At 27.8% G+C, this 72,089-nt stretch overlaps 3 long non-coding RNA genes across 4 annotated transcripts; all 3 read right to left on the bottom strand.

Moving 5' to 3' along the window:
* Nucleotides 1-13,097: 13,097 nt before the first annotated feature.
* LOC136076403 (uncharacterized) lies at nt 13,098-32,159 on the bottom strand. 2 transcript variants are annotated; one of them, XR_010636240.1, is made up of 4 exons: nt 32,089-32,159; nt 26,168-26,287; nt 17,653-17,961; nt 13,098-13,458 (listed from the first exon to the last, which is right to left on the bottom strand). It is a non-coding gene; the product is annotated as an uncharacterized LOC136076403 (long non-coding RNA). The 2 variants fall into 2 exon arrangements; XR_010636241.1 differs by lacking the exon at nt 32,089-32,159 and adding an exon at nt 31,803-31,900.
* Nucleotides 32,160-32,322: 163 nt separating this feature from the next.
* LOC136076405 (uncharacterized) lies at nt 32,323-33,940 on the bottom strand. Its single transcript, XR_010636243.1, has 3 exons — nt 33,815-33,940; nt 32,556-32,625; nt 32,323-32,448 (listed from the first exon to the last, which is right to left on the bottom strand). It is a non-coding gene; the product is annotated as an uncharacterized LOC136076405 (long non-coding RNA).
* Nucleotides 33,941-34,067: 127 nt separating this feature from the next.
* LOC136076404 (uncharacterized) lies at nt 34,068-60,567 on the bottom strand. Its single transcript, XR_010636242.1, has 4 exons — nt 60,461-60,567; nt 60,304-60,360; nt 34,604-34,749; nt 34,068-34,218 (listed from the first exon to the last, which is right to left on the bottom strand). It is a non-coding gene; the product is annotated as an uncharacterized LOC136076404 (long non-coding RNA).
* Nucleotides 60,568-72,089: the final 11,522 nt, after the last annotated feature.

A 72,089-nucleotide genomic window follows, 5' to 3' on the forward strand; every position in this document is an offset into this window, starting at 1 on the left:
AAAACGCTGGTTTTTAGTAATTATTATTTTTTTTTTTAATTTATAGATTATTGAAAAATTGAGAATATATACATAATGTGAAAAGTTATAATATAGACTGTTAAAATAAAAAATAAAAAATTTCTTGAAATAGTTGGTACTACAGTTTCTAGCGTTGGAAGTAAAAAATTAATCACAAAAGTACTAAATTTTAACTTTGATGAAGAATTAGAAAATTGTTCCAATTTGTACCTTTTCCATATTTTGATATTTTTGTAGTCTATAGTGTCTACTAACTACCCTAAGAAATGTGACTGCAATCATTCGCGATCTTGAGCACAAACAAGTTTTGAAATATTATGTTTTTTTAAACAAATAAAAATCTTCTTCAAATAAAAGTAATTTTTTTCTTTCATTACTAAAAGTAAAAAAAAAAAAACTACTTTTTTTTTTGTGTGTTATTTAAAGGAATAAGTTATTGTTTTATTATAATTTTATGTGGTTATGATTTTAAAAAACATAATTAATTAAAAAAAAAAAAAATTCAAAAGTGCATTTTTTATGTCCCACAAAACAACCAAAAACCACATGAATTTCTAAATGTTGGTAAAATGTTTCTTTTAACTTTGTAAGTTTCTGATTGTGAACTAAGATAATGGAGCATTTAAAGCATCTAGCGGGCCAAATATTATGTATGTTTTGGTTTCAGGTTAACGTAGCGTCCGGGCACTATCAAGCGCTCCACAATTGACCACTCTAACTCTTGTAAATTTACAATTAAATACGGGACTATCCAACAATGGATTAAAAAAACTGGTCAGAACTGTAAACCAAATATCAAGCAGCAAGACGGTAGAGCTAAATTTTTACAAAAATTTTCTTAATAGCAGGTCAACATTTGAGTGATTTCTTCACCTACAGTGATCTAAAAAGTACCGACGGAAAAAGGAGACTCTAGCACATTTCCCAAGACTTGAGAAATCATAGCAGTGAGCTGTTGCTCACTGCAATGATTTATCAAGTCTTGTGAATTATGTTATTTAATCTTGCAACCTTAACCACTATCAATTCGAGCTTAACTTTGTTAAGCTCGAAATGATAGTGGTTAAGGTTTTCTCAAGTTTTGTCTAAGCATTGTCGATACTGTGTTAAGGGTTAATACCATCTCACCGCCACAAAAATAACCTCTCACTTAACTTACTGGCAAATACACTAAAGTAAAAAAAATAATTCCTGTTGCGGTATCAGAAGATTTGGCAGAAACTCACTCTAACATTGAACAAATATGATCACTAGTTAATGCAAATGGAGTTAAACTTATTTTGGCGATATCAAAGTTGCAAATATAATTTGTGGTTATTAAACTCATTTAAGTATGCACCCTTGCACATGGTGTTATGTCAAGTCCAAGTGTCTTGCCAAAAATTTGGAATTTTGCGAACACTAGGCTCAATCAAATCTAGCCAAGAGTCTTTTTAGTTATCAAAAATAAGAATGTGGATGTGCTCAAGCAACTTGATGATACAAAATCGGCTCACAACATTCTTCACATAATTGAAACATTAAAAAGTTTTAATTTAGTTGAACAAGCTTGCTTTAGATCTATCCTTCAGACGGATTATGCTAAAATAATAGAAAATTTTAAAAGGTATTACTTAATTATACCAATAGTGATAATAGTTATTTTTTCATTTCATTATGAAAGTCAATGTTTTTAAGAAGGTTTTAAGTTCCAATAAAAAATTTTTTTTACAGAAAGGATTTTTTGTTTGTTTTACCAACATTGGCAAAGGGACTATCAGGTTCTTTTGCCAAGGTTTTGCACTTTTTTTTTGCATTTTGGCAGTAGTTTATACTTTAGGAAATGTTGAGATATCCAAGCTATGCATAAGCCAATTTTTTGTCTATAGAATGAAAAAGATAAATGTAGCAATAAAGCAATTACAATAAATAATGTTGACATTACATAATAGAACACTCATGTAACCATTATTATGAAAACAGCGACCAAATATCACACTAATCGGTAACGTTTTGAGAAGTAGCAATAAACTAACAAATTATTAACTTAAAATTGCAGAAATCTAAAAACAGTAAACTAATCCGGGTGAAATTTTATCTAGAGTTTGGTGTGACCATATCAGACGTTTGCACCAACTTTTATCAAATTAAATGAAGCGGTTCTACTGGTGTTTTTATTGTCGTACTATAAAGTTAAAAGTTTTTGAAGAGGATAATGTTCTTCACCTTCAAAAAATAATTATTGAACCTTTAAAAAAAATTAACGGGGAAAATGCGGGTTTTTTTAGTTTCCCGAAAGTTTACATTATATAACTTCTGCCCTTGAAGCATTCACCAATTCATTTAGTACGATTATCAATTGTATGCTTTGATTACTGCTAATTCTTCATTCGTTAAACGCCTACCACGTCCCATTTCAAATTAAGGTATCAAAAACCAAATGTTAAAAAACTTTATGAGACTGATTTCAGTCTTTTTTTAACTTACAAATAATAATAAAAACCAAGTCACAAATGCATATCACCAGATCAAAATATACAAGTAAACTGGAAATAATAATTGATGAGGCTAATTCTATTTGTTACAACAAATATCAAGTATTATACATTTTATGGCTTTATCAAATGTCCTGCAATTTAATTACGCTATATTATAATCTAAAAATTTGTCGTTAGAAACAATAATTTAATGTGTGTGGATACAAAAGATGCACCGCACAAACTTGCTTATAGATTTACAAAATATTGGATCAGTACATCGTGTGACTAATTCTATTTTCTCCACTGTATAGTTAGAAGAAATAACAGTATGACACCGTAAATAAATAGGAATTTATTGCGTTCTACCGTATTATGAAATCACATTTTATACTAGCACTTATAAGAAGCGATAAATTATCGTGATTTTTACAGTAATAAACTGCTACCGTATTTTCATGTGTTACAATATACAATAAATTAAAAAAGTGCATCGATTTTTACTTGCTTAAAAATTAAACACAAATATCTATTACTACATATGATATTTAAGACACTACTGATCGTTATTAATACATATAATATTTAAGATTATATATTTAGGTGAACAACGTTATTTAATTAAAACTTTGAAACAAAATATCTTCATAGAGAAATTCTAAAAAACATTCGAATTTTTTTATTTCGTTGACAACAAAAATCTTTTTAAGAAACAAATGGCGAAAACTTTTATAAATAAAAACAATTGACATTTTTACAATTTAATTTTTCATTTAATATTGACAAAATTACATAAATTATCATCTACAAATTTACGTAAAAACAAATACAATAAAACTAGAGATTGCAATCCCGCGGAATCCTGCATTAATTTAGCGCATGCGAGATCCCGCAAAAACTACTGAGTGATCCGCGGGATTCGCGGGATTTTGAAACTACTGCTTTTAAACAAAGTCAATTCTTTTAAACAAAAAAGACAAAAAAGATATCAAATTCAAAGTGTTATGTGTATTTTCGAGACAAATTCTTTAAAAAAGATACTAGTAATACAATGCACAATGAAGTATATACTTAGAAACTTCTATACTATATGCAGATGCGACGATCCTGAGTCAGGATTACTTAAAATTTTTTATAAACTTTCTGAGAAACGATGTGTTATTTATTAAATAAGTAATAGCAATTTATCAGAGGCTGTCTAAGTTTTTATTTTTACTTCTAATATATACATCTTCAGCTATTAAAATATTTTTCTTAGAATATATTTTTTAAAAAGACTTTAAAAAGTTGTTTACATCAAGATTTTAAAACAGAAGTACCAACTAAGCATGTCGGAAATTATAATTATATGAAATTATTTTAAAAATAGGGACAAAGAAGAAATTGCGATATGCATGTTATGTTCAGCTATTTTAAAAATTAGTCAAAGATCAACTAAAGGGTTATTAATCCATTTAAAAACTAAACATGGCAACGATTTAAAATCAAACGTTTCACAACAAGACAGAGCTTCAACTTCATTACAGCATGAATCAGTTGAACAAGTGCCAGAAATATACATCGACTGCGAATACGAAGAAGTAACTCTATCGAAAAAGGTCAGAACAATTGACACGTTTTCCGTAAAAGAAATTTCTATGGAAAAAATGGTATTGCGCATGGTTGATAAAGATGGCTTTACATTTAATAGTTTTTACACATCTTCAGATTTGCGGTATTTGCTTTCAAAGTGTTATTTACAGCTCCTAACTTTACCTAACACTATAAAATCAATGGTAGTTAAATTCTCAGATTCTGTAAAAGCCGACATAATGCAAAAATTCATATCACTAAAAAAGCAAAATCAAAAGTTTTCAATAACTTTTGACGAATGGACATCTCAAAATAGTCAGAGATACTTAAACTTAAATGTACGTATGGAAGCGAAACACTTTAATCTTGGATTGATTCGAATCCATGGATTGTGTAATGCAGAATATTGCGTCAAGTTAGTTGCAAGAAGGCTAAATAGCGTCGATATTGACCTCCAAAAGACATAAGCGCCATGACCACTGATGGAGCAAGTGAAATGGTTAAAGTCGGTAAAATGATGTCTTCCTATCAACAACTATGTTCTGCTCATGGAATACAACTTGCAGTTATTGATATCTTATACAAGAAAAACAATGGAGAAGTCGAAGAATCGTTTACTACATATGAAAATTGTGAAGAAGAAGATGAATATGGTAACACTGATGATGAAGTTATAAATAAAGAATATGGTTTGACGATAATTTTGAACAGACCATTTGGTGAATTGGTGAGCAATTACAAAGATCTCATGAAAAAAGTGAGAAATGTTGCGAAAATATTTAAAAACTCTCCTGTCAAGAATGATAAAAATAGGGAAAAGCTTAAGTTGATTCTCGATTGTAAAACTAGGTGGAACAGTATGTTCGATATGTTAGAAAGATTTCATAGACTAAAAGTGTGTATTGAAAAGCGTTAATTGATGTTGAGTCAGAAATTCGTTTCACCCAAGAAGAATGGTCCCAAGCCAATGACTTAATTATTTGCTTGGCACCACTAAAACTTGGTCTCGAACTAATATGTATTAGAGAATCGAACCTTGTCACTGCTGAAACATTTTTTCAATTTATGTTAGATAAATAACAAAAGCAATCATCACTTTTGAGCATAGATTTAGCCGTGACACTTCGTGAGAGGTTTACACAACGTCGTAATAAGAATTTAAATGGACTACTAGTTGACTTACAAAATCTTAAATCACTTTAATTACTTGTGTGTCAAGAAATAACAAAAATATTGATAAGAGTTTATACGATTGAAAGAAATTAAGACGAAGAAAATAAACTCAAAGAAAAAGAAGCTGTAGATTCTATTAACAATTCCCAAATACTTACTCCTACAATTCTATCGCTGAACAAAAGAATAGGAAAATAAAAAAAGACAAGAAAAGCTGAACAGAAAATGTAAAGGAGATACCAAATTTAGATTCTTTAGACTTTGATAAATTATTGAAGCAGGAAATGTCTGCCTATGAAAGTAACGGAGTAAGAGGCAAGTTTCTAGATATAGCGCATAGTTGCTTAATAACCATACCACCAATAAGCGTAGAGTCCGAGCGAGCTTTTTCAGCTGATGGTTAAATATACAGTCCTTTAAGGAGTTGATTAAGCAATGATACTATGATAAGAAAGGTCTGTTTCTTAAGAGCGCATTTCTTACAATGATTTTCTCATATTTGATATTTAAAATATAAATAAAGCTACTAGACGTTCTACGTAAAGCTAAAAGATGTTCAACGTATTTTGGCTCTTTGTTTATTAAATGCTTTGTTTTTTTGTTTATTAAATGTTAAGAATTGTATTGATTTACAAATTGTGTTTTTGGCTTTATTTACCTCATCTTATCAATTTAATAAGTTGAGTAATTTAGTAATTAGTAATTATTTCAAACTTCTCATACTTTCTATATTATTTTCTTTATCTTTTGATCATTTCGATTATCACAGATTTTGGATCTTCTAAATAATGCATTTTAAGACTATTACATAGTGAAGTCATATTTTTTATTTATATTAGACGTGCTCAAAGGAATTACAAAGTGTTTAAATGTTTCACATGAACAAGTACTTAATAAACGTAATTTTTATTACACTACTTTCGCTTTTTAGAGGTAAGTGTATATTTTTGAACTTCACTAATTAAAAAAATTTTTATTTTACAATTTTATGAGAAATTTTTGAGAAAAAGATCAATTGAAAAAGGAAAATCTTGCAGCTATTACATCTTTATTTCAAAAAATAAAGAAAAAAATATCAAAAATTAGCTATCAAAAAATAATTAATAATTTTCTGAAATACTTGAAAGAAAAATACAATTGTCATTTTGCTTTTCACAATGTGCATAAAAAAATCTACCAATCCCGCGCGGGATTCGCACAGAAATTTCGCAATAAAAATTTCCGCGCGGGATTCAAAAGTGTGCGGGATCCTTAAGCAATTTTGTTTTATTTAGACAATCCCTAAATAAAACAAAAAAATTTTCTACATAACATTATAAATATTTATTGAAGTTTTAAAACATCTCAAAAATATTTAAAATCAAATCATTAATCCATTAATCCATTTATTTAACCAAAAATTGAAAAATTACAAGTTTTTTATAATTTAACAAAATTAGGTTAGGTATCACTCATATAGTTAAAAACTAGTCATTGGAGTGACGCCTAAATAAAATAAACAAACAAACAAAAAAAAATAACAGCAATAATAATAAATAAAAGCATGCGTAAACTAAATTAATTAAAAAATAATAATAATAATAACTATGAAGCTATAATAAGTTAAATAATAAGACAAAAAACATAAAAACACTCAATAACAACAGCAAACAAAAACACTCTCAATGACAACAGCAAACAAAAACACTCAATAACAACAGCAAACAAAAACATTCAATAACAACAGCAAACAAAAACAATCAATAACAACAGCAAACAAAAACACTCAATAACAACAGCAAACAAAAACACTCAATAACAACAGCGAACAAAAACAATCAATAACAACAGCAAACAAAAACACTCAATAACAACAGCAAACAAAAACAATCAATAACAACAGCAAACAAAAACAATCAATAACAACAGCAAACAAAAACAATCAATAACAACAGCAAACAAAAACACTCAATAACAACAGCGAACAAAAACAATCAATAACAACAGCAAACAAAAACACTCAATAACAACAGCAAACAAAAACAATCAATAACAACAGCAAACAAAAACAATCAATAACAACAGCAAACAAAAACAATCAATAACAACAGCAAACAAAAACAATCAATAACAACAGCAAACAAAAACAATCAATAACAACAGCAAACAAAAATAAAAATAATTAGCAAAACAGCACAAATAAAAACAAACTTTACACAAATGAAAAGGCAAAACACAAAACTAAAAAATGAAAGCAAAAACTACAAAACGAAAATACAAACACAAGAACTTATACAAAACAAAATTAAATTAAAAAACAAAAACATTCTTATGTTATTTATAGCAAAAAAAGAAAGGTGAAGAAAATTTAGTAAAATAGAAAAACAGAGAGCAACAATAAAAATAATTAGCAACAAACCCACAAATAATAACAATTTTACGCAAACAAAAAGACTAACACAAAAACTACAAAATGGTAGCAAAAACTACAAAACGAAAATGCAAACACAAAAACTTTTACAAAATAAAATAAAATAATCTTTTATTATTTTTGCCGGAAAAAAAAAGTGTAGAAAAATTAGTAGCGATTTATTTTTACGTTTTAATTAGTTCTTTCTAATATTATTTCCAACTATTTTCGAACTTTTTTCTTGTAAATTAGTACTTTGCATTATTTCTACCAAGCCTTTCTGTTCCAACTTTTATCGGTTGGAGAGAAATTGTTATGGCGTTCATAATCGCATATTCATCTTCGGAGATATTCAGAACTTCTTTTAAATCAATCATTGCTTTTAGTATATATGTTTTTACTTTAAGGAATCTTTCTAGTATTGCAACAAGACTATTCCACCTTGTTTTGACATCTAATATCAGCTTTAGTTCTTTATGAAACATAGATTTTGCGTAGACTTGTAAAACGTCATTCAAATTCAATATACTTTGCTGAAGAATATGACCTTTTTTTAAAGAACATCACATACTGCCAAATGAAGTCCGTGAGCATAACACAGCTGGTGTTCAATACCACTTAGCCGTCCAAGTTTTTTCATTACGGAAGCTCCGTCAGTGACTTTAGCTATGATGTGCTTTTTAATTGATAAATTGAAATCTGGAAGTTTATTTTCAACCAATAAATTTCAATCATTAAATAATATATAACAAACGTTAATCTAGTTTTATCATTCATATTCATTAGAATTATATATTTCATGATCAATGTAATAAAATTACAATTAATGTTAATTAAACAATAAGCAAAAAAAATTCCAACAACTATTTTAAAAAATTTTGAAAAAATGTAAACATTGTTATTATTACTATAATTATTAACATTATTAAATAAAAATAAAATATAATAATAATATAATAACTATATTTATAACTAATCATTACATAAATATATTATATTAATTATAATTGTTTATTGTATATTATTATATATTCAAGACAAGTTAATTGTATGATAATAAAAAAATTATTAAACTTTTAAACTATTAATTCGTATTTTTTTAAATACGAATTATTTTAATAGTTTATAATAACTAAATAAAATTAGTTCGTATTTTTTAAAACATATTTAGTCAAAAAAAAAATACTTTAAGTATTTCATTTATTATTTATTAATTATTACTTATATTTTATTGAAGATATTAAACATTTTTTTGTGTTACAAAGTTTTTTAATTCATCGAGGTTAAGGAAATATTTTCCACGGTATCCCATCTCCAACTTATTGATATTCAAACAACGATTCTATTCATAAATCTCTTCAATGAAATCGATGTCTATTTGAAGTGAAAGATTTAATTCTTCACAAAGATCCACGGAATCCATTTTCACGGAAATCCATTTTCACGGAAATCCATTTTCGGAATCCACGGAATCCATTTTCATAATCCACGGAAAAAAATTTTCGCGAACCCTTAAATCTTATCTTTTGGTTTCCATCCTTCGAATTTAATTGGACACCAAAAGTCGACACTACGAACATTTGTTAAACATTGAATTATAAGATTTATTTCTTCATCACTTAAATTATTTTTACTAACATTTAACGTCGATAACTTTCTTCCAGATTTAATGTAAAGATTTACGAAATAATTTTCACGTTTTGTAAGAAGTTTTCCAATCGCTAATCGAAACCTCCCACTCTAGTTCATTGACGATTAATTTTATTTCATCGGTAAGTGATGATTGACTATTATAAAAACATTCAATGAATAAATTCTTGTAATAAACTTTTACCACTTTGACGAAATAATTTAAGTAGAGGATCTAAAAAAAAACAAATTTTATATATAAATAAACAAATAAATAATAATTTAAATGATAATCGAAATTATAAAACATAATATATACAATAAAATAATCTTGATATTTGTACATATATATATATTAGGTTATAATTGGATAAAAAATTATATACAATATATTATTACTATTATTATTAATTGCATTATAATTTTTATATATTTTTTTAAATATTAAATTAGTATCGTAATTCTTATCAAAAATTATAAAAAATATTTTTATTTTATTAATTTGAAGACTTAACATTTTTAAAACAAAAGAATTTCTTTTTATCACAAAGGTAACATACTAAAAGTAATATAAAACAAATTAATTATTTATATAAATTAAAAAATAAATTCAAATTCGACCTTGATTGGAAACTAAAAAAAAAGCGCTTTTGTGAACAGTATATATATTTTATAATAAAATTTAAATTTTAAAACAGTTATTTATAATAAATTTTAAAACAAAAAGTATGATTTATTAATAATACAGTCGCAATAATAAACAATAATTTCATCATAGCAACAAAGCTATGGTTACCTATGAAATACGATAAAGGAAATAGCGAAAGATATTAAGATTATTGTACAATGGATTCCATCTGAACTAAATCTAACCGATCGATATTCACGAATCCTTCAAAAATGGTGCAGAACAGTGTGTGCAACCGGATTAATCCAACAGAGAGACATATGGAAAGTTCACTTATTTGGTCATTTTGGTGTCGATTGAACATTGCAACTTTGTTTACGAAACAACCAGAATGTATCACGTAAGGAGGTTTCAGCAGTAATTGCAAGTTGTAACCAGTGTAACACCATCGATCCTTATTCCGTAAAATGGAGGCATGGTCAGCTGAGTGAAAGCAGAACTGGAATCTGATTGCCCTCGATGTAAAGCATGTAGGTGCAGAACTGTACTTATCAATGATTGATTGTGGCCCATCACGGTATACAGTGTGGCGTAAACTGGTAACCAAAACAGTGGCTGAAATTACTGGAAAGCTGGAAGAAATATTTTCCTTACTTGGACCACCAGTTTGCCTTCTAATGGAAATTTCTTTCACACACGCTAACAAGGTTTGCTGACAAATGGGATGTTGATTAAAGATTATCGAGCAGCTCATCAAGCTCAAGGCAATGGTATCATTGAACGCATACACAGAACAATTAAAAGAACAGTCGCCCGCTCACGTTGCTCAACGGCTCTTGCAGTATTACTGTTTAATGAGACGATATCATCAAACTGTAGTAAAAGTCCATCGCAGCAATTTAAGCAAAAAACAACATCGTTTATACCAGGTGTCGATACAGATAAGAAAGCTGAAAAATATGAAGTAGACAACATATTCAAGGAAGGTGACTATGTTTGGGTAAAACCAGCTCAAGAAACAAAATGTGACCAGTCTTGGATACCAGGTATTGTACAGAAACAAAATACCTGGTCGTTCGACGTCGAAACTGCAAATAGGGTATTCCCACGACATACCTCACACTTGCGTCACCATATTCCAGACTTTCATTATAAAAATGACTCATTTAACGATGGTCTTGATATACTAAAAGATGAAGTTGGTAACGGTAAAGGAAGATATAACGAGGATGCCGTTCAAGTTTGAATTGATTCTCAAGAATGCAACGAACAAATGATAACGCGCTCCAGACAAATAATAAGAGCCCCACAACGATTAAACTTACGAGTTAATTCACCAAGAGGGCATGTTCTTTTAAAGTGGGTGAATTAAAATTATTACGTATACGTGCTAAAAGTCACAAAGCTAAGAGGATTCTGAGACTTAGTAAAGTAAAAGAAAAAAAGCTTGTTTTTTGGCTTAAATTTTTAATTCAACTTTTTAAATATAGATTATGTCAACTGGAATCTTACATGTTAAAAACATTTGCGCAATTAGCATAATTTGTTTGATTTTGCTAATTTTCAGTTCTAAATTTTTTTAATTCATAAAATAGTTTTTTATGAATTAAAAAAATTTCTTTAAATATCCTTAAATTGTAACTATTTAAGGATATTTAAAGAAGGAATAGAGAAAAAAGTTTCCAAACAAAACAAAGAAAGAAATGAAACCATAAAGTCAGAACCATAAAATCAATATAATTAGAGCTGTAATCATAACCATGATATTCTCTGGGGAGTATCTGACACTTGTACTATATGAATGATTGCAAATAAAAACCTGCTTTTGTTTCAAGCGCTCTCAAGAACAAGAAGATTCTTTTGTTCTTCTAATTCTGGTTTCTCCTTACAATACAAAGTAATCGATCTTCCAGTCCTAAAGACAAAATCATAAAATTCAGGAATGTAATCTAAATAATAACAAAAATATTTAAACATTTAAAATATTGTTTATACACATGAAATTACCCACACGGTGCATAGGAACATGCTCTGAGACCTTGCAACACACCCACAGAATAATTTTTTTGTTTATTATCATAAGACTCTTCCTTATTTCAAAAACGTAAAAAACAACTTTATTCGCAGGGGCCTAGGGAGAAAATGTATTTTAGGCCTAGTAAGTTTGTTGTTCAAGTGCCTAGTAATTTTGTTGTTCAAGAAAGGCAACTATAAACTATGTAGCATACTCAAATTTTTGGTATGTTAATACTGGTATCAAATGAGGATGACTAGCAAAAAGTTTAGGTAAATGAGCTAACCCAACCCCGTCCTGACCCTTAATTGCCCTCTTCCTAGAACTATGTCTCATAACATAATAAATTTTTTTTTAAGTTTTTTAAATTAGACAAAAATTTATTGACAGATTTGAAGTTTTATCCAAAAATCACTTTCTGTTTAAGATTTATGACCATTTGAAGTTTAAAATTCCAAAATTTAAACTAAGTGATAAAATTAAATTAGAAATAAAGAAACAATGAGTAAAGCAATGAAAAATTCAATCTAAGACTATTTTGATATTGATGAAAATAATCGCTCAAAAGCAATTAGTAAATTTTGCAAAATGAAAATATCAAGAGGAGGAACATCTGGCAAAAAAATGACAACATACAATTTAAGAGGACATATGAAAGCAAAACATATAAAAGTTTTCTAAAAAATAGATTAAATAACTTTTAAAATAGGAATTTTTTTTTGTTGAAGTTTGGAATTTGTCAATAAATTTTATTTTAGTTTAATAGAACACAAAAAAAGATTTGAAAAATTTGTTTTAGGAACTATACCCGAGGAGTGGGGGTGGTTTGGAATTAGAGATCTTCTCTAACACCACAAAACTGCATTAAAAAAAACATGTCAGCGAGCATTTATTTCGAGTTTCGAAAGGGAAATTGCAAAGAATTAGCAATGTTACTAATTGTTAATAATTAAAGTAATAACTCCTTACACTCGTTGAATTTTGGACTGAAAACATGCTTTTGGTCATTTAATTGAAATTTATTTAACGGGGCCAAATATATAATGCCAATATTATAAGTGCACATCAGAAGTTTTTATTTCAAGCATTTATTTAAAATCCCTCTATTTGAAGTTTTTCATTTGAAATCCCTAACCATGCAAAAGAACGTGTTGATTTTGTTAAAATTTTTGTTGCTTCAGAAAATGTTATTTAATTTTATTTCACAGTAAAACAGCTTCAGCAAGCAAAAACAACATTGAATCATTGCTAACAAACAAAATGGCTTCACTTTGAGTGAAAACTAATAATGCGAATGTACAATACAATTCGAGACACTATATACGCATTTTGATTAAATCAACTTTGCTTTGTTTTTAGTAACTGTTTATATCTTAGGATTAATTAAATTAAAAGTCAAAAACAAATCAAAATAAATAAAAATAACATTTATAACATACTTTTCTGATTGTCTACATACACTTTCATGAAAATATTTGCACATTTGAAAATGCTGCAGATTTTGAATAGTTGGCTCTATATTGATATCTTTTAAAAATGCTCTTGTCACCATTTCTAATGCATCGTCAGGCCATGCCTATTAAACACATTTATAAAATTATGGTGATTTATATTTCTGTTTTTGATTTTTATGACACCTTTGTAAAGTTAATAATAATACAAATATTATAATAATCAAACATAAATATTGAAAAAAAATTTAAATTTATTGATGGAGATGGCATTAGATGGACACAGCGAAGCAAGGGCTATTGCTCGCGACGATTTAAAAGCTTTTGATAAAGTTTGGCATGCTGGTGTTTTCCATAAGCTTGTTTCATTTGGTGTATGTGGAAAGGTTTTTGAAATTATTTAATCATTTTTTTCTAACACCATTATTAAACTCATACTTAAAGCTTTGCAGTGGCTTCTGAATTTTAATTTCAACAAAACTGCAACAAAAGTTATTTAATGCAAATAATCATCAAAATATTTTCAACATTTCTATGTTATTTAGTGGCAAATCTCTCACTAAGTTCTCTTCTTTTTCTTCTTCGGTTATCATTCACTACTGACCTCTGATGAAATACCATTATATTCAATCCATTGCAAAGTTAGCATCAGCTAAGATTGCTTCACTTTATTGTGCATTTTCTTACTAATGATTCAATTATCAACTTTAACAAATATCTTTGCTCCTGTATGGAATACTGTTGTCATATTTGGGTTTGTTCTTCTAATGATGCTCTTTCACGACCAGACCGAAAACACTTTTTAAAAGTAGTTGGATCTGCTTTATCTACTTGCGCCACATTTCTATCATCAAAAATGATGGAAAAGTGGCTCTAGTTGTATCAATTTCTCTTTTCTAAAAAATTACTGCTGATCACTGATCTCAAAAGTATACTTACTATTTCCATTAGAACACTGATCTCAAAAGTTTACTTACTATTTCCATTAGAACACTGATCTCAAAAAGACTGCTGCTCAACTGAGCTTTCATTTCTAGTACCATCAACTGGTCATTCAGCACCCTTTTACTCTATCTGACAATTCATGCTCTAAAAACTTTTATTCGACCAGTTTTTTCTCCTTGCACATCCATGGTTTGGAACTCTCTTACATCTTCATGTTTTATTGACTCATACAACCAAGAAATTTTTAACTATTCTGTCAAATATTTCCTTGCTCTTTAACAATAATCTTGATATTTTTTATATTTAAATTCAATCAAATTACAAATGCAGATTCTCTAATAAAACCCTAATTTTTAAGAAAAAGTTTAAATAAAAAATATAAAAACAGCTTTTTAAAACGACAGCGTTTCTATTTATTTTCGCTAAAAGTTTGTTGTTTAATGTTTGTTTTAATTACTTTTCTTAACGATTTCTTTAATTTATGCTAAATTATTGCAGCTAAACTATTACCGCTGACTTTGTGTTTGTTTTAAAATAAAATAAATAAACAAACCGACAAGAAAGCAAGTTAAATAAAATGTTGTAAAAAGGATTGCAAATGTTATTGGATCCTGTTTTTTATTTATTTATTTATTTCTTTTTGTTATTTCACTTCCTCAAGGCCAAGAAAACCACTACAGACGAGGAGGCTACTTTATTGTGGTTATAACCCTCTCTCAACTCTATAACTCCAAAACATGAACTTTGACAAACAAGACCGCTGCTCGGAGAAACAAGTTGAACGCATTACTACTAGGGACGTGGTAGGGATTGAACTCGAAAACTCTGGTTTATGAACCAAGCGCTCTACCACTACACCAATAGCACATCTTTACTTACTTGCTTTACACCTACTTCCTTAAACTGCTAAGCTTAAGCCTCATCATAATAGCATCTCTTTACCCTTCTTACAAATAATACCATGATTGATGCTCAAGCAAGCTATCATCATGTGCTCCATCAACCAATCTTGCAATTGAAATAAAAAAATTGAAAAAAAAATAATTTCTTACTTCAAACATATTATTTTTGTTATATTCACGCTTTATATCGCTATTACACAAGTTTTTCACTTCTTATTTTTATGAATAAATGTTTTTTTTTGCAGATTAACCAGAGATTTTTTAGATTTTGATGTCTCTAGTGTATTTTAGACAGTTATTGTTTAGAATTGAATTAATTTTGTTCGCTAAAATAAAACTTAATAGATGGTGAGTTTTATAACCCCTAGTGGTGGTAAATTTTGTCTGAAACTCTGTTGTCGCCATTGAAATCTAGAATTCAAGTCATTTTATTCACATAATTTTAAAAAATATCCAGAACCATTATTAGATATTGCTAGATTTTTAATAGACTAAACAAGTTAAAACTTATTATATTAGTTTTCATTTTAACCAGATTATTTTTGTTTCAGATAATCTTGTTAAACTTGAAATTGCAAGAAATTTTTACTTTTTTTCAAACTCACAAACAAACTTATACTTGTTCAGTAATTAAGTCAAGTTGTTGAATATTAACTTTCAAAAAATTGATTGAATTTTTTATATAAATAAAATCTTTACCAGCCCTTTTTTTTTACCTCATTCTAAAATTCCCTTTCATATCCAATTGTACAAAAATACCTAGATCTCTCTCTATTACACTGTTTGAGAGGTCATAATTTATTCCATTTACACTTAATGTGTATGGTTTAACAATACCTCGAAAAACATTTTGAATGCCAAATCTCATCACCTTACATTTTTTAGTTCAAATTAAGTTCCAATTGTTGCATTTGATTCTCATCTGATTTGAAATTGTGAACTTTCATTAAGAAATTTATTAAAACTATAAAACAATGTAATAATTGCTTTTTTAACGTTATTTTATTATGATTTATTTTGTAACATTTTTGTTACATCTAATAACAATCTATTCTATTCAGACCTAAATACAACAAAAAAATATTGAATTATTAGGCTACTGTTATTTGTGTTATATATAGAATGACTTCTAAAAATAAGTTTTTATCATGTTATTTTCATGACTTAATTTCCCATACAAAAAGTTTAAGTCCAAAAAAGTTTTCTGATTGTTATATTTACGATACTTGTTCAATTGAGACACTTGTTTAATTAAAACTCAGAAGTAAAAAAAGCTTTCAAATTTGGATGTGTCAAGTGCTTTGTCTTCATCAATTTTGTTCCATAATTCAAAGTCTCATTTATTGACAACACTTTGAGACTAAAAGTGTTAGCCCTCTGTTTATTTCTTATATAGTTATCATAGTATTTAAACATATTAGTTTCTGATTTAAAAACATGGTCTGGTAACAACTCTATTTGAATTGATATTACTTTACATGGCTAACTGAGACTCTAAGAATTTTATTGTTTTGAATCTCATATTTAAAACAACATTTTACCATTAAATATTTAATTTATTTCTTTGATGCAGAAGTTTTTTGACAAGATTATGTTGCGTTTAGATTAAACCAAGATAAATACATTTTTGTAGTATAATAGATAATATTAATTATAATAAGATAAATATATATTTTAGTAAGAGGTAAACTAATATTATATACCAACAAACTAATTCTCAACATATGCACCAATTTAAATTCAATATATGATAGGATGGCTAACACCCTATAACAGTAAATTGCCTCAGTATTATAAAATATTTATATTTATTAGAATTACACATTAAAAATTCTTCAGTATTCTGCTTTTCTTGCACATAACAAACATTGTGCTCAATCACAAATTTAATCACAGATTTAAACCCAAAGTTCAGTAACAAATTAAATAGAAGATTAAAAAAAAATTTTTTATGTGAATAAAACCAACAAGTTTGAATATTATTATCAAAAACTAATACAGCGACTCATTTTACTTATCACTCTAACTGAACGTGAATTCCACTAGAGATCCTAATTGTATAAATGGAATTACCTAAAATCAATCGATGCAACAATTGCAAAGTGCAAACAATTAAAAAGTGCAACAATTAAAACAAAAGTGCAAACAATTAACAATGTGCAACAATTAAAAAGTGAAGGAAACATTCTTAAGCAAATTCTAAAAGCATCTCAAATTGGGCTCATTGGTAAAACTATCTGAAGGTTTGCTTTCACTCTATTAATGAAGTAATTATACATTGCTAATGGAGTAGAATCAATTTTTTTACCCTAGAACGATTAGAAAAAAAATGAAAACAACACATAATAAGTAAACTGATAATAACATGGTAAACAAAAAAACTATTTAACTACTTCATTTCTCCCTTGCATTTGATTAATTTTATCATTTTATTAGCTTTCTTGTCAGCAGCAAACATATTTGGCACATCACCTGTATTTAGAATCATGTTGATATCCACAGCAAACAGCTCATCTTTTATTTAATTATCAATAAACAAAAAAACAGTTGATTTACCATCAACTCCAGATAAAATTAACAGCTAAAATTAAAACACAATTAAAATATTTCAACATTTTGTTTTGAAAATATAATTAAAAGATTTTCTAATGAAACCTTTTTAAGATCATTGTGCCAATCGATTTTATAGTAACTTTTTGAAATCTCAATTTGAAACAGTACAAAATCTGCAATGAAAGTTGCTAACTTTGCAATACTTTGACGGCCACTTCCTCCAACACCCTAAGTCCAAATTTTTATATAAAGTAAAAGTTTTTCAAAAGACACAATAAAACACAAATTAATTAATGATTTGAGAGATACAAAATTAATTAATTTTGTATCTCTCAAAGCAAGGAAATGCATTTATTTTACGTTTTATAAAATATACTTAATGACAATATAAAAGGGCATTGACACTTAAAGCTGTAAAAAAAATCTGATTGATAGAAAAAAAAAATTATTTTCATTTTCTTAAAGATAAGATGTATATCAACTTTTATGAACCAATTTTTTCATGGCCTTACATTTACTTGAGAAGTTATTGAGTTTCGATATAAACACAAAATTTTGTGATCTCAAAAATCTCAACATTTTACAATTAAATTAGAAACTAACAGTTTAATACCTTTATTATTTTTATTAATTCTTTACAAATAATTATAATGTATAAAAAAACCTTTTGAATAATAAATACCGAATTTAAGTGATTTTATAAATGCTTTTCATTCACATTATTTATAAATTGAACAAAAAAAAGATTTAAAAAAAGTATGGATAAGACATATTACACTCTGCTAACTTAAAATTAGTTTAAATATAAACATTTCTGTTTCCTAAGGAAAACAATTTTATTCAAGTCATCTTTGGCTAAACAGTTGTAATTTCTTGTTTTTGTAGTTGGTACTTCAACTTTGAAAATGATGTGTCAACTTTTCCAAAGTCATGAATAAATTCAAAATCTTTATCAACACTGCATATCTTTGCGCCTATCTAGACAAAATAACAACATGCATTTATTCCAATTTACTTATTTTATGAAACACTTTTTATTAAAGGCATTACAAGAAAATTAAAAATAAAACAAAAATATTTTTGAAGACGATTCCACACAAATAAAAAATCTATTCGATCAATAAAAAATGCTTTTTAAAGATAATAAAAGGTATATTAAATATATTTTTTTTTACTTTTTGTAGTACAAACTGATGGTAACTACGTGTTCCAGGTATGACATTTGCAGTATCCAATAGTTCCTTAAAAGTGTTTCTCTCCAAAGTTAAATCTTCTGATGATAAATAAATGAAATGTATACCTTAATGTTTTCATTGCAATATTTGTAGATTGCTTTTGAAGATAAAAAATGATTACCTATATCTCTATTCAAGCTTGCTAGTGTTGCCAAACATATGACTGTACCACCTATCCCATCACAAGATTGCTTTCTGTGACTAGTTGTAAAAGCAACTAGTCACGGTAAGCAATCTCGTGAGACAAAAGAGAGACAAAAACTTTAAGATGAAAACAAAGATTCAAAATATCTTTGCAATTCCTATATTGACCTGCACACCCATTTAAAGAGTATTCATTATTTTTTATTTGAGGGAGATTTGTTTTAATATCTTTGCTGACAGCATCAATAATTTTATACACCATGTTTACATCATGCATGATATCATCTGAAACAATACAACATTTGTGCTTGAGAAAACCTTTCTTTTTTGAAATAAAAAATCACAGGATGAAATGTACATTTTAAATTTGTCCAATGAAAGCTTTGTACTTTGTCCTGAACTACAAATTTATAGTTTTCTGAAAAATCACCAGAAATAATGCTGTTACATTCATCTCTTTCTTTCTTGATCTCAGGTATGATGATTGACACTTAGGTGAATACAAGTGTGGTGCAAATTTTGTCAGTTTATTACATACTAGTTCAATGTATTCAAACACTGACTCTTTATTATGTGTTAAGTTTGACCTATCTGTTGTTGTCCACTGATCAAATTCTACTTCATCGTCATTTTCAAACTCTTTAATTTAATTAAGTTTTTTTAATCAATGCATTCATATTGCTGGACATCTTTCTCATTTCTGCATCCAATAAAGACTGCATAGTCTTTATTAGTCATGTCACATACAATATAAGGTAACAGTTCTTTGTATGTCACACCAAGAGAATGTAAAAGCAGTTTTAAATTCTGATGAGTGGACACATACTCGATGTATTCTTGGTATACTACTGCACACAGTTAGCCTTAAATAAATTTAGGTTTTCTGAATTGTGTCCAAATTAATTTCAACGTTTTCTGAAAGAGTATAGTTTACTGATCACTATGTATATAGTCCACCAAATCAGAAAACTCCTATTAAGTAATTATGGCATTTTAAAGAATTTTTTGCGCCTTTTATTTTGTGCCTTTTTTTGGTCCGCCATGTTTTCATTCAAAATTTTATTGTAAAAGTTACAGACAATTTATTGGAAATGAATAATTCAAATGGTATTGTGTTATATTACATAGTTTAAGAGTGGATAATCACATAATCGGAATGTTTTAAATCATCAATTATTTACAAATATAAAATTAAAAACTATTTCTTCTTGAATTGAATCACTAAAAAATATCAACATTTAGATCAGCATGTCCAAGAGAAACAAGATGTTTTCCATTATAAGAACTTAATGCTCTTACTAAATTATGTCCATAATTAGAATTATTTGCGGACACCTTGTACCGGTTCTACGAGGCAGTTTTAAAGAGGTAGCGAACACTTTCTCCTGATTGCTCAGAATAAACTCCAAGGCCCATTTTTTTTGTTTTACAGAACTCAGATACATGATTGAACAGGATATGAAATTTTGGTGTTAAAGTGTTCCATTTTGGTGTTGAAGTGTTAAAGTGTTTGGTGTTAAAATGTTCCAACATCAAATTTTTATAGCAGGCTTTTCAAAGTGTTCCAATTTTGGTGTTAAAGTGTTAAAGTGTTTTGGTGTTAAAATGTTCCAACATCAAATTTTTATAGCAGGCTTTTTTAATTTTTGATATTAGTTTGAAAGTTTTCATCAAGTCCGGATCCAAAGCAAGACTCAACAACTAAATTTAACAACTTTAAGCATTCTCCAAAAGACTTTAGTTTAATTGGGAGCTTATCATTAAAGACTTCCCACTTTTTAAGAATTTTTCGAGAAGAATTTCCATTAAATTTTCCACTATGCTGACCAGTCTTAATAATTTGCAACTGTTCGTAAATCTTCTTCATATTCATTTTTGACTAAATCCGCTCCATGTTATCCATTACATGGATAACATGGAGCGTTTCCTCCTTATATGAAGCTCCATTGAACATTGACAGTTTCCTCCATTATATGAAGCTCCGGTAAAACAAGTCTATCTAGAAGAAATTCAGAGGGGTTTCCATGTACTAATACAGGGTTTATACAAATCTTAAAATGTTGTGCACACTTAGGTTTTGAACCAGATTCTTTGAATTTTGTATAGTAGTTTTGACAGCTCTCGAAAGTTCTGTATGGAGCATTTGTCCAGGTTTCTCTTCTATTCCACTCACATACATAACAGGGATGAATTGAAGTGCTACTTGGAGATATACCTGTCAGAAATTGACAGAAAGTTTTAAGTCGCATACCCCAATGTGCTCAACTTTTTCAAGACCTAATTTTTCAAATAATATTTTAATCTTTAAATATCTTTTTGGGATTTCTGGAGCTACCAGAAGAAGAAATGAAGCATTTACTGACGAATCTTTAAATATTTTTTTTAGACCATTTCTATATAAAGACCAGCAAGCTGTTACCGGTTTTTGTTAAGGTAATCTACTTCAACTTTGCTGTAATTTTCAAAAATTTTATTGAGATTAACTATATTTAAACAAAATTTAATAGAACCACTTCCCCCGTCAACAGCAATTTTTAGCAACTGATTCTTAGAATCAACACATTTAAGATCCAGGAGTAGTTTAACAAAAGGAGCAACATCATTGCAGTACGCTACTGTAATACTTTTATACTTCAAAGTTTTATCTTTGTTTTTAAATTCAAATAAAATATTTTCTTCAGTAAAAAATGGGAGAAGATAACTGTCCAAATCAGAGACACAGTCTTTCAGTCTAGGTTCTACAGCGTTTCTTCTTTTTTCAACAACTCTGTAATTATTAATTTTTTAATATAATAAGTTTTACTCTAAATATTGCATCATTTTATTGTGCAAAATTAAATTTGTATTAGTATTGTGAATGTACCATATCAAATTAGCTAGTTTTATCATTTGATGGTTACTTAAGGAAAGAGAATTCTGGATATAAAGAAGATTTTTGTGAGTAAAATTGATTGTTTTTGGAGTATTCTCAGATCCAAGAGATAGTTTTAGTTTACTACCTCCTGTCTTCAATGAAACGGTGTTACCAGTTTCACTACATAGCTTTTCTTTAATAACGTGAGAAGCCATTTGTTCATTGACATCTTAATAAGTTACAAAACTATGGAGACTGAATGAAAAAGGTTTCGACAACTTTACATTGTTAAAAAGGTTATAGGTTCAAAAGCTTACAAAGATTTTTTAAATTAAAGTTATTATTTTTGATTTATTATTCTTAACATTACTTTCACTTATCTCTCTATTAGTAACGCAAATTAATATGGTTTTTCTAATACCTTGATATCCGGATGCAGGTGATATGTTATTTCTGAAAAAAAAAATTACATTTACGAACTTGCTTTCTATAGAACATAGTATACAACCTTTCACAGTCAAATAATCAAAGTTATAAAAACATTTTCTAAATGACCGTTGTTGTATTGCATTACAACAACGGTCCTCTTTTAACTTGCTTTCTATAGAACATAGTATACAACCTTTCACAGTCAAATAATCAAAGTTATAAAAACATTTTCTAAATGACCGTTGTTGTATTGCATCACAACAACTGTTGTGATGCAATACAACAACGGTCCTCTTTTAACTTTAGTCAGACAAGAACTTCACCGCGGACAAATAGCTGCCGTTTTAAAACTCTTTATACCAGATTTTTTCTTGAGTACCCTTCCCTGAGTTCTTGCGATTTTGCATATTTTACAGCTGCAAGTTTTTAGTTTCCTGAAATTATATAACAAATTATAATTTTATATTTCTTTACAACAGATATACAAATAAAATAAGTTTTTACCCATTTTGTGCTTTAGCCAGGATAGTCATCTTTGACCAGTTAATGTCAAAATTAATTTTCTGCCTGAGATCAACAACATTTGTTCTTCCAACTATACCCCTACACCTTAAAAAGTTAAAGATATGCTAGTGCCAAGCAAAATCAGATTTAATTCATTTATCAAATCTTATTTCTTTGAGTTCAACAAGGTATCCAATTTTTCAGTTATGTGAATGGTTTTACGTTTACGACAAAATATACTTTTTATATATATTTATTTAGTTAAAAATCATTAAGTATACCAACCTTGGACACAATCCAGTAGGATATTGATCATTAGCAATGTTATAATCCGAAAAATAGCTCAAAACAGCCAAAGCCAAATAATTTCTAAATATAAAATTTAGAAATTATTTGGCTTTGGCTGTTTATTTTCATATGACATTTGCGACCACAAAAAAGACATACTTTTTCTCTGTTCTTTTGATGATCTAAATTAGTCTGAGGATGTGATTTACCAATTGCTAACATTTTTTTAAACAAATTTTGTGCTATGATTGTCTTATGCAATTAAATTTGTGGCAGGAAAAATGGCGTATTAAAGATGGTTGTAAAGACAAAAGAAGCGCAAAAAAAAGGCGCGAAAAAATCTTAAAAATGCCACAATTACTTAATAGGAGTTTTCTGATTTGGTGGACTGTATACATAGTTATCAGTAAAATATGCTCTTTCAGAAAAGGTTGAAATTAATTTGGACACAATTCAGAAAACCTAAATTTAGTTAAGGCTAACCATGTGCACCAGTAGTAACACACCATTTTGGGGGCAATGTGCGAAACTTTGAAAACCCTATTTTTATTTCTGGGTTCATGTTTTGAAGGCAAGAAACCTTTAAATTACATAAGAGCAAACATTTTTGCATGTGAACATTTTTCTTTATGCTTACATAGTCCTTTTTACTAGGCATTATATGGCTATGCTCATCATCTTCATAAAAAGACTTGACCAGTTGAACTGTTACATCGTAAAGAGCTTTTCCTTATTTAGGATTTGACATGGCTAAAATTTCTAAATTTTTACTTATTTAGGATTAGACATGGCTGAAAGAAAAAAATATTTTCTAATGCTAACTTACGTGCAATTCAAGCTACATAGTTTGTTACATGCAATGCTTCAGAAACTTTATTTTTATTTTGAATGGATGTCTCGCTAACAATATAAAAATCTTCATAACTTTTATTTTCACTCATACTTTTTGATAAATGTTTTATAACTTTACTAAAACAGGTTGGACACAACTTTTATAATAACAGGTATAAGATTTAAACCTACAGTTTCTGCTTCTAACACAGTATGAATTGTAATCACACATAGAGATGCTGAAAAGAAAATGTAACTATATTACTTAAATACTATAAAATTAATCATACTCTTATTATAAATGAATTAACAAATCCTATTACAAAAACCTTATAAACAACATTTTTAGAATGGTACTAACCATTAAAATGCAAATATATGAACATTTGCCTCTACACACTTTTTTGTGAGTCATTACAACAACTTTTCTGATTACACAGTTATCACACTATTAACACATGGTGTGTGCATATACTAGTTTTTTTGCTCTTAACTTGTACATATACAATTAACATATACATTAACATATACACAGTTATCACACTATTAACATATGGTGTGTGCATATACTAGTTTTTTTGCTCTTAACTTGTTCATCTTTAAAATTTGTTCATTTTACAAGTAATTTACGATCATTCCTGCCAATATCTTTAATCAAATTTCTTATTTGGGTATATGATTGTTTATAACAAGCTCCATAATCACTTACGAAAGGGCAGTTGATTTTGTTATACATATAAAACTATAATAAGAAATTATAATTTAAACACTTAAATACAAGAAATCTTAAATACAATTTTCCTAATGAGCAAAGTACAATTGGACACAGTACACAGTCGGAGCAAAGTACAATTGGATGTTTAAATAAAAATAAATTTATATTTATAAAGAACATAATGCTTGAACAAATGGCTGTTAGTTTTAATAGACACATTTTAAATGCCTAATTATCTACTAACTTTTTCAATTCTCTACTTATTATCTACCAAAAATTAGAGTGAAAGTAGTATATAGTAATATTTAGTATATAAGAGTATATAATAGTATATTTAGAGCGAAAGTAGTATATAATTATATTTAGTATATAACTAAATATAATTATTGTTAGTTATATAACTTAACAAGGCAATTATTATTGAAAATGATTATGTATAATTGAGATAATCGCCATTTTATTAAAAAAAAAAAACAATCAATAAAAAAAAAGATTATATAATAATGTTTTATGACATTGAATTTAATGACGTAACTATTATGTTATGAAAATAACAAGTAACAAATTTAAAAACTAAAAAAACAAACATAAAAATTAAAAACAATATTTTCCGACAACTTTGCAAAAATTTAAATCACATTACACACATACTGTTTTGTTTTTTTAAATTAACTGACTCAAAATTAGATTAAAAACAAATATAATTGTATTTAGTTCAATATTAAAATGAACTTGCTAACTTTTTTTTTTTTTTAATTTCTGCAGAAAAATTGAAAAAACAAAACATCAACAACTCTTCAGCAAAACATATGGCCAAAACAAAATTGGTTCGTAAAGTAGATATAAGCTTAATCTTTAAGAAAATTAAAACCAAAAATAAGTGCGTTTTTTAGACCTTAAAATAAACTATATTTTGTTATATTAAGAGATACAAATCTATAATTTTCATATTAAACAAGTTTTAAACTTCTTTGTACAAAATTTTAGCTCTGCAAAATTACTATAAGCACCTAAAGGTAATAGTAAATGGACACATTTGCAGCACTTCCACCCCCCCCCCCCCCTCATTTTTCAGTCTAAATTTAACAAACTTTAAGTTGCTGTAACTCTTCAAGAGATAAAAACTTTTTGAAAAAAATTCAGTCTTTCCTCACACATCTTTACACATTTGTGCCAAAATTCAGCGAATTTGGTGATGTAGGGTGCCACCCGTTGATTTTTGAAAAAAATTTTACGCTATTATGATCAAAGATTTTCAAACTACTTTTAATTATTAAACAAATAAATAAATTAAAATATATATTTTTTAAGCATTTTCATTATTTCCATAACAACTGCTTTATAATCACTCATTTCAATCAGTCATACATTTAGGCAAAACTATCCAACCAATAAAAACCTGGTTAAAAATATAGTATTAAGTAAAATTAGTACCAACTAATAAAGCATGGCCATTGGCTTGCTTTAGAATACAAGCTACTTTTGAAACATGTTCAATGGCAAACTTGAACATAACAAGTGACATTTGAGTTTTGCTAATCAGATTATAGTCCTCTAAAAAACTAAAAAAAAAAGATAAAATCAAATATTAAAGCAGACAAAACTAGGTGTTAAATAAGATATAAACAAAAACTATATATATAACAAGGCCTCAGCAGGAGTAAATAAGCATGAGAAGGGAGAAAAGCTCTCATAAAATGAACATGGTGAGCCATGCGAGCTACTGTCCTAAACAGCTTTTTACAAGAGCTTTTGGTTTTATCATGATCTATCTGTTTATTTTTTAAAAAAATTGCTTATCATATACAAAATTTGGTATAATTCTTTTTAAAAGTATATATTTGTAAAGTTAATGTTACAAGTATGCATAACAAGTATCATTCATTATGCCGTGTTTAAATTCTTTAGACAAGTGTTGACTTTGGGTTTTCACACAAGTTATTCATTTATTTATTAACAACATTACTTATCTAATAAAAATTTGGCAAAGAGCTATAAAAGTTTTTACTGTTTATAAAAATGTTTTATGTTTTTGTATTGTAATAGAATGCAGGCATTTTAAGAATTGTTTTGTATCATTTTATTGAACAGGATGAATCTTAGTACGAGGTTGTCCTTACTGCGGCAGGAGTCATAAGGGTCTTTGAAAACTTTGATCACACATTTACAGCACTGGTTGCTTCGGACGTTGTCCATTGGAGATTTTTATGTTTTTCAGTGTTTTTGCAAGCAACTGAGACTGTTTAAATAGTCATTCAGCACTGTAGATAGTTAATCAAAATCTTCAGCACGGGACAATTGACTGTGAAATCAGGGGTAGACCCACGAGTAGGATTTTTACTCAGCCTGTTACGGGTTTCAGGCATCAGAACAAATGCAAGAAGGACTAGAATGGTTTGAGAATTCCATTGTGCTTTGCTGATGCTTGGGATTACTTATTTGTTAATCTTATTTATGTGGTGACGAATGACACGAGTGAGATGGTGAAGAAACTTTATATCATCTTTCCAGCTGCCTGTTTCCTTATTCTCATTTTTACCGTTGCTGAAGGCTGATTTCAATTTATCATAATTGCACATTAAATCCTTCACAAAAAAGTACTCACTGCTTGGTGATTTAGTCAATTCATTGAGCTCATCGTACTTGACAATGTGAAGGATGTAATCCAGCATATGGTGTTAGAAATTCATAAACTTGGGTTTGCGTTAACCTTTCTCCTCAAACATTTGTTGCTGCCAAACAACAACGCTTGTCTTGTTGCCATTATTTACAGTTGTTGTATTGTTAAAAAGACTTTATAATACATTAGAGGAATTCAGCCTACAGGTTGATTTCCTCTAACGCATAGTGAGTTTCTTCTGCAATTGTTTGAGCTTTCCCAACATTCAATTTAAGCACAGGGGCTGGGATTTCAATGCCCTCACCAGAAAACTGGTGGCATACCTTAGCTGCTCCGTGGGAAGACAGCTTCAAGATTGTAGCAAGGTTTTTTAGGGGGGTTCATTTTTGTGAAACGAAGAAACTTATAAAAAGTAAAAATTTTTTTGCTAGTTTTTTATAAACAAACTTGTGTGAAACAAAGACCACTTGGTACAAAAAGGGGGGTCGATTGCACCCAACGACTCCTCCATGGTACAAGCCTGTCTCTATAATAATATGTAGTATATAAATTATTTTACAAGTCGGTTTAATGACTTATTTATAAAATTGGTCGAGAAGCATTTCCCGCCCTCCAATAAATAACCTAAAATTTTTAATCGAAACACAACAAAAGTTAGCTGCAGTTGCACAAAAAATATGGAAAGAATTATAGAAGGTCACAACAATGCTTTGCTAAACAAACAAAAAAATCCTAAATGAAAAAACTACAGAAAATTGTAATTGTAAACAAAAAAACAATTGTCAAATGAGTGAAAGTTGTTTATCAAAAAATGTGGTATATAAATGTGTTGCTTCCTCTTAGAATGCACCTGATAAACAATATATTGGCATAACAATGTATTGGGTGAATACAAAAATATACAATATGAATAGAAAAATGTGAATGGAAAAACAATTTGCTAATCATAACCAATCTTTTAAAAATAAAAGACACCATGCTGTCAAAATATATATGGGAATTTAAAGATAAAAATATTGATGATTTCGTACTGAAGTGGTCCATCCTTAAAACAGAGCCTGCATATAACAACATATCTAAAAAATATATACTTTGCCTACAAAAAATTTTTTCAATAATTACACATGCAAACCAGGAATTTTTATTAAACAAAAAATCGGAATTCATTTCTAAATGCAGGCACAAAAATAAGTGTCTCCAAAAGAACTATAAAAATAAATGAGCTCAAATAATAGTTAAATTAAGTCCCCTTTTTTTTTTTAAAAAAAAAAAATTCTAAATAAGCTTAAGAAATCATTTCCAAAGAAGTCTTTTTATAAAAAATGTCAGCAAATTCCACAAATGGGTGAAAATTTACAGTAGTTAAGACATTTGCAACTTCCTGTAATTTAAGGTATAAGCTGAAGTTTTATTAATTTGATCTTTCATTTTTGATGAGTCTTAATTGATGAAACACTGTGTAAAATGAGACAAATTATTTGTTAAGTGATTTTCTTCTATATATATATATATATATATATATATATATAAATATATATATATATATATATATATATATATATATATATATATATATATATATATATACATATATACATATGTATATATATACATACATACATATAAACGTATATATATATATATATATATATATATATATATATATATATATATTATATATATATATATATATATATGTGTATATATGTGTAAATGTATATATATATATATATATATATAAAGTATTTGTATATATACATATATATATATATATATATATATATATATATACATATATATATATATATATATATATATATATATATATATATATATATATATATATATATATATATATATATATATATATATATATATATATATATATATGTATATGTATATATATACACATATATATAACTATATACTTGATGCGGTTGTGGCATATTAATAGAGTGCTTGCTTTGTAAGTGGGAAGTTCCAATTTTATCACCTTTGAGAGCTGAGAGTGTTTAAGAAACAATTAAAAAAAGCTTTCTCTACTAAAGTATAATATTAAGATATTTTATTTATTTATTTCACAAAATTGTTTTTTTCACAAAATATAGACATTTTAATAAAAACAAGTTAAAGTATTTGAATACAATTACTTTGAATATAATAAACAGTGCTTTCAAAAAAAAAAAAAGTAAAATACTCAGTTCATTTTTTTTCTACTTTCTTCTCCACCTTACCGCTATTCATAATTAATTTATTAATTTAATTGTTAGTTTGAGAATTTTCTATAAAAGGTTGAATAAACTTAGAGCCAATCCAAGGATATAATATTGTGAACTTAACAACACATTCAACAAAAACTGCAAAAAATATGTTTTTTCAAATACAAATAGAAAGGAAAAAGTTAGTGTTTATGCAGTCATTAGAAAACCTATGTTGACTGCCAGAGATCAGCTCACAAGATTAAGGTGGTGTAAGAAGAGAGTTGGGTGGTCTTTGGAGAAGTGGAAACAACTTAGTGATGAATTTAGTGATAAAAGTAACTTTGAAGTATTATATAAAAAATACAATTAGAAAAAGGAAAGTTCTTTTTAAAAGATTTATTTCTTAAGAGTATAGTAATTTCGTTGTTGTATATTTTGCAAGGTTGCTGCAGAAGTGTTGGTATTATGCTTATTGGGCATTTCCAAAAAATCATGCACGAAACATTGCATGTTGCATTAATTATTTTGAAAATAATGCAATTTGTAATTATCGACTTATTTTTATTTAAATGACATTTATGTATATATTACCGACACAAAGTATGGTAGGTATGGGTTGCTATATTATAGAATAAATAATTTTTTTAATGGAGTTAACCGCGGAACAGAAAAAAGCAAAAAAATAAAGAATAATAAATGAACCCTATTTTCTCTGAAAATGTATCATTGGCAGGTGTTGTGCTTTTTATATGTAATTATATAAGCATTCTTAAAGATTAATACAAGGTTACAGCATTCTACGATGTATCTTTGCTACACAATAGTAGTTCAAATCACACATGGACAAAAAATAAAATAACAAATGGAACAAGCAAACATTTGTCATCTTTGGATTGTATTTTTGGAAATAAATTGATTGTGACTATCATAAATAACATATATATCAATACTAATTATTTTAGACATTTAATTAAAAAATAATATTTTAATGTATTAATTAAAGATAAATATTGTATTATATAGCTAATATATATTAAAGATAAGAAAGATAGAATATCAAATTTTTAACAATAAGTTTAGTTGCAATGCTTTGGCTCAATAATAATGTGTCCATATTATCAAAGTATTGTTGCGGTACTAACAGCTTTAACTCACACCAGTCATGCCAGGAATAGTCGTCAACAGATGGGTATATAAAAATGAGTTCGTTTTGTTCTTATGGAAATTTCATATGTGCCATATAATCTAAAATTTCTAATACTTCAGCTAGGTATGTCTTTGCTCTTACAGCAGAACGCAGTTCTACAAAGACATATATATTGGGAAATAGTATTAAATTTGTACCTTTCAGATGGAGATGATACCACATTTACAAATAATGAAGATGATGATTTCTTAACAATTTTTGTTAATTGTAAAATGTTAATTTCTGATTGGCTACAAATTGCCACAAAAGCAATATTAAAAAGTGGTGGCGACAAATACCCTTGGCTTTAAATTTATCTTTGAGAAGCATCTTATCGATCTCACTTTTGTTTGGATAAATTGGATAAACATTTCTTTGTTAGATTACACAGTATCTTAAGATCTAAAGGTTTTGCTTCAAATGGTTGGAAAATAAACTGCAATATTAAAGCACCCTTGTCCGTTTTGTTACTTCATCTCCTAACTTTCAAAAAGCTGATCATTATTCCTACGAATCTTTGTGCAGATTATATGACCAATGGATATCTGATGGTGCAAAATTAAAAAATGCAAAAATGTTCACAAATGCTGTTCAACTCTCTTTATTAACAAGGGACAAAGATAATAAAATAATTGAGCTTATAAATATTCCCTGTCTACATATACTTGTATTATTATTATAGACAAAACTTTAAAAAAAATTTGTTTGAAAACAAAGAGTGTGAGGTACAGTTTTTTAACTGATATCTGACTACGATAAACATCTGCAGAGTATCCTACCAAGGGCAGCATTGTTTGAAATGCAATGCTTGAAATAAGTTGCAATAAAGTACACAAATTGAGCAACATATTATCGAATTCATCAACATGAAAGGTGGAGTCTTTGGTATGATAAATAAATTTTAAGTTTGACAAAAGATTAAAATAATATTATTTAATTAAAATAATAGTAATTAAATACTTATTATTACAACTATACAATTATACAACAAGTTATAACTTGATGATTATTAATTAAATAAACTAAAACTTATTTTGTGCATTTTATATTCTGTAGGCTAACCTTTGTATGTGTGTTGTCATCAAAATCAGCAACAGAAATAACATTTCAATTGCCACATAAACGACTTGGTTTAATAACTTATATAATATATATTAATATAATGAAGAAATGAAGTTGCCAGTCTTAAGTTACGACTTGTCTGAAGTTACAACTTGTAACTTCATTTCTTCCTCCTCCAGGGGGACACATTGCTGTGACAAGCAACTAAAAAAATTGATACAAAAAAGTTTAACACAATGTAATATTAATTTAAAATTTTGTATTGTACATAGTTTCATTAACTTACAATATCTTCTAAAATTATAGATGAAGTGTCTTTCAAATTATACCAGTTCTTTTGATCTAATAACTGTAAAGCTGAAGATTATAAAAGTTGTTTGCATAGCTCAATCCGATGAGCTGTACAAATTTCACAATTTAATTTCAATTAAATTTTAAAAATTTTGAACTCTTTTAAAATTTAGGTCAATATCTCCAACCCTAAAAAAAGTATATAAAAAAATGTTTTATAACATTATACCTGTCTTAAAAGCTCAATTGGAGGTTGGGCACCATACTTTTCTTTTGCATATTATTTGGCATATTAATATCAATTAACAAAACACACTTTTTACCAGGTGGTGGTCCATATTCACCTTTGTGTCATCTGTCAAATAACAGAGATTTAAAAACATTTATAAATCTAATTAATATTACAGGTTAAATAACAAAAAATACTAATATAATCTTTTCATATAAAAAAAATGATTTTACCTGTCAAGCTTTTCCATAATTAGTTCCTGAGTTTGCTGTGCTGTCGTTCGTGCAGAAAAGTTAAAACTTACTGGAACAAACATTTACAAAAAAATATTCAGTATTAATTTGTTTCAATAAATTTTAATTTTAAATTAAAAAAAAAAAAAGAAAAAAAAAATTTATCAAATACTTTTCTTTAGGAAGTTTGACAAGGTTAACTGTTGGTAATACACCAGTTCAAGCAAAGTTCTGTCATTATTAATATCGTGCAAGAAAAAGTGCGGAACGAATTTAGAAGGGTAAATATTTACTTTCTCAGTTGCGAAATAGTGGTAAAATATATAAGATGAAAGTTAACTGTGCTGTTATAGGATATACCAATAGTTCCTATAAGCTTGAAAAATTGAAAGATAAAACACATTTTATCTTTCAATTTTCAAAGGTAAGAGACTATCCGAATGTGGATGTGAGGCACCATTGCAAATAAACTTTTTTATTTTTCGTAGTAAATATATAATAATATTTGATGAAAATTAAATCTAAGTATGAAAAACTTTATTTTTACCCAAATAAACACGTTTTATCTAAGAGATTTAGACATCAGACAATTAGCCAAAACTTTAAATACTTATGTTAATACAGCAGTCCAAGGGCTTCGTGAGAATTTTTACACTGATGACTGTAATAAAAATCCTAATGATCTTCAGCCTCTAAGCACTGCTATAAACACCTTAATTGATTCTACAGCTGACTACCAGCGTTCTTTTTCTATTATGAATATAATCTTATATTTATAGCAAAACCCTTTATTAATACAAATTGTGTTTATTTTAATGTTTATTTTATTAGTCGATCCATCAAATATTCATTTTGATCCCAAGAATTATGTCATAAAGTGGTTTGGAAAAGGACACCACAATGCCAATTTTAGAAACTCCGGCATTAAATTCTATCAATGAAAGTAAAACATTATAGAAGATTGTTTTCTGATGAAATTTATTTACTAACCCATATTACGGGTTGTCTACTGCTAATTTATTTATTATTGCTCTGTTCTTTTAGAACATTGAGCACTCTGTTTGCAGAATACACTAACATAATTTATACAGATATATATATATATATATATATATATATATATATATATATATATATATTTATATGCACACACAAATAAATTGATTATGTATTTGAAATTTTAAAGTAAACAGCAGTTGCAACCTAAATCTGTAAAAATAACTGTGTAGTTGGAGAAATAACAAGAACAAAAATCAAACCTGTGCAGTTTGAGGAATAAAAAGACTATTTTTATCAACAGTCTTTATCCAGCATAAACATGAACCATTTTCTTGTTTTACAAACATATAATCATTAACAAGTCCAGTATCAAATAAGATTGCTCTAAAACCAAAAAATATTTTCCAAGTATATGAAAATATTTTATTAAATAAAATTTTGCAAACAATATTAAAAAAAAATTGCAAGATGTTACAGGTTTTAGAATAATTCATATAAAAAATCAGCCTTTAAAACTTTTTTGGCTTTGGATTTAGTTTATCTTGTCCATATAAAAATAATTGTCCTATAAAACTCAATAAACATTTAACACTTTGAGTCTATAAATGCACCAAGAGACCACATAATACAGAAAATAAAGCAGGACAACCAACCAGGAATAAATCTGAAAAAAATTATTTACTATTATTGAAAATAAAAAACCTGTTCAAAAATATACTTTGTTGGTTAGTTCACAAATCTATTGGCCAATAATTTCAGTTTTGAAATAATTATTTTAACTAAACACTACTTAATGCCTATTTCTTAAAATAACTTCTTGATTATTAAAATTTATCTAAAAATTTCAAAACATAGAAAAATACTGAAACTTTTTTTTTTTTTTTCATTTCAAGTGTAAAGAAAATGGAGCTAAAATATTGCAAACAATTTTGTTAAAAAATAAAAGAGCTGAAAAATATATTATCGCATTCTGCTTATATCAGTCAGAATTTTAATATCAAAATATTATAATGATATTCAGCAAGTAATGCTTAATACATAACGCAAACCTGACTTGTTAGAAATTTAATTTAATTGTCTAATTCTTTATTTTGAAATACTTCTTCCAATAATAATGAGTAGAGCTTGATAAAATTCTGAACCAAAAACATGTTTGACATACTGCATAGTAACAGACAGTTGTTTTGAATGTAATCTAATAATGAAATAAAAAACTTGTTAGACATACTTCTACTCGTATTAATTAATGAAAGTATATATATTAACCGAAGGTTTGGGCAGAAACATTTCAGTCAACTTTAACTACAAAGATTTTTTTTTTTTAATATTTAAAGTTAGTAAAATATACTAAAGTCGCATAAACCTAAATACAAAGTAGTACATAAAATAAAAAGTACAACTATAGCAACAACAACAAAATAATAAATAAACTAAACTTTTTGAGCAGATTAAAATTTAAGTCAATATCTCCAACCCTAAAAAAAGTATATAAAAAAATTTTATATAACATTAAACCTGTCTTAAAAGCTCATTTGGAGGTTGGGCACCATACTTTTCTTTTGCATATTATCTGGCATATTAATATCAATTAACAAAACACACTTTTTACCACTTTTTTACCTTTTTAAACACACCCTTTATATATATATATATATATATATATATATATATATATATATATATATATATATATATATATATATATATATATATTAGTAGAAAATCACTTAACAAAATTTTTTTTTCATTTTACACTGTATTTCATCAACAAAGATTCATCAGAAAATCTAATAAATAATTGCTTTGTTCTTTTAAGGACAATGAGCACTCTATTGTGTAGAATACTTTTTAAAGTTGTTTAAATATATATATATATATATATATATATATATATATATATATATATATATATATATATATATATATATATATATATATATATATATAATATTAGAACAGTGAAAGCAATCTATGAATATTTTTAAAATTGAAATCATACCATTTTTAGATAGCAGTTTTTAGCAGATAACAAAATTCAGTTAAGCACTTGTTGAATAATTAATCAATTATCAAAATTCTGCAGAATGTTTATGCAAGGCTGTGACAGGAATTTTAAAAAACAAATCAAGTATTGAAGAGAATTCTGCAGAACAATTATGCAAGTTTGTGACAGGAATGTTAAAAGTAAGTCAATGGAAATGAGTGTAATTAGTGTCTAATAATGGGTTAACCTCTTAGTAAGCAATAGGAAGAGTTTGGTCATTAGATTCTCAAGATGAAAGAAAGAGAAGTCAGAAGAAAGGCAAATAGTTCTGTCACTTACTTTGCAAATAGTCTTTTATTTGAAAAATAATATATGCTTTCAACATGTTTTTACAGTTTTCAAAACAAGTATTTGATGATGTATGTTTTCAACTGAAACCATATAACAATAGCAGTTTTTTACAGTTTATAAAACTTTAAAATTTAGTAAAAATACACATCTGAGGAACCTTTCTATTTAGAAAATTATTATTTTGGACAATTATTTTTCTGAAAACTTTCATTTTATTTGCTTTTTTTTAGAAAATATTTTATTTAGAGTTAAAAACTTAAATCTTTATAAAAACAAACACTAAAGCTTCCCATGTCAGATAGCTTTTGTTTTAGCTCATTAATCACAAAATATTTTTCTTTTCAGCATTGTATTGATGCCACTCACAAGGTATGCAACAGTCATTTCATTTTTAAAGCTCTATACTTTTAAGTATTTACTTTTACTAAAAATATAATATAATAAGATGCCTTTTAGCAAAAATAAACCAATAATAGAAAATTGATGCTTTAGTACAGATAGATTATATTAAACCAACTTAAATAATTTTTATTTATTTATTTGTATATTTTGCAAGTATGAAGTCATAAGTGGCTCCCAACAAAGCTGGAAACGTACATTTGTGTTAAAATTAAAACCAAAAATTAAAAAAAACTTTGCATAAAATGCAATTTTTCGTATTAAAAATTTTTTTTTAATTATTAGAAAAATCATAAAACAACAACAAGCATAATGACTTCATAAATAAAATTAAATTTTTTATGCAAATATCAAAATTAACATTTAATAATATTATACATAATTTGAAAAATCAAAAAATAATTTTATGTGAAATTTTCAATTTTTTTTTTCAACTAACAGTAGATGGCAATGCCAGTAGATGGTAATGCCAAGATAAGCAGTTTTAAATAACAAACTTTGTTTAACGCTCATTTGAATAATTTCTCCACTCATTATGCATAGCTGAAATTTCAAAATATTTTTAACATTATTTTTAATGTCTAAAGAATTTAGACATTAAAAGTATTACATGAGTAGAATTATTTTAATCGGAAAAAAATATAGTAGTTAATATTTGATATTAATAGTAATACCACTACCACTACCACTGCCACTATTACTACTACTACTACTACTACTACTACTACTAGTACTACTACTACTACTACTACTACTACTACTACTACTACTACTACTACTACTACTACTACTACTACTACTACTACTACTACTACTACTACTACTACTACTACTACTACTACTACTACTACTACTACTACTACTACTACTACTACTACTACTACTACTAACAATAATAATAATAATAACAATAATAATAATAATAATAATAATAACAAGAATGTTGAAGGAACGATTTTTGAATTGATAGGAACGATTTACGAAAGACGTAGGAACGATTATTGAAATGCGTAGGAACGATTTTTGAGTTCGCGCATTGTTTAGCCGTATGGGTTCTTTAACTTGTTTATATTTTTGCGTAATTAAAATATATATTTAGTAATTCAACGTGATAATCGAAGAAAGTTAACAAATACTGATAAGATTTAATTTTTAAAGCAATTTTCAAAAAAAAAAATTTAAAGTCTTAGTAAATTAACATTTAATAAGAATGTATTCTAATGTAAGTAACGATGTTCTTTGATAGTTAAATTAAGTTACTATTTTTTTTTATATATATACCTTACACTATAGTCTAAGGTATTGACTTAGATTATACCTTAGATATTTGACTATAGTCTAAGGTATTGTCTTAGACTATAGTCTAAGGTATAGTCAAAGGTAGACTATAGTCTAAGGTATATACCTTAGTACTAAGGTACTAAGGCTTATTATGTATTTTTAAAATAACTAAACTTAATTATGAAAAGGTTTTGTTAATTATTATTTATCTACTATTATTTGCAAACTTAACATTGTATAATTTACGCAAAAGCACTAGGAGAAGGATCTAAATTATGATGTGTTTTTCAATCTTAAGAAATAGCTTAGCTAAGTTAAAGCAAAATTTTAAATAGTATCATAGGTTGTGTGCTATCATTATTAAAAAAAAAGGTTGCGCTATGATAAAAAAAAACAATATAAGTATGTGAGATAAAGTTTTTAAAATTTTTTACTAAAATTTTGACATATGAATTTGTTGAAGAAACTGTGACATTTGCTTACCATTTATCTTAACTGCCTTTTACAAATACGCTTCCTGTATTATCTTATTTGATTTTTTTTTCAGGTCTCATTTTTTTGTCCTTAAAAGCTTTGATAATTTAATGCATTTGTTATAGTTGAATTGTTTCAACTATAACACTAGACAGTCATGTCTTTTGTTAAAGTTGAAACAATTAAACTATAACAATAGACAGGCCTAGTCCTATATTTACCTATAGGTGGCCTAGGCCTTAAAATATATAAATTTGCTAAGTAAAGAATAAAATTATGATGTTAATTATTTTAGCTTTTGTTTATGTAATAAGTGTTTTAAAAACCAATTATTATGTGGGCATAAGTGAAAACATTCATAAACTTGAATGTTCTCAAACATCTAAAAAAGCCATGGCCAAGTTGTAGCAACTAAATAATATATGCGTGGTTAGGATAAAATCTAGTAAAATGATAAAGTGACATAAGAAAATTCTACACCTTTTTGAAATAGGGCCCTAAAAAGCAATTTGGCCTAGTGTCCCAAAGGATGTAAATCCAGCCCTGACAATAGAATAATTTTTACTAAAAGTTAAAGCAATAAGTTACATGTCAATAAATCAGTCACTAAATTATTGAAAAGTATATTAATCATCAAAGTTATCAACTCAGATTAATCATTAATTTAAGTTATTAGATTATGTACAAGTTTAGTTAATATTTAACTTATTTAAATAATGTGTAAGTAATACACTTGGCAAAATAAGGATAACCTTAATAAATACTTAACTTTCACTATATTTCAAATGATATTTCTTATGTTTTCAATTGTTAAAAATTTATTGACATTAAAATAAATAATAAAAAATAAAAAAATTGCATTTATTTACTACTAGATAGCAATAATTTAATTGGTGAATAATCTTTAATTATTCTTATGATATATGTTATGTTCATATTTATTATATGTGATAACAACATAAACAAACTTGTGTGGTAACTACATAAACAAATGTGCCCCCATCCCCGATTTACCTTGGGTTGGTTTTGCCATAAATATATACCAATCTAGAGCATCCTAGAAGTGTACTTGAGCATCCAAATTTTTGAATGAAATGGTGGCAAGAAAAAAGGTATTATAATAATTCTACACATTTTTAAAAAATGAACCAACATACCTTGGCTAAAACCATGAGGTTTAATCAACAACAAAGTTTTTAACAACACTAAAGTTGATAAAAACTTTAGCAACTATAAAAAAACAAAACTTAATTTTTGGCAGGTGGCAAGAATAAAGGTTTTTTAACAGTTATAAACAGTTTTAAAAAATAAACCAACATACCTTGGATATAAGTGGAAGACTACATTCTCTTTGGGTGAAAGCTGGTAATTTTGATGGGGCTTTGTACCCAAAAAACTCACTGCTAACATTGTCAGAAAAACAACTTCCACATTAGTTCGTAATAGCGAGTTTTATAAAGATAGAGGTGTTGTGGCTGACTCAATGATGCACAGTGAACTAACTGCTGCCACTCATTATCATACCAGAAGTCAAGAGCTTAATGCAATTACTGGTGGCAATATTGTGTGCAAAAATTTTTGTCGTTCCCCGTTAACTAAAACAGACGAAGTTGTTAAAAGTTGTTTAACTGAAGAAAAAAATGATCAACTTCTTAGGTCAGAGAACCTCTCAAGTAAAAATGAATATAGTTTTTCTTTGTTGAATACTCCTAAAATAATCTGGAGTAAGGAAGAAACAAGTTCTTTAAATTTATTATTTCCTGATAATATTTCTCAAAATACATCATATAACCAAGTGAAATCTATGCTTGCCAAATCTCCTTCAATTAACAGTTCACCAAGACAAGTTTATGACAAGCTGAAAAGAATGAAAATAAAATATCTGGAAGATATACCAGAAGAATCAAAGGTTTTTTTTTTTAATTTTTATTGATTCGGTCTTTTTTTCTTTTTTTTTCTTCTTAAAATTGCTTCATAACTTCTCCAAAAAAATTATAATCTTATATATTGTTTAAATTTAATTTTTTTCATACTAGGTTAAGAAAAGTTTGCAGTTTGAGCGCAAAAATTGGTCATCCGAACAAATAAATGAATTAAAAGTTTATGGAAAAGAATTAATTTTGGGAGGACCTCTATCACGAAGCCGAATTTTAAGTATCCTAAAAAACTCTCAGTTATTAAAAGATTTCACCATCACACAGTTGAGAACACGAATTAATCATGAGCGAAATTAAACTTGGCTGTTTCTTGACTACAACTTATAAATAAACAATTATTATTATTTTTTTAATTTTTAAGTATATAAATAAATATTCCAGCCTTGTTGTTTCTTATATTAGGTATTTTTTTTCAATATTAAGCTTAACCTTTAAGATTTCACACATGTGTGGCCTGAACAAGTTTATGGCCATTTCCTTATTTAAATATGCCACTATGAAGAGAAGAGTTGAACACTATGAAGTTTTTACAACCAGATGTCTTTCCTGGCATTAACCTGTTATGAAGATCAGGACTAATTATTTTTAATGTGATACCATTAGGTATATTACCATACAAGGTTTGCAAGTTCCTCCAACCTTTTCCCACAAATAAATCGAGGGGTTTTATATCATAGCTTTCTTTCTCCTAGTTGTCTTCACCACAGTTAAAGAGCTTTACCTGCCATAATCAAGTATCAGTTTAACTTCATAACCAGGACAAGGATTAGTTCATATATATTAAGTATTATCTTGCTTACATTCAATCACTAACAATTTGATAAAATTTGAAAAGGCAGTTTTTACAAAAATGGACAGGATTTTAGTATTTTTAAATCATCATTAATAAATAGAGACAATTTAAACTTAGATTAAGGTTTATTACTCTGTTAATTTAAAACTAATGACAAATTCTCGTAAATTATTTCAATTGAAAAAGAAAATTTTATTAAAAAAAGAACACATGATTAAAGTGAATAAGAATGATTATTATGAATATGAATAAGGACTTTTTTATGATGTCTTGACACCACATAGTGTAACCAATATAAACCTCATCCTTCGTAATTGTATTTGTAAAATTAAACCTATAATATAATAGCACTGTTATTTTTACCTTTTTCATTATTACTGATTATAATTGTTAATTTAATATTGATTAAGATTTCATAAAAACAAATTAAAAATCAAAGGAGAGCTCACAAATTCGATGTTAGATCTTGGCCATCTTTTAAACACACATTTAATATTAATTTTCTTTTGAATTAAATTTTTAAATAACTATAAACAATCTCTTACAGTTAATGACAACCAATAGAGTAACATTTTTTCTGTCAATTGAAAACAACGTTCAAAATGCCAACTCAATCTAGTTAGTGTGTAATATAGTTGTATTTATTCATATTATGTAATACTTTTACAATATTACAATATTCACTAGCACTATTACAGTTAGTAATAGTGCTAGTGAATATTGTAATATTGTTGTATTGCTATTGCAACAATAATTTAACTTGAATAATGTACCTTCTTTTTTTTGCAGTGGAAACCAGTGAAAGTTTAATTGGTTTGATCCTGTCAGAATTTAATGGCAGTGAAGGGTACCAACAGTTGCTGCTAAAATGATGTAGGTTTGAAACTGTATTTGTATTGGTTGTGTTCTTTCTTATAATATTTTGCTTACTTGATAAAATTAGTTAATTTTGACCAAATTAAATTTATAATAGTTATAATAGATCAAAGAATCTTCAAAATCAAGAACTCTTTTAAAGTTAAATTACAAGCAATTTGTCTTTCATTTTTGTTTTACAGTTACACTAAAAAGAGCAATACGTGATATAAATACAAAGACATGGTATTAAAAAATGCTACAGATAGGTAATTGTGGCAATTGTGGTAATTGTGGGCCTAAGGCTCATGATAAATATTGCATCCGGCTCAGTATATAAGTATACACACAAGCACATACAAACTATTTACGTATCGCTATTTATATATTTAGGCTAAACTTTAAGCAAGTATTACGAGGAACTATTAAACTGTTATGAGCATCATATCATGTTGTACGCACTATACGTGGCGCTCAGTTTACTCGCCGATCCAATTTAACAGGATATTGTCCATTTTTCTAAAATTTATACATAGATGCAAAATATTCAAAATGATTATATTGTTATTTATATATTTAGGACACACTTAAACTAAAGACTATGAGGAACTGTGAAACTGCCATTACCAACATATTTGATAATACTAGGCGCCTGAGTTAGTAAGTAATTTGAATGTCTGGTTGGAATACTTTTTAATTCTGTTATGCTTTTTACCCATAGTTACTGTGGAAAAGCTCAATACCAAAGAATTAATACAGGCAGAGTTAGGCAGTGTCGGAGGATATATTTCGAAATAATAATCCATTGTAGTGACAATCGAACTACTACAATTTTTTGAATCAAAAAAGTTTTTTAGATCATATTCGGTTTTGAGGTAAAAAAAGTAAACATGATTTGAAGTAAATTTCCATTTGTTTTATTTTTTTTAATAAAAAAATTTGAAACTAAATCTGTAGTTTTTTTTAAAAAAGAAATACTTAATTTTTCTAGTTTTTATATTACTCAAGTCAGCTAGGTATCCTACGCGTTCGCGTGTGTAAAAAAGAGACAGACAATTATACGGTCAATAATTGTCATAAAGTAGTCGGTAGCAAAAGATTTGACAACTTTCTTCTTTTTAAAACTTTTAAAATAAAGTATCTTATAAATATCTTTGATCAGAAAATAAAAATTTTAAAATAAATAACTAGTCTGTGAAGGAAACACGAAATCGTTTGATATAGTATAACTAGAGGCTCAGAAAAAATCATTCTTAGTCAATGAAGCACATTTTCATATAGCTTTTGATTATTGATCGTCAAAATTGCAGTCTTTGGAGTCATAGAACCCACAAAAAATATTATTAAGGTGGTTCCTACGTAATCAAAAAAAGTTTCTTTTTATTCATGAACCATTAATTTTTTCAAAAGTAGGTACAGAATGTGTAAAAAAATATATATTTTCGAACTCCTAAAATATATTGATGATCACATATAGGCCTATAAGAGTCAAAATAACCCCAAAAAATAGAGTTTACTAGAAACACAATTACTCATGAAAAAAAAAGCTTATTTTACTTTCAAATTTGGTATACTTGTGCGTGCTACCTGTATCTAGTGCGTGAGTTTTTTTTATTAAAAGATCTTGTTTCTACTAAAAGTTATGCTTCAAGACAACTGTATTTTCGAAAAATCTTCTACTTGGCCTCCAATCATAGTTCCCTAACCACGACTTACAAAAAATAAATTTATTTGAAAAAAACTCAGGCACTAGCAGTACACTGGATGAATCAGCCCTGAAAATTTCAAGTAGTTATCACTATTAATTTAAAAGTTATTATGTTTTTCGTGAGACAATTTTCTTGAAAAACGATATGGTAGAAAATCAAAAAACAAGAAAAAAAATTTTTTTTAAAACTAAAATCCTCCTTTTAAATAAGTTTCTCCTCCCTCTTTATGTAAGTCTTTATCCAATAAACCCTTCTTGATGGCTTTTAGTTTTTTTCTTTTTGCTTTAGTCTTATCTGATGTTTTAATAAGTAAATTTTGGATGATGCGTCGGTTCATTTTTTCAGATATATTATTAAAACCGACATCAGTCTGTATTCCAAGTTTTTCATACACTTTAACAAGTCCAAATTGACCTTCGTTAAATTGAAGAATAGCACTTTATACACCTAACTGTAGAATTGATCTTTCTACAAAGACTTGCTTGGGACATTTCATCCAGATAAAATTTTTCAGGGACTCGTTAGGATTTTGAGTTTCCCCGTGGATGCACTTGCGAAGAAGGTCATCATTTGAAAGGAAAAATCTTGGAAAATCTTTGACAAGATAGAAAACATCCACTCTGGTAAATTAATCCTCTCTTTGTGTTTTTTTAGTTTTTTATTCTTGTAACTACACCACGATTCTTCTCCTGGTGGACAAAACATGTGGCGCTTATCTAAGTTAGAAAAGTTGGTACAATGATGAAGGATAGCACCTATCCACTTTTTTATTGTGTAAATTTTTTCATCGTCAGTGCAATTTAAATTTAGACTTCTTCGAATGGCAATACCATAATAGTTTGTTATTGAATAGATGGAATTGTTTGTCAATTTTCCTTTTCCACCAAATGGTGTAGAGATATTTTTATATTCTTGTACTAGTGTCCTAAGTCGAGAACCTATTCGTTTGTTTACATGTCCAATACATTCAAGTTTAACACGTGTAATACCAAACTGTGCTTCGAAGGTTTTGGAGTTAACAACTTCTTTGTAAGAAGCTGTGTCTCCATCTCCAAGATACTCATTATAAACTAGTTTATTTCGACTTACAGATTGCTGAAATATATCAATAGCACCTGAGGATTCCTTTGCTACTGATGACTTTCGATGGTTAATTTTACAATTATGTGCAACTTTCCAATTTGTGTATTCTGTTGTCCCTTTTTTTCCACCCCATATTATACATTGTCTACAATGTTTTGATAAAACAATAACATCCAAGCACTTTCCTTTGCTTACTGCTATCACTACACCGTTCAACAAGGAGTGTCCTCTTTTTTGCCAAGTTCCATCAATCGATACGCGACAAGAATGTATACCTGGGACAATTTCTTCCATTTTTGCTTCATTTCCAGCATTTTGCATACTTTCTAGTGCAGAATTTTCTTATGCAGAAAATAACCTAAAATTAATATTTCTAAAGGCAGTATTACATATTGAGTGCATATTCATGCATCGTGCAAATGTTTTAATCGACTCGTGCCCTTTTACCAATTTTTCGAAAAGCCATAACCAATCAAACATTAATTTCACTTGGCTTACAACCATACATTTTTTCAGAAGCACTAAAAGGTGAAGCATACTTGTGACTTTTATTTTTACATTTTCCACAAAAGTAAACAATTTTATAAGAAAATCCCCGTCTATCATCCAAACTATTAGATATTGTGACATTGGCTTCCCCCACATTCTTGACACTTGTTTCCTACTGCTATCATTTCCATAAGTATTTTAAAATTTATAAATAAAAAATAATCATCACTACTTAAAGAATGTTCAGCTGGTTTAATGGTAAAATTTTTTTTAGTGATATTTTCAATATTTACATTTTATTAATTTCTATTGATACCACATTTATTATTTACAATATTTAAAGGTTTTTTACAACCACGACCACCAACAACCTTGCTTGATGACTTTCTTTTGTTATTTCGAAGGTTTCCCATATTAAATCTTTATTATTTTACTACAATCTAAGTAAAATGATAAATAATTTCAACAAGCACATTAGAAAACAGTAAAAAGTAAAAAAATTATTATAAAAAAGCCTGCCTGCTGTTTGCACTTTGTATCAGCATAACTTATAATCATTAAATATTTAACAACTTGGACGTACAAGGCAACATTAGAATAGCAAAATAGATGTATTAGTTTGAGTTTTAAGGTACATTTAAGATAATAACTAAAAAAAATAAAACGGTTGCTATGGCCGCTGCTAGGCACTAAAATTATACCTACCTGTATAAAATAGTAAATATTGTAAAAAGCAAAAACAAAATTAAAAAAAAAAAAAATACCACGAGAAAGAACGTTAAATTTTACATTTGAATATCTAATTTGCCAAAAAATCATTTTTTGAAAATATTTTGACTTTTGATTACGTAGGAACCACTTTAAGTTGAAAATGCGTTATCTGCTTGTATTTCCAAGTATTATCTTTAAAAGTTTAAAAAGATATAAACTATTTTACACATTTAAGAGAGAAAAACTAAATGGTTTATCTCCTATGGAATTATATCCTTTCAAGAATTTAAAAAAGCATTTGAGCAGCTTAAGCAAAAGCTCATTTGGTATAACGGTTTTACTAGTCACGTAGCGCTAATGTGTACAATCAAATATGAGTTTTGTGGTTAGACTATCAATTGTGTGCTGTATGTGGTTTCAGCGTAACTTTAATAAGTTTTGGCTATATTAGATCGTTAATATATATACTATAAAAGAAATTAAACTAAAATTAACAAAATCATAATTTATGTCATAACTTTTGGTCATAATTGAATCGATGTATACAAAACGTTTTAAGTCATAAAAACTATTTTTAAGTAAGACAAATTTAACTATTTATAACACATATATATATTACAAGTTTTGATATATATTTTAACAAATATTTAAAGATGTCAAAAAGCACACAGATTTATTTTGAATTTATAAAAGTAATAATTTTGGATTTAATAAGTGCTTTTCTCGTTCCCCGAAAAAATAGTTTTTACGACTTAAAACGTTTTTGCATACATCGATTCAATAATAGAGTGTTATGAACAGTTAAAAGTTGTTCTATTTAAAGTTTTTAAAGCATCTATTGATCAATGAGTTTTTCCTGATCGAATAAAATTTGCCAAAAAATTATTCCAATTTTTAAAGATGGTGACAGAGCTAATATTAGTAATTTCCGCCTATCTTCGTCTTTTCTACCTTTTCAAAAGTTGTAGAAAAAAAATATGTACAATAGAATGTTGAATTATTTCAATAATAATAATCTATTTTTATTGATCTATCTAAAGCTTTGATACTGTATTTCAAGATATTTTTCTCCGTAAACTTAAACATTACAGAATAAATAGCAGTGTTTTACAATGGTTTAGAAGCTATTTTTCCAGGGGCCGGCGCCGAAGTATTTGGCACCTAAGGTGAATCTGATACACTGGGCCCCCCCTTCCCCAAAATACTTTCTTAAAAGAATGCTTAAGTTATATTATTACATTTTGTATTTATAATTTCGAAAGAATAAACACATGCATAATCTTAATAAACATATATTCGTGTAACTTTATAATATGTTAATAAATAATTCCAAAACTTCACTTTTCGTGCTTTTTTTTTTTTGCAAATGTAGAAACGAGTTCCGTCAGTTCAATGTTTCTAGCAATATCATGTTCACTTGACAGAGTAGCTAATCCAGCAAGTCTTTCTTGGTGCATAGACAATCTCAAAAATGTTTTTATCAGTTTGAGTTTTGAGAAGCTTCGCTCACAGAAACTAAAAGTGTCAAGTGGATTCTTAAAGCTATAACAGTGTTAGGAACACAATCTGTTAGATTATTTTTTAATATAAAATTTAGTAAATTTAGTGGCAATGTACACCTTGCAAACATGCTAAAATTTTCTATAAATGAGTAATGAAAGTTTGCATTATATTAATTACTACAAAATTTCATTCTGCATAAAAAGTATAAGAAGTAAATGAAATCGCAATAAAGCAAAAGTATCAAAGTTGAATCTTTTGTTTTATTTGACGCGATTTAAAAGAGTAATTTTTCAAATCTCCTAAAATTAATTCAAAAGAGATTTGAAAAAGATTTTGGCAATGCTTTCAATATATTTATTTTTTATGCAGCAAGTTTTAGTGCCGCCCAAGGCGGGCGCCTACTTCGCCTAGGAGTTTTAATTCACATAAATGACTTTTATGAAGCCTCAAATCTTTCTAGTATCATGTTTGCAGATGATACCAAATTGTATCTCTCTAATAATAATATTTACCAACTCTTTTCGACTATGAATGATGAATGGCAAAAAGTATCAAATTGGTTCAAATGTAACAAATTAACCCTAAACATTAACAAAACAAAATGGATTCTCTTTCATTCCTTCTCCAAAAAATTTTCTTTACCCACAAATATGCCGCAAATTTTTATTGATCAGGATGAAATAAAAGGAGATTTTTAGGTGTTTTTCGTGACGAGAACATCACATGGAAACAACATTTTAATTACATTTGCTCTAAAGTGTCTTAAAGTATTGGAACCTTATACAAGGCTAGAATATATTTAAATAAAAAAAGTTTAACACAACTTTGTTACTAATTTGTTCACAGTTATATAAATTATGCAATTATTGCCTGGGCTTTTGTGGATCAATTATCTATCAATTTTGTGGATCGATTCTCACATGCTAAAATAATTTTTTTATGGAATAAAAAAAATTATTTTAGCATGTGAATTAAATTTTTTACGAGAATACTCTATGTATACGAATTAAATGTATTTAATGTTTTATGTTTCATTTATATGTGGAAAAACGATTTATACCCTTTAGTTTTCAAAGATTTTTTTTTTTTTGAAACCAATAAACAAATACGAAATGATCATTTTGTTAATGAACCGCTTTTTAAAACAAGATTTAATCAATTTTCATATCTACATTTCTGGAATAAGATTGTTTTAACAAATTTTGATTCGTCGATTAATTTTCCAGTCTTCAAAAATGAATTAAAAAATTTCGTTCTCTCAATTGAAAATATTTTGAATACTTTTGATAATGTAGCTACTACAATATATAATGAAATTTTATGATACAATGTGTATATTTATATTATAAGTTTTTTTTGTCTTTCTGGTTTTGTCATGGGTATTTTTATTCCCGGGTCTCCAACATTGCAACTTTTTGAGAAGCCTCCTCGTTTTGAATTGGCATGTACAAACCTAAGTTTAGAGTTTGCATAATACGTGAAAATGTCATATCTGAAACATCAAAAAATCCTAGTGGTGCCCATGACGTCATGGTTAAACAAATTTTTTCGATCTTTAGGTACTCCATCATTGTCTGAATTTTGCGAAAATTTGTTTAAAAAAATTGAGATAAAATTCTCACTCTGATGTAGGGAAACGCTTTCAGCAAACTATTTTGCAAGCTGTACCTCGGCTCTTTTAAATTTCCTTCGTAATTTTTTTTGCATAGCTATGGTTAAATATAGTTTTATATCTTTATCTTAACTGAAAAGGGCTGGTGTGGAGTGCTTTCTTTAGGTTGTTACAAAAAGATGTGGCTCCTTTAAATTTTTTTCCAGAATGTAAAGTTTCTTCTCAAATTTGAAACCAGTGCCTTCAAATAAATCTTTGATAGTGGCAGTACTTGTTTTAGCGTAAATGATTAACATGCTATTTAATTCTATTTTTACATTATTACAAAATTGATACAAACTTATAATAACTATTATCTAAGTTTATTTTTTCAAACTATAATACCCAAAATAAGGGAATCAAAGAGAGATTTAGCATTTTTGGGTATATAACTCTTAAAAAAAATCTTTTTGCAGATTCTCTAAAATACTATAGTCTAGTCTACGTAAAAAGTTATTTTAAGTAAATAGAGTAACAATATCTTCGTAATTACCTTTGTAATTACAATTTCTACTGTTTATTTTGTTTTTTTAAATATTATAATCTTTTTATTTATTTATTTACTTCAATCATTTTACAAATCAAGAATATGCAGCTTTGCTTGCCGTTTTAAGAATGATATTCCATTTTTCCAAGTGTTTTAATTTTTGATTTTTCAAGTTTTTCAATGTTTTTGGGCCTTATGACAAAGTTGAAAAATCAGAAAACCGCGTTTAAGTTTTTTTTAAAATAATAGTTATAGGAAACTATTTGATCGCAAATTATAACTTTGAGAAAGTGATGACGAAAATATGTCTTAAAAAGTTTTGGCAACATATTATTTTTATATTTGAACATAAAAATAAGAATCTGATATAAATTAAGATTTTCCAAGTTTAAGACTTTTGTATTTATCATCACATTATAGAAATATTTACTCTACTTAGATAATGAATTGCTCTCAAAGCATTGTTTTGCAAGCCTTGTAGTTTGATTAATTTTATTTTGTGTGTATTTGCCCAAAGATATACGCAAATGTGAGATGACTATGAATTAGGCTAAAGTAAAGTTTTTTTCTTGATCAGAAATTTAGAAATAAACTAACTTCTGTTTTATGAAATAAAATGTAGTTAGTTTTTCAAAGTTTAAGGAAAGTTTATGAACATATGTTTACTTGATCTGAACCATAAATTAAAGTTTTCAAGTTCAATATTCATTTCGATCAATGATTTTAAATTACTATGATCATAAAACAAAGTTTTATCATCAGCATAAATTATTGAAGATACTATGATAATGCTTTATGCCTATCATTGATGGAAACTAAAATCGAAAACGGTCCTAAGATTGAGCCTTATGGAACCCCAAACTCAATATCAAGAAAACTTGACTCTTTGTTTATTATAAACTGTTTTCTGTTTCTTAGTTTTTTACCCATTATGCATTTCTCCATTAATACCATAATGTTTTGGTTTTGATTACAAGATAACATGGTCAACTGTATCAAATACCTTTGAAAGGTTCATAAATACTCTCATTAAATGCTCTCCTTTATCAAAAAAATTTATTTGTAAGTTTAATGATAACATGCTCCGTTAAACAACTTTTTTGAAAACCAAATTGATTTTTTTGTAAAAGTTTGCTTAGCTTTAACTAATAATAAGTTCGATTGTTGATTATTTTTTCTTAAACTTTAGAGAACTATGGTAAGAGGGAAATTGGATGGTAATTAGACATGTTATTATAACCTCCATTTTTATAAACATAATTAACTTTAGTAACTTTTAACATATCAGGAAATGTACCGTGTTCAAAAGAAGACGATATTAAATGAAGCAAGAGTTTTCTAATACATTCAATTAGGTGTATTGGTACATTTCTAGAATTTTTGTCATATCCGCATGACTTATTTTGCTTTTGTTCCGTAAGTGCTTTGTTAAATTCTTTATATACATATAGGTGTTTTTCTCCAATAAGTTCATTAAACTTTTTATTTGGCATCACTATTTTTGAAGCTAGACTAGGACCAAGATTTACAAATTGTTTGTTAAGTTCATGGTAAATTTCTAATTCATTTGTAATGTGTTCATTATCACAAAATATTTTTTGAGGTATGCTAAAAGATTTCAAACTAAAGATTTATTATTACTCCATTCTTTCAATGCAAAAAAATAAAAAATAAAAAACTGAGAGAGAAATATTGCATCGTTAAAATAATGTTGCGATATTGCCATTTGAAAAAAGACATAAGAATGTTAAATCTAATTGTTTTTAAATTTATACAATGGCAGTTACGTAAACAATGTAAATTTAATCTAACGTTTTTTAACATAGTTTGAGTAGAACCGATTTCGACTGGCTGATGTTGGTCCAACGCAATTAAGCGCAATGGCGGTCCAATGTCAGCATCCAGGATAGCTCTGACATCAGTATTAAGACACGGTATTATGATCTCAACCATTCTAAGGTAACTAACTTAACGCTAAATAAATCACAATAAATAACTGTATATAAAAATATAGTGGCTAAAATGTTTAATTATGTTCAATAAACATCAGTTTAAAATGTTTACATGTCTGCAATTCTAATGAACTAAAAATAAAATTCAGATTTAGCATCATTTTGACGTAAAGTTATTTGACGTAAAGTTATTAGATGTCTTCTTCCATTCCGATGGCGCAGAATATGGCCTTAGCGCGCTTTGAACTATAAAATTTATAGTATAAATCTCTTGCTTCTAAAGCAAGCGTTTTAACCACTGACCCGCTGCTGCTAATAAAATAATGCAATATTACCCCTAATAATAATGCAATATTACCCCAAAGTTTTTTGAATAAAAATAATGGTAATATAGAGTAATTGAAAATTTATACTTTCAATCTTGAGTTCTTTCCCATTTTTCATAATGACTAATTTTTAAACCATAGCTGAAACTTTATTTTGATAGTTTGATTACTCATGAGCATTTTTGTAAGCAATACCAATCCATTTCTTGAGAAAAATAAAGTCATAATGAGATACCGTTTTCAAAAGAGAAACTATACCCTGCGGGCATTCATGTTTTGATAATATGATAATGAGGTAAATGTATTTAAAGTAAACCCAAACTTTAAAATGTGTAATTTCAGCTTATGTTTTTTTAGATAAATGAAGAGTTTTCATCATTTTTTTATTTATTTTTAGTTTGAAAGTTTTGTCTAAAATTTCTCAATGTAAAAGGAAACTTTGGATGCAGTATCTCATTGTCTTTAAACTTAGTTTAAAAAGTCAAAAATGTGTTAAATGATAAATCCGTTGGGATCTGTGCTCTTTGATAAATCCGTTGGGACTTCTGGCAAAACCTTGATAACGAAAAAAATAATAATAAATAAATAAAAATACGTAGGTTTTAGAAAAGGTCAACACTTAAATTACCTAGGAGTATATATATTTGACGAGACTCTTTGAAACACTGCAGCCGTGACGTAATGATTAGAACGTTCGCAAATAAAATTTTGAAGTTCAAAAACTTTTTTATATTTTTGCAAAATAGACAGACTTCATACCAATTTCAATGCAAGATAAAAAAAAATTCCCGAATTAGAAAGTCTAAATCTATGAATAAAGGTATTACTTTTACTGACATGCACATCTTTACCTTTGTGCATAGTAAATAAATCATAATACATAGCAAAATAATGAACCTGTAAACTTTAAAAACATATAAAGAAAACAAATGATTTTTATTTTTAGTTATTTTAAAACTACACTTTTTTAAGATGAAATTTAGAACATAAAAGTTGTAATTGAGAAACGTAAGATGTAATTTAGAACATGAAAGTTGTAAATAAGAAATTGTAAGATTTAATTGAGAGCATAGTAGTTGCAGTTAAGAAACGTTTATGATATAGATTCTCAGAAGTTCTTTGCATTTTTAATTTTGTTGCCTTAATTTATTTTGTAATTTAAGTTTGGATCCTAATTTGTGAAGGTGCTAGTTGGCTCGGTTTTTATTCTATGAGCTCTGTAGCCCTAACATCACATTTTTTTGAAAATATTAAAGTATAGTCTCAAGGAGTATGAATTTGAGTAACTGATAAAATTTGCGTTCATTTACAAAAAAAATTCTTGGGGCCTTCCCGGGCCATCAAACAAAAAAAAATTGCGCCTACTTACCCCACCACGGGGTAAATTGGCGCAAACTATACAAATGATTAATAATGTACTATTAAGTGCAAAATTAATAGAAATTTTTTTACTAATAATTTTGGCAACAAATTTAAGACAAAAGTTTAATATTAGTTTTAACTGGTACCAAATATTAGTACGTATAACAGCCAAAACAGTAGCCCACTTTTTATCTGTGAGGAAAAAATTTTTTAATTTTTTTTGTAAGAGTAAGTTTTTTCAATATTGTTAGAAATTAAAAAAAAAAAAATTAATTTTATAAAAATAATTTTTTTTTTCCATAGTAAATGCTGTAAGCCAATTTACTCCGTGAAAATTTTGTCAACTTACCCCGAAAGCCTTTTTTTTAATAATAGTCTATAGATCCTGAAAAACGGTAAAAAAAAAGTTTTATTTAGTTTTATTTATTATTGTATGTCATATTCAGCTCTTTTTTGTTTGTTTTCATTACTGTTTCTTGTAGAAAATACCGTGTGCACTTTTTTAAATTAAAACAATCTGCTTTCGAGGTAAGCATGTAAGAAATTTAGTAAATGAAGATTATTTTGTTTTGTGTCGTTAGACTTGTTTTTTTCTGAAGATGCTAAGTCGGAACTTTTTTGAGGAATCACCAAATCTTATTACCTGTTTATTGCAGATCTTTCTGGTATAGTTACATTTAGAAAAAAAAGTAATCATGGCAGAATTTGAGTTAATTAAAAATAACATCAAGTCAATCCCAGTTTCTAAAATGAAAGTTACTGGACAAAAAACTGTTGTGTATTATGTTATAGATTCCACTTTATTTATGGTAAGGGGAAGACAATATTTTCCTTGATACAACTTTCACTCAATGCTGCAGTGCAAGTGATTATTACACAAAAACTTATGAATAATCACCAGAAATTTTAAAACAAGAACTGTGTATTAAAGAAATGAAAATCTGCAGAAAACATCTTAAAACAACTCATGCCTGGATCAAGCTTTTTAAGCGCTATATACTGCATACAAGACTTTAATTTAGAAATGGTAAGCAAGCGGTATTGATAATGAGATTATGGTTGCAACCGGAAAAAAGGAAATGGATGTTTTAATCCAAAATGAGATAAATGTTTTTAAAATTTCCTACGCTGTGGAGGTGCTGGTAACTCATATGAGAAAACATCGCGTCGAGTATAGCAAGTTGATAAATCTGCGAAGATAATGGGTGCAAGACCTTATTAGAAAACTACATATTGTTTTGACAGCGATATATAAATTTGATACTAACTCAAAAATTTTTAAAAATTGTATACACAGTTATATTTATGGTGTCCTATGTAACAGACTTTACATTAAATCATGATTAATGAACATCTGGTAGTATAACTATTTGATTGCTTTTTGGCATTCTGTTAAAAAAAGCCCCAACAAAATACTTTAAAAATACAGGAACGGCTTTGCTTGAAAATTCGACCAAAGAAAATTAAATAAGAATATTGTTTATTGTCTTTTGTGATATTCAGATTCTTTTATTGCTCAATACCTTAAAACCAACATTTAAAAAAAGCTAGTATGCTTGAATATGTAATAAATTTCTTAAAAGATCCAAATATTATGTGCTTTTAGTTATAAATATTTTTGCAACTTAGTGTAGATTAGCAATTCCCAACCTTTCCAATGCCGCCATCCCTTGATAACATTTACCAAATCGTGGCGACCTCAGCAATAAAATTAATAAGATTCCTCGTAAAATTTAAGAGCTACTTAATTAACATTTTTGTTAAAGGTAATATACCAATATCAGTAATTCCTAATTTGTGGGTCGCGAACCCTACATATAAGGAAAACTTTTCTATGATACAACAGGGGTCCCATTTAAAAAAATAAAATACTTAGAAGTTGATTAAGGAGTGATTTAGGACCTAAATCACTGCATTTTTGCTGCTAATGCCATTATGCTTTTTAGCATCTAAATATCTGCTTTTTTAAAATAGCAACCTTTCGTAAATTGTAAGGCAACCTTTGTTGGGGTCACAACCAACAGATTGGTAACCACTGGTGTAGATCTAAGCAATAGCTGCGTCTAGCAGTAAGTCTTCATTTACCAGTAGGTTTAATACGTTATTATTTCTATTAAAACATAAAAAAAATAATTATTTGGACATAAAATTTTATTTTAAATGTAGTTATTGATGGTAATTTTTTTTTTTTTTTTTTGATTTATTTAAAGGTATTGAAACTGGCCATTCTGACCCACTGTAATATATACGAATTAAACCATTTTTTTCAACCAGATTCCTGGCGAAACTGTTTTGAGATCAAGTCCGAGAATTTTTATTTAGTTAATACTACTAAGTGGATTATCATCCAAAATTTATGAACTCCTCTAACCCATACACAAAATAAAAGTTTTAAGTTTGGGAGATTTTTATTAGAAATTTTATAATTTACCTCTTCTAGGTAAGTTGTTTTTAACTGTCTAATCTTCTTTTAATAATAGTAATTTAAAAAAAATATTCATAATCAATTTAAAAACAACTTATATATATAATTGGAAGTTGACTTAAACATAATTTAAGTTTGAAAATGGTATTTTATGTTAGTAATAAAATTTTTAATGTTAATAAAAAAAAAATGTTTATAATACTTTATAAACAATATTTTATAAATAGTTTAAAATAATTTGTAAACTGTAGTTTAAAAAAAACTCTGTTTTTATAATTTAATTCTTCAAAAATAATTTAGATATTTATACTTTTTTTTTTAACATTAATACAACTTTTATGCAAAAAAAAATTTAATAAAAAACAACATAAATATTTTTATATTTTAATATTTAATACGTTTCAAAAATAACAAAAAAATTATTATCATTCTTAAGTTGTTGAATTAGAAAATTGTCCGCAACACAAGAGATACCTGTTAAACTAGAAGGAGCATAGTTTAAAAATTGTTGAATTCATCATCTTGAATAATTTAACATTAGTTATAAGATGTTAAAAGAACTTCAGGTTTATCCCTTATGTATATTCAATATCCTTTTCCTCTCAGCAGATTGATGAGATAACCATCGAGATGATTGCGGTATATAAACAAGTAGCACCATAATACAGAACCTTTGTTAAATGTTAATATATAAAAACTATTGACATAACTTTCTATGTAAGTTATTTTTTCTATATGAACATTGTTCTATAATTTAAGGTGAAGTAAGGTTTTTCATAATAACAAGATATTTTATATTTTATGTAAACAAATGCTCTGCAAACTATGGAATGATTTTAAACATTTGATTCATCCTCTGCATTTAACTTTTGAAAATTATCACAACTATGTTACAAGCAAAATCTTGTTTTGAAGAACTGTCATTATTTGTATAATTTATAGAGCCATTTTGATAATAATACATTAATATTAAAATTGTATCAACGAGGCAAAGTTTAATGATACTCCATTTTATTTAATACAATATCTAAATAGTGCAACTTGAAGGACTAAAAGAAATATGAAATAATTATTGCATCATAGTATTTAATAATCTTTAATATTTTCTTGCAAATTTTAGGCATAATCTAAAAATCAGACTGACTTATGAGTTTGATTTAGAAAAGGATTTTTTTCAATAAACATTATAGTGCTGATTTTTTTTTTCTAATCAACAGTTGACTCTAACTTTTTTATTAAATGTTCGATCACTAATAAACAATCAACATCAATTATAAAAATTGAACAAAATAAATTCCATCATTAATAAACAATGTAACAAGCTAAACTTGCATAAATTGAACTAGCAGATTTTGGCCTGCCAAAACAGTTTGAAAAAAAAATTTTTGTAGCTATTTCAAAAGAGTTTTAATTTAAAATTTTCAAGCAAATAAAACTTTTAATTAAATAAATGTGATTTTTTATTAAACAAATGTAAAAACAAAATATACTTTTTCATTTTAATCTTTAAAATCTTCAATATTTTTTTGTGAGAGACTGTTGATTTATTGTAAAATTATTCAGACATTAAGCAACATTTCGGTGTAATGAAAATGAGTAATAGAAAATCTATAAACACTTCTATGATGATTTTTTAATCAATCAGCATAAACTTATAAATAATTTAAAACAGAATATTAACTAGTTTTCCATATAGTAAAGACTTTAAAGAACATCCACTGGTGCAAAGATCTTTTAATAAACAATCAGACATTATGTTTATCTATTAACTTCTTTTAAAGTACAAATGATTTAAAAAATATTTTAAACGAGTTTGATACTTCTAACATATTTCACAAAAATATTCCCATAAAAATTGTGTTATAACTTCTGAATAATATTTACATTGATCAATACATCCATAGGTAAAAACTCAATACATCTAAGGTAAAAAATCTATTCATCAATAACTGCATTCGTTTCTAATTGACTACTAATTTTAAGCTAGCATTGAGGTTTTAAAGAGATTGAAAAAAAATTATAGTAATCGATCCAAAAATAGTACAGTTTCTTTAATACACAATGAACAATGGCTTTTTAAATATGTCATCCAAACTTTAAACCATTTAAATAAATATAAATATTCTAAGATTTACGCTTAAAATTAGTAACTTTGAGTTTGAAATATTATCCACAAAAAGAATAATACAGTTAAAAAATAAAAAAAACTCAATTAAAATAGCATTCTAGATCTCTAACATATTTCTGCCATTATTTTACATATTAGACTAACAGTTGCGTAAGAGTTTGGCAAAACAATAATATTTTGCACGCGTTAAAATTTCGTTCCTATTACGGATTTTCAGCCATCAATAACAATAATAATAATGAAAAGCTGCAGTAACATAAGAACTAAACTGAAAAAATGTGTTTAATTTTTTCTCTCTCGCTTGAAAGCAACTCTTTAGCTCCTTGTTAGTAGTTGATGAGGGGTAGCAGCATTTTGATGAACAATTTTAATGCTAGTGCAAGTCAAAGTGTTTGTTAATACCATTTCTAAACTCATTAAGATGACAAGAGTCAATCACAGTTTGTGGGAGTATATTCCATCAGCTGACTATCTGTTAGGGAAGAAATTAAGTCTAGTAGACTTAATTTCATTGCATATTGCTTTTGAGGTTAGAAGCGTTGAAAAACTCTTCAAGAAGATGCTGAAAGTGTCCTTAAGTTATTTTAACAGATGGATGGCAAATTTGTAGGTTAGGCCAGAAAATATTTTCAAATTTGGTAATAAACTTGAAGTTGTAGATTAAATTACCTTGATTGCATCTTTTATTTAGTGATGTGAGATGAAAATGTAATTATCTGGCTTTGCTGAATAAGGCTCTGAGAAGTAGAATTTCTTTGGTAGAATGGTTTTGAAAATTTTCAAGTTTTTTAATGCTGTGTGTAGAATTAGAATTTCAGATCATAACCAACACAAGCGCCAGGTTGTAGACCAATATGTGATTTGAATTATTGTTTTGTAGCATAATTAGGCTGTCAGAGGTTGAGTTGATGGAAACAAGTATACTATCACCAGCATAAAACTTCATTGAATTGCTAAGTCTGTAATGTCATTAATGTATAAGTTGAAAAGAAAAGGTCATAGAACAGATCCTTGGGGACACCACTAGTGGGAGGTAACCAATTTGAAGTAGCAAAACCTACGACAAATCGTGTTCTGTTAGAAAGTTTGTGGAGTATAAGATCATGAAGAGGTGTGTAAAACGCTTTTTCATAATCTAGATATAATACATCTATACTAATCTCTTGCCATTAAATATGATCTTTCTTCTAAGTTGTTAAAAATTACTTGTAATGGACATGTATGAGCTGAGGTGCTTTTGCCACCTCTGAAACGCCTAATGGCAACATGTTTACACTCAATATTTAGTTCGTTTAAAAGCAATGATATTAGCGCTTTGTCGTGTTTAATATGGTCAGTGGCTACTGGAGAAGGAGATGTCTTGGTACAAAAAATAATAATACTTTTTTGTTTCTTTCTCCTTCCTGGTCTACATGTGCATTTGCATCAAGTAATTCCAATTAAACGTTTGATCTAGTTACTTTGCCTCATTCAGAAACCAGCTGGAGTTTGTTGCATTGCTGTTACTAGTGTTAGGTTTTAAAGTTAGTGATGAAATAATGCTTTCTTTTTTGGCTCACCGCCAAGTGCTGCTTTTTTTAAATATTTTTGAATGATTCTTGAATATTTTTCTCTTTATTAAGATTTTTTTTCCGTGATCAACTCTGTGTTTATGAAGCTCCTATTTTAAGAATCTATTTTAAGTTGTGTAAATTAAATATAAATATCATTTTTTTTTTTTTACATTTTATAAAATTGTATGGAGTTTGATAAATTTTCAAAACAGACTAAAAACTGCATAGATTTTTATTATCATCCAGTACTGTGTTCATGTTTTCAATCCATATTGCTTTAACTGGGCCATCAAAAATAATCCACTTACAGTCATCAGTAGTGGAAACAGCTTGCTCACAAAAGGAAACAGCAAGAATACCACCAGACCATGAGAAAATAGATCAAAATTACCATACAATTGACCCATTGTAATTGATTTAGGATTTATAATTTTAAACTTAACCAATAAATCTAACAAAAAAAAAATCTAAAATTTTAATTGACAAAGAAAATAAAAAGGTTTTAAGCATATCTAGTGTAAATATTTATTGTATATTTATAAATGGTTTGTATTTCATTTTATGAAGATTGACTCATGAAAAATTTAAGCATCTGTTAAATTAGCAAACATCGCACCAATGTCAGCCCAATTTCTATATAAATTTACATATAAATGATTATCTCTTGCTAAACTGTGAGGCAATATCTCTTGATTCTCAAGAGATACTCTATGTATAGACTTACTGTGCATTTGTAGCCAAAAAAATTTGTAAAAAAGCTCAAATGGTTTAATTTTTCAATGCTTTGAATAAGACTTTCTTTTTTTTTTACACTTGTAATAATTTTGTTATGATACATATATATAAGCATGAAATACAAATAAGGTAGATGTGTTGTTGGTGTTGTGATAGATGTGTTGCTTTATTATTTTTAACATTTAACAACTATTATAAAAGTTATTTAACAACTTTTTCTTATTTAAAAAATAATTTATAAATTTGTTCAAAATTTAGACCAGTATGATAACCATTTTAACTATATATTTATACCAAGAGTACTCTAGCAGTATAAATCCAATTCAAATTACTTAACCTTAACAAAAATGTATATAGAAAGAAACACAGATATCATTATGTAAAGTGTGTGTATAAGTTCGAGTGGAGGTGTTTAATAATATCTCTAGTCAACCTTCCAGTGACATAAAATATGAAAATAAATCTAGTCAAGTCTAGTTTTGGTAGGGTATATTTTCTTGTATTTATTTATTTGCGCAATTTTATCTTATCAAAACAGCATTAATAAAAAAACAATAAAACCTTAAAAAAATCTGGAGACGCTAATTTTTTTAAATCTGACATTGCTTGGGCTAAAATCTAAATAAAAAATAACAAAAATTATAGATTTTTTGAAAAAATGCTAATGATGACTACAATTAAAAATGGCTGAAGCTTTTCTTATAAAAAAAAAACTTACTAATAAACCTTGAAAGCATTAGTTTTTCCACTAGGTGGTTCTCCAACAATCATTAAAACATGCAGTAGAATGATTTCATATGTCTAAACATACCTAATGTCAAAAACACAATTCAAAATGAAAAAAACTAAAATCAAACCTAAATAATTTTTTTAATTTACCAATCAGTTGGCTGCAAAATTTCTTGTTTACAATTATTTATTATTGCCTAAACCAACAAATAAGAGATAATTCCCTCAAACAATGGTACATTCTGTAAAAAAAAGGTTTTTTAAAATTTCAAAAATTTCTTGTGTTTTTAAAATATATATATATTTTTTGACTGTTCAACTCACAACCTGATCCTTTTTTAAAATTTTAAATCTGAACCATAATTATTTTTACACTTATATTTATTCATATTTTATTTTAACTACAAAATAGTTTTTATAAATATTTATATATATAAAAACTATTTGAATATCTATAATTTCTGAAGTATTATTCTGATAATTTTTATATTTTTTGATTAAAATAGAACAATACTTATTAGTGTTGCTGCGACTACTGGAACCTATTTGTGGTTCCTTGTCTTAATTTATCTTAGTTGTAGAGTTCCTGTCATCTCGATCACTACCATCATACTCATTTTTGTTGTCTTTGTATTTCTTTCCATTATCTTGAGGCTAACTGTTGCTCGGATCATTATCTCCCTGTTCACTGTTTGCTTCCATTGTGAATTTAGGTAAGTACCAGTCTTGAATAAGTTTTTCAATCTTTGCTTTATTAAATGTTTTTCCTAATATTTTAGAGATTTCATCTGGAATAGAGTTTTTATAGTTTTTTTGTGCTTTTTTAAAAGCGTTTTTAATATTCTTAAAGCTATAATTTTGTTCATAAGTAAGTTTTTTAAAAATGTCGAGACAATTTGTGTCACTTAAATTAATATTTTTTATAGTTTCTTTAACTTTATTTTTCTTATACTCTGGATGCTTATTTTTGTTGACACCTTGAACTAAAAGTTTTTCTAAAGCTTCTTTAGGATTATATACAGAGTTATTAATTGGTATACCAAGATAATCACATAGCAAATTATATTCTAATTCTTGAAAAGCATTTATTGTTTCAGCATTTGCTTGTGATATTCCGTAATCCTTTCTTCTTGCTTTACCATACGATTGTTCATATTGCTCATGGTAGTATCTACCTACATCTATAGCACCTTGTATAGCCATAGGTAATTTTGTAGCCATGTCTGATATTTTGTATTTGCCCTCTTTTACCAGTTCTAAGAACATAGCGTTGCTAATAAGGGCACTAGGATTCCTGTTAGATTTGCATGAGAATAGCAAGTATGATATTTCCAATAAAGTTTTTAGCCTATCTGAATCAATATCCTCATTATTTAATTTTCCTTTAATAATATTCTGTAATTTACCTACTATTTCCGCTGCTCCTAGTTCAGTTTTTTCAAGAACCTTTTGAATTGATGTATATGTATCTAAGTTTATTACTTTTTCTGTGCGTTTGGTTGAAAATAAAAGTTCTTGAGTTATATCGATTGTCTTATCCCCACTGCTTGTCTTAAATAATATTGGTGTGCTTATAGCTGAAATATTAAAGCCTAATGGAGCAAATTTAGAATAAATTCTTAATATTTTTTGATAAGCTAAGCTAGATGATAAAAAATTAAGTGCATCTTCGCCATTGCTGTTTTGATAAGGTTCGAAGTAATTAAGGTTATTTATATAATGAAAGACAAGAGGTACAGCGTTACTTACTTTATTAGCAAAAAATTTTAGCTCTGTTTCAGCATGCCAATTTATACACTGAATAATCAAACTGAAACCATTAGAAGTCTTTCCAGTTATCATATCAACAATACTACTTTGCATTATAGGAGTTGCATTTTTATATATCTCTAGGATTGTGTAAAGCGTATTCGAGATATCCGGTATATTTTTTATCCAGTTAAAAAATACTTGTGATTTCTTTGGGTTTGAATTAAAGATTGTTTCTAGCTTAGTTTTATTTTGTTCTTCGAAGTTATCTTTATTAATTAGCTCAGATATTAGTTTAAAATGACCAAGGTTTTTTGCATTGAACTTTGGATGCTTCACATCCGCTTTATATTTAGGAACATCATTCTCAAGCTCATCGTATATACCCTTTACTTGTTGATGTATTTCATATGCTTTCCTAGTATCTTTCACTTTAGTTTTATAATAATTAACAATACCTACTAATAATTCTTTATCTAGACTAACTAAAGTGGTTAATGTTGAAGCTAAGTCTATGTCAATTGAGCCTAACTGGTTTATATGGTATTCTATTTGGTGTATGTTAGGTATAGCTTTTATCTGGGTAAGAAATTCTTGAGATTTCTTTGGGTTTAAGGCAAAGGTTGTTTTTAACTTCTTTTTGTCTTGTTTTTCCAAGTTATCTTTATTAATTAGCTCAGATAATAGTTTAAAATGATCAAGGTTTTTCATCTTGATTTTTGAATACTTTGCATTCGCGTTATATTTAGGAACATTATTCTCAAGCTCATTAAGTATATTTCTCACTTGTTGATATATATCCTTTAAAGAAGTAACAGCTTGTATTATTTCCTTCTGATCATTATTTTCTACACCATTAAACATGATTTTTGTCAAATCTTTTGACTTATATAGGTGATGGTTTAAATAATTGTTTACTACATAAGGATTAACATTAATCTCCTTTTTTATAATATCATTTATCTTCTCTGCAATGATTAATTTTTGCCGAGGCTGTTTTGCGCGGTTTCATTCTCATTGCCGAGGCCAGATAACACCTCAATAAATAAAATATTTTTAATCTACTATATATATGACAAAAAATAATATACAATATTAAAATAATTTGTATAGTATTTTTATACTGAATATAACTGACAAAAAGTAAGGACTATGAGTATACTCGTGCTTTGGCAATCTCGAAGATATTTTTATTACAAAGCCAGTCATGCACAAATGTTGTTTGAAATAAGTTGGTATAACTACGAGTTTACTCGTAGTTGGAAAACTCATGACGCCGGCTTACTACGAATATTCTCGTAGTTGGCAAATATCAAAGTCCCGCGGCCGTATTCTCATCTTTCCGTTAAGCTTAACGGAGCGCTGGTCAAAAATTTCTTTTAAATTGCATTAATAAAAAATTTATTTAAAATTATAATTTTTTAAACATAAATTTTTTATTTTGGTATAATTTTTATTTTAACGAATTTATATAAATTTTTGTCATTTCTTTATTTAGAAATATTGTAATGAAATTTCAGAGAAAAGCTCCGTTAAGCTTAACGGAGAGATGAGATTACGGCCGCCTCGTATAGTAGAGTATACTCGTAGTTAGCAAATAAATGACGTCAACTTACTACGAGTATACTTGTAGTTGGCAGCGAACAGGTTAGATTCCAATGTTGGAACGTTTGTTTTAAAGTTGGCTTCCAATACATCCAGAGGGAAGTGCAACTGTAATTTTTTTTACCCACGATTATACATTGGAGCATTTTTATACCAAATTTCTTGCATATTGTCAATACCTTACCCACATATGATTGTTGATTGTTCATTAACGGCATCTGAGTCCGTATAATAGAATAACTTATGGGGTTGTTTAGAAGACTGATAAATAGATTTAATTTATTTCGAAAAAGAATAGCTGACATATCGTCTACTTTGAAATAAAAATGCAGGTTTTTCTACTTTGCTTTGAAACATGAAGAAGGGTTGCTTCCACACAGTTCTAATCTGTAAAACAACGTTGGAACAGCTAAGGAATTAAATAAGGCTTGGTTGATAATGAATCAATTAAATTAGTTAACAAAAATAATGAGGTTGATATATCCGTTGGTTGATAATTCCATGGATTCAGTTGGTTGATAATTCCATGATTGATAATTCCGATAAAGGTTGATAATTCCATAAATTATTATTAATAAGGCATAGTTGCTGATTCCATTTTGAATAATTCTAATACATCTTTTACTTCTGACTTTGTACAACCAGAGCTGTTTCTAGGTACCATAGGGGCCCTGGGCAGAAAAGACAACTGTGGCCCTGTAAATGCGCGAATAGGACCCCGGTTAATGCGGGGTCCTGTTCGTTTTTATGCGTTAATATTCGGTCCTATTCGGGGTTATGCGTTTTAAAGGTGTATTAATTCTTCACCATTTTAACTTGCTTCAGTTGGCGTGAAAATTATATTTTGCTTATTATTTTATTTAAGAATGAATTTCACTTTTATTTAGTGCTACAATTAAATTTATTCTCCACCTCATTCTTATTTGTGCTGGTTTGAAACTTAAGGTAAACTGTTATGCTTAAACTTAATAAAAATTTGAGCGTGAACCTTCATTAAACTACTGTGGCCATTTACAACAATCAATTATCTATGCTCTTAAAATATTTCAAGTTTGTAGGATATTCCCCTGACATCTAATTTTTCTCCCCTAGATTAGAAATTTTTATGTGTTTGACGGCAATTATTAAATTACCTATTAAAACCTTTTATTGCTGTAGAAATATGACATTAATCATTTCTTGTTATAATTGTTGTTATATTGTTGTTGTTTATATTTACTGTTACTTCATCTTTAGAAACTAACATTGTTTAAGATAATATATATGATCTGTAACAACAACTAACTTTTGTTTTATGTTAGTTTCTTCATGTATTCAATGGAATTTCAAAGAAACACTGGTACTACAAAACACTAGTATTATTGTAAAAGTTCGGTATTGTAATTCATTTACATTATTTTGTTTGAAGTTGTTAATGTATGAACAAAAAGATAAGATTTTGCTACCCTTTTTCTCTTCCACAATATGTCCAAAATAAGTTTACATTGCCATGCTCCAGGATGCAAAGTCATCATTGAAAGTCCCAGTGAAGCAATTGCTATTGCACTATTTAACAGCCACCAACTTCACCATCGTTCAAACTCAATTGACATTCATTCAGCCTTCTCAAAGCACAAGGCACCAAAAATGGATCGTCCTCACATTGGCCAGGATATATCTGAAGAAGAGTGGGGAAATTTTATTAGTCGCTGGACAAGAGATGTACAGATATTAGACAAGAGGAGAAGACGGCCTTAAAAATTAGCTCCTGAAAGAAAACCCTAAGATAATCAATGAAAACGATGAGACAATTCTTAGAGCAATGAAGAAACCGGCTGAGTGTCCTCCAAATGAGACAGGGACACAATGAAAATATTCGCTCATTCTACGCAAAAATGAAAAGCAAGGCTCCTATTTGCAACTACTATGTACAATGTCACTGCAATCCAAAAAAAACCGTTCATTTTACCAATGCACAGTGGTCCAGAAATGCCACTTTTGAGACAAAAATCATATCTTCACCAATTTTGAAGATAATCAGCTAAATTTTTGAGTGAATGTTCATTATACTCTGGTCAACAATACCTGTTATTGTAATATTGCTTTATATACCTCTGAAGGACACGCCAATAACACAAAACCAAGGACAAACCGCAAAACAAATAATAAACATGTGACACGTATTTCATATTAATTTTCAACTTTCTATTGACTATAAACAGTCACCAGAATGTTTGATTTTCGATTTTTTTTCGATTGAATAAGTATCATACATGTGCAGAACACCAAGAACACATAGCATAATAAAACTTGCATTTAACTTATTTTAACAGAATTATGAATACATTTTAACTAAATATTTTCTAGAGGACTAACTTCACATTTATGACATCTTAGTGGACTACAAAAACATGCAGAGTAGCACACTAAGGGCAAAAAGTAAGCACAGCAACAATATATAAAGAATTAAAATAATTTCCAAAATTTATGGTACATTTACAAAAATTAGTGTATAGAATAAATAAACTTTAAAATACATACACATCAAGGACACATGACATAACATGCAACATGCCTTTTGCATTTGTACTTATATCAAGATGTTAAAATTTATTTCCATAACACTAACAAAATGTAGTATTATAATAATTTGACTTCCTGGTCAATTAATGAACAAAATCATCAAGTACACATATTTTGTAAATACCTAGACATGAATAATCTGTGCATATGGTAGTACAGAAAGAACATACAACAACTTAAAAAGAACGCGTATTATTGGTTTTACACCAAGATTATAAATAAAAATAACTTTTTTTTAAATATTTCTTTATTAAAATTTTTTTTAATAAACTGAGCAATTTAAAAATATATAATTATGAAGGGTTTGAGTTTTTAAAAAACATCAATGAAACATGTGTACATAATACTAGAAAAAAGGTGCTATTTTAAAAATGCAGCTTTATAGATTTCTTAAAATAAAGTAAATAAATTTAGGATACATACTATCAATAATTCAATTAGTTTGATATAAAGAATTTAATATTATTTAGAAAGTTACAAAAGAAGGTCTAAACATTCTGCTGGAAGTTCAAGTTCCTTTTTTGATTCAGAACTTCGCCTCATAAAAGTGATAAAGGGGTCTGATGAGTAGAGCAATCTTTTCATTACATCTTCATTTGTAAGTTTTCTCGAAAATTTTCTTGTAAAATGTTCTCGAAAATTTTTGACATCTTTATTTCTACTTTCCTGTGCTTCTTCAGATAAGAGGCCAATTGGAACTGGCTTGTCTCTTACAACCTGGTGTGAATGTACAATCATCTTGTGAACTCCAACAGGCATAGGATACCATTTAAAATGTTCTACATATGTCTTAAATGTTTCTTTGCAATATAATTCTAGTTTATCTGGATTAATCGGATGTTTACAGGACAACACACAAAGGACAACAAAAAATCTTTTAACAAGACCCTTATCAAATCCAAGTATTTCAGCAAAAGTTTCATGGCTTCTAAATGCCCTTCTTGCTGTGTTTCCATCATTGGATGTACCAGAGCCACCACATCTTGGTACATCAACAACAAATCCAAGTGTATCTTTAATTTTTTCCTGAATCTCCTTTTTTCTACTTGCAACTATATTTTTTTTATGAGTGTTTGCATGAAAAAATCCACAATCATTGTACCCTGGTCTTCTTCTCTGTCCAATATGTAACAGACATTCAAAACAACGAATCCAGAGATGGAGAGTGAGGATTCCCAGGTCCAAAGATATCTGATTAGGTTTTTTATTTTAAGCAATTACAAAGTCATTCATTTTTTTAGGATTTAATCCACATATATTGCAAACTTGATAAGAATCAGTTAATGGAGAAAGAAAAGTGGAAACTTTTCCATCAATCATTGTACATTCTAACTTGTGCTTGACTTGAAATAAGTCTATGGTTGTTGTTTTGAGTTCAGTTGACATAAAAAAATCATATTCTGCTTTAACAATTTGCTGATTTTCTTTAAAGTATTGCATTCGAACAGGGCGACAATATTAAGTTGAGGATGTTTTTTTAGTCCAAAGAAAAACATTAGTTTTCTGTACTTACTTACTGTAGTTGCACAGGTACTGTACATGAAAGAAATAAAGATTCTTCAAGTGAGACTGACAATCTGTCCTCTTCATCTTCAGTTCTCTGTTTATAAACAGACAGTCCAGTTGAACCATTGAATCCGACTTTGCTTATAAGAATAAGAGAATTGCAAGGCTCAGGTAGTTTTGATTTATCAATAACTTTCCAAATCCTGTTTGTAGTGTGATCCATTATTCTTTGAAGATTTACAGAAGCACTGTAGTTTGTGGTAACAATTCCAGAATCTGGAATACAATCACTTTTAGATTTCACAATAAAGTTGTAGGCAGGGTATAACATGCAACCTTTATCTAAGGCCCCTTGATGTGATAGTCTGCCCTACTCATTCTACAGTCCAACATTAGAGCTAAAGCTTCTTCAGCTGAGTAGACTTTAGAGCATGATACATTGCAGGATCCATGAATTTTACTTTCCATCATATGTTTTAAAACTTTGGTGTCTTTATTTCGTTCTTCTTTACTTAGATTAAAAATAAGGGCATGAAACAGGCTTTCAGTAGTAACTCCTAATTTTCCAGTAATCTCTGAAGATGTTCTTTTCTTTGACCTTGTTGAGAGATCTTTAAATGATTTTGATGGTGCACCTTGTTGTAAATGGTTTATTCTAACTTGCTGTTGAAGTTCATTTACAATAAATTCCATATTTAACCATTTCTCGTAACGATTTATAAATCTCCCTTTTTGTCTACCTGTCTCATTCCATTTCTTTTTAAAAATTTTCATAAATTTTTCGGTTAGACTCATTTGATTGTAGTTTGGATAACATTGAGACATCAATATACAAATTTCAGTTTTCGCTTTCTTACTAATTAAACTTTCATATTTATTATCAGATTTTCCTTTAATTAAGTAATCGAAAATGTTGTTGTTCTTCATATTTAAATTTGATTTCACCATTAAAGCGGTGAAAGGTATTTAGTGCACTAAGCAATTACTGTAAATATTTGTGAATATTTTTTATTTTGATTGTTTTGTTTAATCGTCTTTTCCGCTTTTATTCTAGAATATTCCGCTATTCATATTCGCGGTTGAAACTTGTTAAAAAACATCGAGATGGTGAGGGGGAGCCGTATTTTAATTTTAGTATTTCATGTTTGAACTGACCCTATAGACACAAAAGCAAACAAAAGCAGCCAAAACTTATTCGGAAATTTTCTATATACATCATTTTTTTAAAGGCAAAAAATTTCAAGCTGGGCAAACCTGGGCAAAAATTTTCCTGATTGTTCAAAGTTTTATTTTCAAACAATTTAATAGAAAAAAATGTTAAACATGCGGTAAATTGTGTCTTTTTTATGAAATTTTATATTTTAAATTATTTTATGTTGATCCTCCATATTTTATAAGAATATTTAAAAAAATTGGTATATCTGTGACATTGGTAGGAGTTAGAATGTATAAAAGTTTGCAGACTAGTTTTTGCCCGAAAAAATGTAATTTTGTGTCAATTTTTGAACTTCAAACCCTCCTTAGACAATTTTTTTTAAAATAACGGACCTTAGAAATTTAAATCTGGTTTTCACATACTATATATAATTCAATTTTTAAATTGTTTTTATTAAAAAACAAACTATGTTTTTGTATTTATGACATGGTACTGGACCACTGTGCAATGGTATAATACGAGATATTGTTGTTGCTGGACTATCAGATTTTGACATCCGTAAAGATGTACTTGAATGGGTATCATTTGACACAGCCTCAATCGCAGATATCATTGCTTTTATCGAGGGTAAGGAAATAACACGAAATTCACTAGGCTGTAGTTCAACAACAGCAATGTATGTGATTGCCCCAAAAGAAGTCTTCCACCAGGTGCATCCTCTAAACTTCCTTTTAACTGGTCTCCTGGAAACAACGAAAGGATGAAAACTTGGCTTCTTGAAAGATACTCTGCCTCATCATTCAACACATGCCCACACCAGATTTTACCTGACATGGAGGGGCCTCCAATTAGTATTTTAATTCAGGAAAATGTTAATCCAGTTGCAGCATTCACTCCAGCCACCATGGCAATCCATTGGCAAGACCAGGATGAGAAAGATTTACTTCGTGATGAATCTCTTGGTGTTATTGAAAAGGTACCCCCAGGAGAACCTTCAAAATGGTGTCACAGAATGGTCATCACACGAAAACATGACGGCAGGCCTCGTTGCACTGTTGACTTATCCCCATTAAATAAATATTGCCACAAAGAAACCCATGCAATAAAATCACCAATTAGCTCGTTCAGTACCAAGAAATTCATGGAAAACTGTAACCCATGCATGGAATGGTTATCATAGCGTTCCGATACGCATCGAAGATAGACATCTTACCACCTTCATTTCACCTTTTGAACACTATAGATACATTCGAGCTCCTCAAGGTTTTGTCTCCAGCGGAGATGGCTACAACAGGCGTTTTGATGAAATTGTGGCAGTCTTGAAATCTTTCAAACATATCGAACAAACTGTTGCGCCTAGTTTTACAATCGAGAATCAACTTAAGCTTTTTCCTGTATTTTTGTAGGATATACTTCTGTAATTATGTATCACTCTTGACAGGAGAAATTTTTAATATTTTCGCAACCTTTCTCACTTTTTTCATGAGGTCTTTGTAATTGCTAACCGATTCAGCAGATGGTTGGTTCAAAATTATTGTCAAACCATATTCTTTATTTATAACTTCATCATCATCAGTGTTACCATATTCATCATCTTCTTCACAGTTTTCATATGTAGTAAACGATTCTTCGACTTATCCGTTGTTTTTCTTGTATAGGATATCAATAACTGCAAGTTGTATTCCATGAGTATAACATAGTTGATGATAGGAAGACATCATTTTGCCGACTTTCACCATTACACCTGCTCCATCAGTGGTCATCGCAATAATGTCTTTTTAGTGGTCAATATCGAAGCTATTCAGCCTTCTTGCAACTAACTTGACGCAGTATTTTGCATTACACAATCCATGGGTTCGAATCAATCTAAGATTAATGTGTTTCGCTTCCATATGTACATTTAAGTTTAAATGTACATTTGGAATCTCTGACTATTTTGTGATGTCCATTCGTCAAACGTTATAGAAAACTTTTGATTTTGCTTTTTTAGTGATATGAATTTTTGCATTATGTCGGCTTTTACAGAATCTGAGAATTTAACTACCATCGATTTTATAGTATTAGGTAAAGTAGGGAGCCGTAAACCACACTTTGAAAACAAATACCGCAAATCTGAAGATGTGTTAAAACTATTAAATGTAAAGCCATCTTTATTAACCATGCGCAATACCATTTTTTCCATAGAAATTTCTTTTACGGAAAACGTGTCAATTGTTCTGACCTTTTTCGATAGAGTTACTTCTTCGTCTTCGCAGTCGATGTATATTTTAGGCTCTGGTTCAACTGATTCATTCTGTAATGAAGTTGAAGCTCTGTCTAGTTGTGAAACGTTTGATTTTAAATCGGTACCATGTTTAGTTTTTACATGGATTAATAACCCTTTAGTTGATCTTTGACTAATTTTTAAAACAGCCGAACATTACATGCACTTCGCAAATTCTTCTTTGCCCCTTTTTTTGAAATAATTCCATATAGTTTTAATTTGCGACATGCTTAGTTGGTACTTCTGTTTTAAAATCTTGATGTAAATAATTTTTTTAAATCTTTTTAAAAAGTAGTTTTTAAAAGTATATTTTTTATTATTAAGCACGCACGATTTCAATTTCACGTTTTCACATAGTCATTAACAAAAATTTCAACATACTCATTAGCGAAAATTTCAACGTAATCATCACCTTAACAAAAAAAATTAAACAAGTTCGAATAATGTTAAATAATTTTTTATTTTTGAATGATTTTTTTATATTTATAGCTAAGAAAAATATTTTAATAGCTGAAGATTTATAAATATATTAGAAGCAAAAATAAAAACTTAGAAAGCGTCTAATAAATTGCTATTACATAATTAATAAATAACACATCGTTTCACAGAAAGTTTATAAAAAATTTTAAGTTATCCTGACTCAGTATCGTCGTATCTGCATATAGTATAGATGTTTCTCAGTAAACACTTCATTGTGCATTGTATGACTAGTAATTTTTTAAATAAATTTGTTTCGCAAATACATTTAAAACTTTAAATTTGATATCTTTTTTGTCT

Source organism: Hydra vulgaris, chromosome 02 (genome assembly GCF_038396675.1).
Source record: "Hydra vulgaris chromosome 02, alternate assembly HydraT2T_AEP".
NCBI lineage: Eukaryota > Metazoa > Cnidaria > Hydrozoa > Anthoathecata > Hydridae > Hydra > Hydra vulgaris.